The sequence below is a fragment of the Halichoerus grypus genome, chromosome 10 (assembly GCF_964656455.1).
Source record: "Halichoerus grypus chromosome 10, mHalGry1.hap1.1, whole genome shotgun sequence".
Taxonomy (NCBI): domain Eukaryota; kingdom Metazoa; phylum Chordata; class Mammalia; order Carnivora; family Phocidae; genus Halichoerus; species Halichoerus grypus.
In genome coordinates this window covers 122,719,599-122,785,077 of record NC_135721.1, presented here as the reverse complement: position 1 = coordinate 122,785,077, position 65,479 = coordinate 122,719,599, and the positions used below count along the sequence as shown (strand labels likewise).

The window sequence follows — 65,479 nt, the reverse complement described above, 5'->3', positions numbered from 1 at the left end:
CCCCTCAATTCGCCGCAGTGTCCCCAAGACCCAGAATTGTCCACGTGTTTAAACTCCTAGAGGCTTAGTAAGGATTTTCCATTTTAAGTTGCCATTTACCAAGTACCCCCCAAGAGTCATGTCACATTGGGTTCCCTGGGAGGAGTGCTGAGAGTAAGGTAAATGAACTGTAAGACGGGTGCCTGGGGAAATCTGGTTGAACCCCAGCCTCTTAGCCCCTGCTTATGTTTCAGATTCCTCTTCCTGAAATCTGAGGAAGAGGCCACCTTCCTGATCCCCTGGGGACTGCCTAGCCAGCTGCTGCAAACTTCATTTACCATAGCAGAAGGAACACTGACATCTTAAGTGCCAGAAGCTTCCACATCAATTAATTCAGGTCTTCCCCCACCCACTTCCTTCATAAAGTAATTCATGTGGACATCCCCTCTTCATTACTAGAGCATGATATTTAAGAGTGCAGACTCTGAAGCCAGACTTCCTGGGGTTATGATTTACTAGTTGTGTGATCTTAGGTAAATTACTTAACTCCTCTATGCCTGTTTTCTCATATGTAAAAATTAGATTTATCAAAAACTTAGCTTTTATTATGTGCCAGCCACTATTCTGTAGGCTTTATAAATCATTTTTTAGGGAAGCCTGGGTGGGTGTCTGCCTTCGGCTTGGGTCATGATCCCAGCGTCCTGGGATTGAGTCCCACATTGGGCTCCCTGCTCAGTGGGGACCCTACTTCTCCCTCTGCCTGTGCTCCCTCTGCCTACCCTGCTTGTGCGCGCTCTCTGACAAATAAATAAAATTTTTAAAAAATCATTTTAATTCATTTAACCCTCATAACAACACTATGAGGAGGTAGTGTTAGTATGATCCTCTTTTGGCAGATGGAGAAACTAAGACACAGCTCCCTCTCTCCCCCTCACCCATACTAAATGGCAAAGCAGAGATTCAAACCTGGGCCTGGGCCGTCTAGTTCCAGAGTCTGTACTTTTTTTTTTTTTTTTAAGATTTTATTTATTTGAGAGAGAGTGCAAGCATGAGTGGGGGAGAGTGGCAGAGGGAAAGAGAGAAGCAGACTTCCCACTGAGCAGGGTGCCTGTTATGGGGCTCGATCCCAGGATCTGAGATCATGACCTGAGCCAAAGGCAGACACTTAAACGACTGAGCCACCCAGGTGTCCCTAGAGTGCTCTTAATCACTACACTGGTACCTACTTTGTAGGGTGGTTATAGGATTAAATAAATCAATATGTGTAAACCACTGAGAATAATCCCTGGCCCATAGTAAGTACTATTTTACTTTTAGTTGTCATTGTTATGATGATGATGATAATAAAGGGTAGTTGGAAGAAAGGCAGGGACAAGGGGTCCCTGTCATAAGAGTAAACTACCCTTAAAGTGAAAAAGACCCCATCCTGTTATTCCAGACTTTACCCAGTGCCCCAGCTTTAAGTTGTCCTACTGGGAAGACTTAACAACTTGTATGTGACAGAAAGGAAGGGAATGGCCTTGGGTATCCTAACCCAGGCCCAGGGGCCAGCTCAACAGCCAGCGGGATATTTAAACAACGAGCTTGAGCTTGATCCGGTGGTGGCCTGCAGCAGCATGGCATGCCTTAGGGTAGTGGCGGCTACCGCCTTCTTGATCCCTGAGGCTATGAAACACCACCCTGGAAGGAGCCCTCAACCCTTTTCCACCTGAACAACTACTGGATAGGTAGATGAGTTCTATGAACAAAAACTCTCCAAAAGCTCATCAGCTAATAGGGTAAATGAGCAAACAATTAGATCTATTAGGGTAAAGATAAACTGTAGGTGCTGTGGGTGCCCACCCAAAAGGGTCACTGAAGGCTCTTTAGGCCTTGGTGATTTAGGAATTTGCAAGGTAGCCAATGTGGGGAATAGTACTTAAGGCAGAGGGAACAGCCAGTGCATGCCAGGGAGAAGAAATATTAGTAAGTCCTCAGGGATTGGCAGTCATTTTCTACTCTTTTCTCACATCACTTACCTGATCCACCTGCAAATCATATTGGCTCTACCCTCAACCTCTACCTTCAAAATATATCCAGGGGCAAGAGCACATAAAAAGATGCTCAATACCATATCATCAGGGAAATGCAAATTAAAACCATCCAGTCATATGGAGCCGAGAAAAATGAGTGCATATGTCCACACAGAGATTTTTACATAGCTTTATTTGTAATAGTCCCAAACTGGAAACAACCCAAATGTCCATCAACAGATGACTGGATAAACAAATAATAGATATAAAATAAATATATCCATACAGTGGAATACTACTCAATAAAAAGGAATTATAATACAATATGAATCTCAAAATAATTTTTCTGAAAAAAGCCAGAGTGGATACTGTATGATATCATTTACATACAACTGTAGAAATTGCATAACAGAACCAATTAAAGTGAAAATGGTTACAGAAAAGGGATTACAAAGGGACACAAGGAATTTTGGAGGAGTAACTGATATGTTCTATTTGTAAGATTCTAGGGGTCCCTCTTCGATCACTGGGAGAGGTGTGCGGAATCAACTCTGCCTGGGTTTGTCCAGATCATGCCAACCCCTGCTGTGTCCTCATTTATGCACCTGCGTAGGATAAGAATTTGATCTTAGAAACCACCGAATCCAAATTTCTTGCGTTCCTGTAAGGGAGAGGAGACTCCGAGACGAGCGCCAGGGCCCTGGGCTGCTTTATACACACACCATGTCCAGCCCACACCCCTGACCTCTACCCTGGGCTTTCTGGGCATCAGCTTTTGCAAACTTAGCTTTCTTTTTCAATGTGGCCACTTGTCCAGGAACCAAGCAGAGAAGGACTCGCAGGTTACGGAGTTCCGGCACAAAGTCGGGGATGGAACCGCCGAGGGACGCCAAAGCCTTGTCCAGCGGTGGTGGAAACCACCGCCACAGCCTGGCCAGGCCCCGCGGCCGCAGATGACACACGGCGGCATCACCACCCTCTTCTGTGAAGATGGAGGGGAAATCAGGCTTTGGAGTCCATGGGGCAGTCTGCCACCGCCGCTGTGATTCCGGACGAGCGACGCGACCTGTTTCCAGGAGCCCTTCTCGTAAACGGGGCCGCACCAAAGCCCAGGCCCTCTGACTGCCGGGCGCGCGCTCCGTTTCGGGCGCGGCGCGGAGCATCGCGGGAGTCGCGCCGCCTGACGTCACCAGGGGGCGCCAGACGGGCCGCCGGGCTGTGGAGCTAAGGCAGCCTTGCCCCGCGCTACTCCTCGCGCGCGGTCCCGCTAGCCTCGCGCCCTCGGAGCTGTAGTCGTTGGGAGGCTTCCCCAGACGCCTGCTGTTTCGGGTCGTGCGGAGGACGGGTGAAAGAAAGGACCAGGGGTTGAGAGCGGGGCAGATAGGTGGTCGACCTCCGACATCATGGCGGACGGGGGTAGGCGTCCAGCAGTCGCCCCGGCCCAGAGCCCTGTTGACCCGCTCTGCCTCCACCTGGCCCTGACTCCCCGAGTAGTTCGGCAGCGCTGGACAGGCTCCTGACGCTCCAAGTTTCCTTCGTGCAACCTGTAACCATTTGCGACTCTACGAAGTTAATTTCTCTCCCAGGTAGATTGTGAGCTGTAGGAGTAGAGCGCTAGGATAAAACGGTGGTGGGCTTCACGGTAAAATTTGGTATAAGCAAGATATATTATTATTTTCAAAGTAAATATTTCTTCCTGTCTCTTGAAGTCAGCGGAAGAAACTGGTAACACTGGTTGCAGAAAGGGGAACTGAATTTACCCACTTCAGTGGCTGAAGAGGGTAAAATTCTTTTCAATATCCGTCAATTCCGTGCTTGGTATTACCTAATTTTAAAAAATTTCATTAGAGCATATTTGTAGCGCTCTCGAACATTTTTAGGGAACAGAGTTTGAATAAAACCCCTCATACTTGGCTTTATAAACAAGAAGTTACCTAGCAAAAGCCACACTGTAGATCTATGAATCATAAGAACCACAAATTTTCCTTCTTGGTCTTGGGGAGAGAGACCTTTGTTCCCAACACTTTAGCTCCCCTTTCTCATTATTCCTCTTCGTTTTGACACTCAAGTTTCTCTGATCAGAGACGTATTTGAATTCAACACATAAAATCTCCAACAGGTATTTTTATGCTGTTACCTGCTAGGACTGCTACCATCATCTTTGTGTGTGTGTGTGTTTTAAGAGTGAAGTTAAAACATTTGTTCAAGTCAGTTAACTTTTCATGTTTGAATTTAAAAACACCCCAGTGTTTTTAAACTTTCACCAGTTGATTGAACTTAATTTCACTAATAGAGGACCAATCTGACATACACAGCATCAGCTATGAGATACTCTTGCCAAAAATGTCTAATTCAAAGCCAGTCAAGCCTTTAAACCTAACTTCAATTTGCAGGAAAGGAGATAATGGAGTAATAGACACCATAAGGAAACCATCAGAAAAATCCAGAATGTGGGACACCTAACAAAAATTTTTTTTAAATGACACTTTTCCTACAACAGCACCATTTCACATCCCCATTACTTCCTCTTGAGGTTATATCACACTCTCTGTAAATGGCCTTCCTTCCATAGTTCCCATCTTTATAGAACCCACTAGCTAAGCTGTTCCCATTGCATCACATCCCTTACACACTGGCAGTAGTTCTGCAATCTTCTATCTGGCTTTCAGGGTTCCCTAAAGCTGGTTCCCAGTATATCCAGTACACTGCTGTGCACTTCCACATCAGCTGCCCCATTCAAGCAGGTACAGTCTCCCATTGACCTTGGGACAGATGATCATATTATAACCCAAATGATGATGAAATTCAGTGCTTCAAGAGCTCAGAGGAGGGTGACATAGTATGGGTAGACACGACAGCCTCCAAATGGTTGTGTACTATGGACGGCTGGGAGATGAAGGGGTGAGTGATCCATGTAAGGAAGGTGTCTGGTCTACTATTTTATCTTTTGCATTAGGCACATGGGGCAAACAGACCTTGTGGGCTGTTTTATATCCTGAGCTAGTCCAAAAGCTGAACAATATTCATAAGCTTGACAGTTATTTATGCCTTTGATAAAAGAGACTCAAATTCAGAACTAGAGTTCAAAGAAAAGACTTCAGTGAAAGACTTTCATAAATTATAAAAGTAGGGATTCAGTCAGATTTAATTTTAAAAATGGAATGTATCTCACATAAGGATCTTGTTAGAAATGTTATATCTATCTGGGCACTACAGGAGATGCACCGACCTACAACTCATGGGGTAAGGAGTGTACAGACAATTTTGATAAGGAGTTGAAGAATTCAAAAATAGTTTACAAAGAGAATCAGGAGGCAGAAGATGCTTCAAGAGGCAAGGTCCTCAGAAATTGTTCTGGAATGCTGGTTCACTTGTATCAATGTCATGTTCCTGGATAAGGGAGTAAGACACAGAATTTTAGTATTTCAGTATGAAATGTGAACTCTGGTGTTTTGCACTTTGATTACGATTCTGAATCATTAATTGGGACACAGGTAATCTCTGGCTTGAAGGCTGAATCCAGCTGAAGGATCAAGTTTTCACTATCAGGACAGGGCTTTTGACTACTGCCCACCATCCACAAGGAGTGGGGAGCAAATACAGTTGAAGGCACCAAAGCCAAGACCACACCAGACTACTTACCTTGGCCCTGGGGGCCTGTCTCTGCCCTGCCAGCAACGTGAGTACTGTTGAGAACCTACCTGAGCCCCATCCCACATTTCAGTGCTCCAGCAGTTAAATCAACTCCCTTCTGGGTTCCCTTCATGCCATTTATCTCAGAGCACTGTAATTACCCATATAGTATTCCTGTCTCCCCCCACAGCACGTGGCTCAGAAAGAGACAGCAAAGGCCGCATTCATCTTGTTCACTACAATAGCCCCAACATCTAGCACCATGAGTATCAGCAGAGCCAGCCCCTGCCAGTAGAGGATCTAACCTTTCCACTCAGCATCTAAACTCCTAAGCATGTACATATGTATGTATGTATGTAGAATGAATGGATGGCATATATACATATGCACACACCCACATCTATGTATATGAAAAATGGTCTCTTCTCTTTATACTGTTTTATAGCCCTTCCCCCCCCCGCAACCCCATTTACTATATCCTGAATGTCTTCCAAGTCCTTAAACATTCTTCTAAACATTTTTTTCTTCTAAACATTTTTAATCTTATGGATATACCCTAGGTACTTAACCAGTTCCCTACTGATGAAGATTCTTCTTCTATTAAAACAATGCTACCCTGAGCATCCTGGTTGGTAAATCTATACACGTTCAGGATTATATTCTACGACAAATTCTGAGGATTAGAATTACCGTGTCAAAGGTATATACATTTTGGGGGCTTTTGAACAATATTATAAAACAGATCTCCAGAAAAGTGGGACAAATTTATTCTCCCATCAGTAGTATATAAATGCCCATTTACCAACACTGGCTTAACATTTAATTTTAGAAATCTCATCAGGAGATAAACAAAATGAAGACCAGGCATAATTTTAAAGTCCTTGGTCCTCAGTCCAGAGAATGATGATTTCCGACATAAGGTGCTGACCTCGTGGCAGCTTCTCTAACCTTTGCTCAGGTCTCTCTAACCACACTGACACCACTGCTATGCCGCAAACATGCCAGGCAAAGCCCAGCCTCAGGGACTTTGCACAGGTCTTCCCTCTGTCTGGGACACTTGTCTCCCAGCTATCTGCATGGCGAAATCCCTCAACACCTTCAGGTCTTTGCTCCAATGTCACCTTTGTAGTGAGACCTACCCTAACCACCCTCCCTATTTAATACTGCCACATTCAGCACACTTGATCCCTGCCCTACCTTTTTTATACCATCATCTTGTAGCATACTATTTTTAGTCTACTGTCTAGCTCCTCCAGCTAGAACAGAAGTTCCATAAGTGCAGGGATCGTTGTCTGTTTTGTTTACCTAGTAGATGCTTAATAGATCCTTGTGGAATGAATGAACAAAACACGAGAAGTCCAGTTTAGGGAAGATACCAGTACTCGAAGGGCTCCCACTTCAGTGGGATTTCTAGGCTCTACCTGGTTCAATTTCTTGAACTCCACCACTTGGAAGAAGATGTGCTCAAGGATATGTTTGGCATCTTGTTGGTCCTTTGGTAGTTTATTGGTTACTCCAAGAATGTCACCACATTTTCTGACATAGAATTCCAGGTCTTCTTCAGTACCTAGGCACAGTTGGGGCAGTCAGATGAACCCTTATCTCCTGTCCTTCCCCAAGTACAAACTTACTGTGGTTTAAGTATCCCTTCGTCAGATTCCTTTGCCTCTCAAGATCACTCACCTTTTCCTAGGGTAATGTGACCGCAGGACTTAAACAAACTAAAGGGATCTCTGATGTGCTGCTTTTATAAATTAGGACAAAAGTGTGACACTTCTAATTAGAATAAAGCTGGACTGGTTCTGACTCTACTATTCCCAGAGCCAGCATTCCTACATTACAAAGAACAGGAAGAACTAGTAGGAACTCAAATTACCATTCTCTGAATGCAGCAAGGACCATTATGAGAGGGGCATATGGGTATTTTAAATAGCATTTATTACAGCAATATTATAGAAAAGGAAATTAAAGAAGAAAAAAATCACTCATAATTCCATACATAACATATCTCTGTGCAGCCATCCCCAGCAGCCCAATATCAAGGACGGATAGCTGTTACAGCCCTTCTTACACTAGACTATAATTCCTTTCTTTGTTTCCCCTTCTGAATGTACATTTTTAAAAATTATAGAAATGTAAATTTTTATTAGAATATTCAAACCATACAGCTGCAAAATTCTCTTGCTCTAACTCTATCCTCACCAATACCACCTAAGATAATTACTGCCATGTGCGCTTATGAATTTACATATGTGTAAACAATTGGGATCAAACTACAATAGCTCTGTAAGTTGCTTTCATCATTTAACGAGGTACCATGGACATGTCATATGAAAGCTTAGGCTCTGTATCTTTCTTTTAACAGATGTATGTATAATATTCCACTGTATTTCATATTTTTTTAAAACGGATCCCTCTACTGATGGGCCATTAGACTACTGCCAGTTTTTTTAATGCTACAATTAATATATCTATAGCTATATTTTTTTATTTCTTTCTACAAGGATTTCTATAGGATAAATTGCTAGAAACAGAAGAGCTGAATCAAAGCATCTGACCCTTCACAGGTCTGTTATTTCTACTGGACCAATCACTATGTCTTGCTAATTTTTGATTCCTCAGCACCTCCCACAATGCCTGACACAGAAGAGAGATGCAGTGAAGGTGCTTCACATTGAACTGTTTTCATTTTTGCATACTCCTTCCTGGTCTTTGGGCACATACAGACGTTTTTCACATAGTTAGGAACCTACTGAACATGCAACTTTCTATCTTGCCTTTCTTCACTTAGGATTCTCACTTAAGTTCTATCAGTGTCACTTCCTGGACTTTGGAAACCTTTTTTATAATGACATGTTGTCCCATCAAATGAATGTGACATAATTTACTACCATTCCTCTGCTAGTGAACACTAAGTCCAATTGTTTAAATAATTTTTATTCCCAATCTTAAAAATAAATAACATAGCAGTCATCTGTGTACCTTCACTTATCTCCTTAGATTAGATTCCCAGGAATATAATGCCTCAAAATGGATGGGTAATTTTATGCCCCTGAGCACATGTGTGCAGGCCCATTTGCTTTGCTGGAGGCAGGGTATCTCAGGATGAGCAGTGAGCTCAGAGTCAGGAGAACCACTCACCATGCAGCTGTGTGGCTTGGGGCCTCATGTCCTCATCCACATGTCAAGGCGGGCACACATAACTCCTTCCAGGATCCCTTCCAGTTTGAAGTCTCTATAATTCTTTTGGCCCTGACTTAGGTTTCTTATTTAACTGCTCCTATGACCAATGACCTAGATCTGCTAAGCGGCAGCCAGGGTCAGAATCCATCCTTTGGTTACTCATTGGTCAGAACTAAGGACCTACAGGGATTAAAGCTGAGACCTTGGCTTCTGCTTTGCCATGTTCTAAGTCACTGAATTAAGTGGCCCAAGAGAAATGATCGACATCACTTATGTGAAACAAACGGAAACTGTCATTTTACGCTGCCATTCATATTTTGTTCTCCCTGAACAAACTCTAGCTTTCTCTCATGGCAAATCTCAGAAGTTCACAATTAAGTAAAACTTACAAAAGAAAACAAACAAAAATTTGGCCAAACTTACACTTATTGGTAATCTGAGCAAGGCGGGCCTTCTCAGAAGAGAACGTCTCATCTAAGTCAAATAGCTCCAGCGGAGGAGGTGGTAATTCCCTGAAACTGGGAGGGAAAACCTAAAAGGAAATAAGGTCTTTCATGAAAGAACATATGCAAAGCCATAACTGGCAGTGATAAGATGGAAGGGAAATGAGAAGCCAACTCCCAGCTCTTCCCTGGGATGAACCACCCAAATGCCCATCACCTCCTCCTGCCCTAACCCATTAGACCATATCAAGCGAGATGACTAGCCCAATGTAAAAAAACAAGCAGAGCCAGCACTAAACTAAAACACCCCTAAACTGATCAAACTGACATACCAGTGCCCATTAACTTGTGCAAGGACGAAAGCTTGGGGCTGATTAGGCTTATTTGTTTTGAACATTTCTCTGTACAATGTGTTTCTCATTTACCCATGAGTTCATTAGGGACAGAAATTGGGGAACCAGATCTATAAATTCATGTAGAAAGTGCTAAACCTGGAGCCAGAATTCACAGGTATGAGCCAGTGGTGTGCTGAGAAATGTTTCACTATCAGCTTTCAAGACAAAAGCACACAGGTCTGCTCTGTAGCCTTTGTCATTTTCTGCAATGTAAATACTCCCACCATGGCCCACTTCAAGCTACCAAAATGAAGCCAAGTAGTTCATAACATTCCAGAATGTGGTGGGATAGGATGGTTTTGAAGGTAAGGTGAGTTCCTGCTGGACTGGAATGTTGAAAGTAACTTGTGAACACCTGCTCCCCACCCCCCGCCCAGGGCGCTATGAATCTGTGCCATGAACCTGAGCACCTGTTGCCTGGAAAGCTGCAGTGCAAAGCATTTCCTCCTTTTCACCAAGGACTTCTCCTCTCATATATGCCCTCCAACTACACAGATGGGAAATGCTTAACAGCCACCAAAGTCCACACCCTTGATCTCTCAGTTGGGAGCTACAGGCAGTGGAAGGCCTTACGGAATACTAATGGTCTGGTCCCTGCCTGTTCAGAGCCAGAGCAACGTGACTCTGTGAGAACTGCCGTAACATAAGGTGTACATATCCACATGCTTGGCGGAAGAACCCAGCTGATGGCCTAGTTGGCAAGGTAAGGGCAAGCACACCTACTCACCGCTGGCTGAAGGGCTGGCAGCGGCGTCTCAAACTGAGGCTGGATGAGCTGGAGAGGTTCATGTTTCACGTTTAGCTGTTCATGGGCCCTGTGTTAATAAGAAGACACAAAAGCAAGGATCAACATGAGACACTGTGGCAAAGCGCCATCTAACTGACCACTCTGTGCTCTTCTCCATCAAATCAGGCGGTTCAACACTTTTGTAGAAAAACACACAAAATGCATTGTTATAGGTAATATAATGATCCTTTTGTGAATCTTCTCTACTGTATCGTATGGCATTAACTATATTGAGAACTGAAAGGGAAAGTTCTTTCAAGTTTCATATCAGGATTCTCCTAAACAGGCTTTTTATTTTTACCCAGTGGACAGTGTGAATCTTGTAACTCACTCTGTTTCCTTGTTTTTACAACCAAGAGACAGGAGTCAAATCTGAAGTCGGCTTCTGGCAACTGAACAGATCTGTACAGTGTACACTTCTTTCTTTCTTTCTTTTTAATTATTTATTTTTAGTAATCTCAACACGCAACATGGGGCTGAAGCTCACGACCCCGAGATCAAGAGTCACATGCTCTTCCGACCGAGCTGTCCCTGTAATATACACTCCTGTGTGCTCATTCACTCAGCAAGTATTTACTGAATATGTACCAGACAGTTTTATACATCAGGAGAACAGCAACGGTGAAAACAAGAGACCAAGGCAGCCTCCTGAACTTACATTCTACATGAGGAGAGACACACAAGAAACAAAACCTAAGATGCCAGGTATCAATATGTATTGAGAAGAAAAACAAACCAGGAGAGATGGACAGAGACAGGGAGGAGGCATGGGGTATAGCCTGTCAGAGAAGCCCTGAGTGAAAGGGAGGGAGAAGTCATGTACTTACGTTCACAAGTATCCCAGGAAGAGGCAAGAGCAAGGAGACCAGGAATAAGGGTGCGAGGGGTTTTCACAGGACCTTGGGGCAGCCAGCATGGCCACAGCAGGGAGAGAGTGCTAGTGAGGAGTTCAGAGTCAAGTGCTGATCTTACCCCTGTGTTTCTTTTTGATTGTGGCTTCCCCTCTGCCTCCATTCTTTCAAACTTTGCTTTTATCCTTTTGTACTGTACATAATTTTGTAAGCGGGCTGAACTCCTCTGGGAATGAGGCATATTAAAATATACTCACCTAATTTAAACTATATACACATCTGTGACCTTTTTAAAATTAAGCTGAACAAGCAAATGCCAAAGGGTGTAGACAAAGTTCATGCCTGCTTCTGTGGATGGGTGATTTTGGAAAGGAAAGAGGTCTGTGACTGAAGAAGGGTGCTTAGCTGAGCTTATTTCCATCACCTCCTCACTATTCCCAAGTGCCTGGGGAGAAGCTTTCCTGGCAATGTAGAAGATCCCTATGGAGAGAACAGAGCACCTGTTGCATGTCACATATGCCTGACCCTGTGGTAGGCACTTAAACTTATTTCACTTAATGCTCAAAACAACCCTGGACTGGGGGTATAATCTTTTACGAAAAGGAAGCAGAGATATAGAGATGAAATAGCTTCCCAGGGTCACATGGTTAAGAAGGAACAAAGACAAGATTAGAACTCTGAGCTGGCCAATCCCTGCCAACCAGAGGCCCCAAGACTCAGTCTATATTGAAGGCAGAATGTCGTTAAGGGCAGTATCTAAGCTAAAGGTCCCACCACTGGCACACAAAGAATCCTGCTGCCAAGCCCCGGCCTCTGCCATCCCACCCATGATTTTCTGCTTTCTGTCCCTACATGGAGCCGGCTATACTGAAGCCCTGTGGGAACAATAAAACAAGTCCCACTGCCTCAACCCTTTCTTGCTCAGCTCACCGCCTACCCAAATCTTCCTCCACCTATTAGCCAAGGGCAAGCGCATTCTTGATGGGGGTGGGGGATGGGTGGAGAAACTAATCTTAAAACCAAGAAAACCTAATTCAGAAAGCTACTTCCAGAACACTCTGGCCTGACCTGTGGCACTGCGTTTTTATCACTCCGTGCCTCAGTCCCCAACCCATCAGCCCGTGAACTCAGAAGGCAGGGACTCCACAGTCTCTTCCTCACCCTCACAGACATTGATAAATAGCAGATAGATGAATGAAGTTACTTCAGAGCAACATTCTACAGACTACATAAATATTTAAAGACTAATCGAATTTTTACTCAGAAAAAAAGACACTGCATTCAAAAGATGTTACTAGCAAATATGAGAATACCTAGGAGCACCATATGGGAACTGGCCTGTAACTACTGTCCTTTGCTATGGTATGAACGATAAATACAATTAAGAGACGTCCAAGCTCCAAAATATCTACAATACTTGACTCTGCTGGCACTAAAATAACACATGGTTCCAGTCAAGCCTGCATTCAATGCCAAAGCACAGTCACAGTGGCCTGATCTAATAAACCACATCAGGAGAGGAGCAGACCAAACTAAAGGCAGAAGCTGGATGGACTGTAACTGGCTGGAGGAGCAGCCCCAGGTGCCTTTTGTTATTCTGAGAACAGCGCAAACGGCAGAGGAGGAGCTGTGGGCCCACCTCCAGACCACCCCCGCTTCCCTGTTCTTTTGCCTCCCTTGGCTTCCTGGGACTCCGCTGAGGCTCATGCTCCCTTGCCCCTCCAGCTGCTTTTCCCCAGCTTGTCAAAGGCCCTCCTCTTCTGCCTCAAAAGCCAGGGCAGCTGTGAAGCCCTGTCTCTAGCCCAATCCCCCACTCCATGGCTGTTCCTGAGGGTCCCCAGCCCCTCCCCCACTTTTCTACTCACCTTATCTAGGCCTCTTCATCATCTACACTGGTGGGTTGCCCTACACTCTTCACTGGGCAACCTCTCAGCCCCATCAGATGGAGGCAGAGCAGAACTCATTTCTCTCTCCTCTCCCCACAGCATGAGCACTAGTCGGCAGCACCGCCCAGACCCTCAAGGGAGAAACCCCAGTCCCTGACCTCGCCATCATAGCCTTCCATGCACGGCCCGTGGCTCCTGATTCTTTCTTACCAAACACCACTTGAAACCACAGGAACTGCTCCCACCAGTCCTGCCAGTCAACCCTCCAATCTGCTGTTAAACAGTCTCCTAGCCGGTTTCTTCACTTCTACTTTTTCTGTTTTCCAATTAATTATACAAACTGCTGCAAGGCATCGTTTTGTCTGGTTTCAGAAAACACAGATTCAATCAAGTTCCTCTCCTAGAGGTCTTTACTAGCATCCCATTCACAAATCTGGCCTTTGCCCTGAGCCTCAGGCTGTTTGCCTTGGCTTCTTATTTCGGTAATGGGCAGGGTGTCTCCTCAAGTGCAGGCTGGAGAACACGGAACAGATTGTTGCAGGGCACTTCAGAGGACCAAGTTTTCAACTATTAAGTTGGCCGTGTTCGAAGTCAAGGCTACATGCAGTTCAAAGGGCAATTAGGAATAAACTTCCTTACCTGGACACGCGTGCACGTGTGAACATGCGGGCTTTGCCCATAGAAGCTACATCGTTGCCCAACTGTCTCTCTGAACATCCCTGCCAGCTCCTGAAGTCTCTTTACCCCTGACGGTGGAGCACCCAGCATCATGCCAAGCAGACACAAGGCCCCCCAAAAATGTTTGTTGAAATAACCAATGCCTAGCTACAAGGGCCCCCCTTTCATAAAGTCTTCCCTGCTCACTGCAGTGAGTCAAATTCTCCCGCTTCATTATGCCCACGGCCTCCAGGTTTATATATTTCACATTTGGCATTAATACAATAACTTCGCCTCACAGTCTCTGTCCGTCTCCTCCATAAAACCATTAACCTTGGACATAGTGCCTGGCACAGGAGGAGCTCAGTCAGTATTTGGGGAACTTGAACCTAAATACAGCAGTAGGAAGTCAGACACTCAGCCTTTGGTTTATTCAGATGTAGACCCCATGTCAGGCCAAAGATGCTGAAGATGTTGGCCTCGGTCCCTGTCCCTGTCATTAGGAATGGACAACAATGACAAGCAGGCAACAGGGCAGGCAATCGAACAGGGGAAAGCTTTGGTCTGAAAGGCATTCAGGCTCCCACCTTGGGAGAAGACCTGACCCTCTCTAAACCAGTTTCCTCAGCTGGAAATCTGGCAAGTGATTCAGAGGACAAATGAAGTACGATGTGGAAGTAACAATGCGGGGTGCCTGCAGGGCACCTCGCCTACCCTACTCAATTTACTGGGGGTTCCTGGGGTATGGGACTCTCCATGCTAAAACCAGAAGTCCCAGGCAAACCAGAACACGTTGGTCACCCTAAATGCCTGATACGGAGCCTAGAACACAACAGGCTGCCGCAGTTTCCTCTCCATCTACCCCCACCCCAATCTTCCCAACTGTCTTTGTTGGCCTCATCACAAACCTGAGAACATGTTTTGCACACCACATAGGCCATGACCCTAACTCCTGTCCCCAGGCTCAGGTTTTCAAACCAAACACTCAGAATGGAGTGCAGGGCAGCTCCGAGAGCTACAGGTACTGACTTGATGACCTTGGGGAGGGAGGTGGTATCCAGCTGGTAAATGGACAGGTCGAAGAGGGTGGTAAAGTCTCTTGGGTTCTCATCGCCCTCCTGGAGACACACTCGAAGCCTCTCTGACAGGGTGGCTGTGTCGGGCAGCATCATGTAGTCGGAAATCTGAAAGCCACAAGAGGGTTCACACAGCACAGCGGGAGTAAGAATTTCGTCTAAGTCCGCAGTATTTCTACTCTCTTACCAAGAGATTTCACTATTCCTGGTCACTAACAACTAAACCTTAAATAAACCACTTCATGTGGAAAGAGGAACAAAAGTCACTTGGCTAAACCCCAATGCTGGCTAAATCCAACTCTGTAATTCCTCATGCGGTACTGAACACAGGTGGAGAAACGAGCACGCTGACTGGCCTTTTAGTTTCATGATCACTGATCTTGAGTGGTCAGCAATCAACTGTATTGCTAATTTTTAAAACTAGGTGGTGGTGAATACAGTGTCTGTAGTACCATTTGTGTAAAACAAGGGGAAAGGAGATACACGCACATATTTACTTATATGTGTATAAAATATCTCTGGAAGAACATACAAGAAACAGCTAAGACTGCTGTCACTGGGGAGGGGAACAAAGTGGTTGGACAAAGACAGGAGGGAAACTGTTCATTGTGTATGCTTTTGAATTCCAAACTGTGAATCTATTACCTACTCAAAAAGTACATTTAACTTTAAATAAATGCATGCTGGCAACAAGAAGTTTATTCCTAATTGCCCTCTGAGGTCCCCACAACAATGTGTTCTATATTCTCCAGGGCCAGCAAGGGAGGAGACATGCCTGAGCATTACAGAAATAAGCCTAGACAAACAGGCTCACTTTTTCTATATACCAAGAGTCAAAAAACTCCTCTAATCTTCAAACTTTTTTTTTTTAGATAAGGAACAGGAGAGGAACATAAATAAATAACTGCTTTTCCCTGCAGTCTTTGTGTTAGAGGCTTCACCCCGCTAACAGGATGGGGATTGGAAGTGAGAGCAATCACAGAGGCACTGACTGCACCGGGACACGCACCCAAACGCAGCAGGAGGATGGGTAAGGGCCCAGCAATCCCAAAGGTCCTGAGGCTGGTTCGCATCTCTGCACAGAGACCTGCTACACAATCCTAGTTCAGGAAACTATCAAGGCCTTCGATGTCCAGACAGAAACATAAGAGGACTCCCAAGATCACTGGTTTTCATGACTTCCTGGCAGATTTAGAGGTTAAAACTTGTCATGGAAATCCCCTCAGCTCTTTATTGAGCTGCCATTTTATTAAGTATCACTTGAAACTGAACTGTTATTTGGGTTTGAAACCCACTCCAACATAAGATTCGATCCGAAATCACAGGAAGTTTGGATATTCAGAATTTATTTATTTTTATTTTTTATTTTTTTAAAGATTTTATTTATTTATTTGAGAGAGAGAATGAGAGAGAGAGAGCATGAGAGGGGGGAGGGTCAGAGGGAGAAGCAGACTCCCTGCCGAGCAGGGAGCCCAATGCAGGACTCAATCCTGGGACTCCAGGATCATGACCTGAGCCGAAGGCAGTCGCTTAACCAACTGAGCCACCCAGGCGCCCGATATTCAGAATTTCTTACTTTGCAGTGTTACTGGGTCCAGAATTTTACTTTCCAAAGCCTTACAACACAAAGGACATTTGCGCCAGGTCTCCCGTGCAGAAATACATGAAACCACGTGCTTTTAGAGAAAGGCCACGGTGACACCATCTTCCTCTGGTGCCCTATTGACATGGCCCTCCAGAACCAGTCCCGTGTCACAGGCAGTGCACAGTGAACAAGAGAGCAGCAGAAAAGGGATGGGCTCCAGAATCAGCCTAACATGGACATTAGTAATGGCTAGCCAGGGATCAGTCTCGGCAGGGACCTTGAAGAACGTACTTACTTCCACTTCCTCAGCTAGGAAACAGGAATGACAGAAACTGAGTAAGAGCAAGGCGGCCGCACAGACCAGGAGCCGATGCGGCTGCTTCCCTGACCCCCCACACTCTAACTAGGACTGGCAGCTGACCAAGTCACAATCCACTCAAGACTTGGGTCCTGTGAGATCTGAAAAGTGAATTCCTGACTGTCCTCCAATTCTTTTATTAGGGGGGTTTATATCACTTTTTGGGAGGAATTTAAACAAAATATCCATACATTTCATGTTTCCATATGAGGGAATATTTTAGACACAGGGCTCTCCTGTTTCCTAACCCAAGTCAACCCTTGGGAGGCCACACCCTCAGCTGAGGGAGGAAGCAGCAGTAGGCCACCATTTCGGACCATCTTCTCACCCACTCCCTGCTACCTACCCACAGCCAGGAAATCATTTTCCTGACACTTCAGAGTTTAAGAAACAGAGAAGCAGGGTGCCTGGGTGGCTCAGTCAGTTGAGCGTCTCTTGATTTCAACTCGGGTTGTGGTCTCAAGATCCGTGTGGGCTCTGTGCTCAGCAGGGAGTCTGCTTGGGACTCTCTCTCTCCCTCTGCCCCTCCTGCCTGTGCAATCTCTCTCTCTCTCAGAATAAATAATAAATAAATGAATAATATGAATAATAAATCTTAGAAAAATAAATAAATGAATGAACAAATAAATCTTAGGAAGGAAGGAAGGAAGGAAGGAAGAAAGAGAAAGAAAAGAAAAAAAGAAAAAGGAAGGAAGGAGGAAAGGAGGAAAGAAACAGAGAAGCAATTATAGAACAAGTAGACTTTGAATCAAGAGAGCTGGGTTTGGGTCCCAACTCTGCAGTTACTTGCTATTTGGGCAAATTGCAATCTTGGAGAATTTCAGTTCCCTCATCTCTAAAATGAGAATAAGACCATCTCCTTCCCAAGGCTGTTATAAAGATTACGTAAGATGATTTATGTGAAGATATATGATACCTGGTGCTTGTATATAATAAACACAAGAGTTTTAAGAAGTCTGACAGCTATATCACTTCCTACACCTTTTAATTTAGTCAGTCAGTATACACCTATTAATTGAGGCCTCACAATCATCCTGTGAGACAGAGAGCACAGCTACTGGTATCCCCACTTCACAGATGAGAAAACCAAGATGAAAAAAGGCCAGAAATAGCCTGCTTGAGGTGCAAGGGCCAGAGTGGAGCGGGACCTGGAAGGCAAGTTACTGGCCCTATTCCCACACTGGTCTCACTCTCCATCGTCTGATAAATAGGATCCTAATGCCTTTAGGACTATCGTCCTAAAGACACCAAAATTATAATTTAAAACTTAAATTTTGATGACCTTTGTTTATTCACAAAAATTATTTTTATATCCTTCGTATTTCTGAAAGAAGTATTTCTCTACAGATAATGATTTTGAAAGTTTGGCCAGGTAGCATATACATAGAGAGGGATTCCCATCCCAATTAATTCTATAATTTCTTATTATTTTTTATAATGTGGGCTTCATCACCCCTAAAAGCATCACTTCTTTCCATCTGTCTTACAGATAAAGTAAGAGATACATATTCCTTTGAAACTGTTGGAAGTGGTGCCTTTTTTTTTTTTTTTGCCTTCGAAGTTTTTTATAATTTTTTTTTTTTTTTTTTTTTTTTTTAAGATTTTATTTATTTGCGAGAGAGACAATGAGAGACAGAGAGTATGAGAGGGAGGAGGGTCAGAGGGAGAAGCAGACTCCCCGCTGAGCAGGGAGCCGGATGTGGGACTCGATCCCGGGACTCCAGGATCATGACCTGAGCCGAAGGCAGTTGCTTAACCAACTGAGCCACCCAGGTGCCCATCCTTCGAAGTTTTTTAATGATTCACAGCCCCTACCTCTGGGTCCTCAGCATCTATCTGGTTTAGGTGGATGTCTCCCGTTGTGAGCCACTGGAAAACAACATCCTGTATTTAAAAAATAAACACAGAATTAGACACTTGGTTATTTGAGAAAACCAAGGCAGGACTAGAGAATTAAATCAATCAAGAAAAAATGATAAAGGGAAAGAGACTACATAGCAGTGTTTCAAAAAAGAGTAGCTACCCTTCTCTTGGTGAAATCATATGAAAACGTCAAAGTTTTCCTAACCCTAATGCCACTTTTACCATTGGAAATTGAGCATTTATCTTAGGGCACTTTCACTTTTAACCACAGTCCAAAATTTATTAAAACTTGCTCATGATCCTGAAACAACCCCTGTTTAAATGTGCCAATGACAGTCTGAACTTAAGGGTAGACTATATCTAGATGCCCCTGGAATGTGTCTAGAGACTAGAATTTCATGTGGATTCTGCAGAAACAAGATCTTAATCAATCTCTCAATACAATAACAGTGCTTAAGGCTGAAGGAATTTGTTTCATTAATGAAATAGTTCAGTGGGACCTTCTTCCTCTGGCTAGTGAGTCACAGAATCACACCAATGTCCAGCTCTGGCATGCGCCATCTGTCATCCTTCACAAGACATGTTTCCTTCACACTATGCTGACAAGCAACTGCAGTGCCTTCCCCTATTCCCCACATCGACCAGTCTTGTCATAACCCCTCCCGACACCATGTGCCGGCCGGCCCCCTCCTCATTCCCACCTTCACTACCTTCACTCAGGTCATCGTCCCCTCTTGGCTGGCTGACTCTGCCGACCTCCTAACTGGCTTCATGTTGCCTCCTCCCTCTCACCTTCCACATGCCTGACAGAGGAGTCCTTCTGAAACACAGATCTAACTATGCCCAAGGCTGCTGGACATTCTACAAGGGCTCTCCATAGCTTCCTGCAGAAAGTTCAAGTTTCTGGGCTTTATACATGAGGCCCTGGTTGAGCCTGCTCCTCACCTTTCCTCCAAGGTTGGCTCCCACCCCAAGCTGGCACGCTTAAAAACGTTCACCACATCCTTCTAAATTTACATCTCTGTCTCTCACATTCTCTCAATGTCCTATAAATGTTTTCAAAGCAGGGACCGTGCCTGACTCAACCGTGCATTCTTAGTGCCAGGCATATAATGGGTTCTGAGGAGCTGGTTTTATTTTTTACTTTTTTATTTTTTTAGTTTGTTTGTTTTAGTAATCTCTACAGCCAATGTGGGGCTCGAACTCATGACCCAAGATCAAGAGTCGCATGCTCTTTTGACTGAACCAGCCAGGTGTCCCTGAAGATCTGGTTTTAAATGAATAGATGACCTTAGCAGTATTTTTTTTTTTAATGACATGAAAATCATACACATTATACATTACTGTAATGAAAGAGAAGAACCTACCATGATTTTGCTGTTTTCTTCTTTATCCAAATATTGGTCACTGAACATGTGACATGAGCCAAGCACTGCCAGCTTCCCACCTTGGTTCTGTCAATGACAAAGTAGTGTTAGACACTCAGATCCCAAAATGCACCACATGCATCCTAGTCCCCAAAAACTTATTATCAGAATCATGTGAGCAACTGTCTATACTAAGTGCCAATTCACATCAGGATTTTAATGACCTAAAAATATCAACTATGATAGCAACTATATTCCCACCTGCTTCTCACTTTAGACACTTCTATATCCTTCTATTTGACTTTAACAAAAAGCAATGTGAATTGGTTCGACAGCATTTTCCCAGTTAACTCATAAATGAAGATTATAATCCTAAAGGAAAAAAGAATCCAAAGTCAATCTGTAAAGATATAAAGATATTTTATGAGTATCAAAAGACAGTGTTTAGGGCGCCTGGGTGGCTCAGTTGGTTAAGCGACTGCCTTCAGCTCAGGTTGTGATCCTGGAGTCCCGGGATCGAGTCCCACATCAGGCTCCCCGCTCAGTGGGGAGTCTGCTTCTCCCTCTGGCCCTCCCCCTCTCATGCTCTCTCTCACACTCTCTCTCTCAAATAAATAAAATCTTTAAAACAAACAAAAAAAAGACAGTGTTTAAGATCCAAACAGAAAATTAATCCATGAGCATGAAGAATTCACAGAAGAGGGCACCTGGGTGGCTCAGTCAGTTAAGTGTCCAACTCTTGATACTGGCTCAGATCATGATCTCAGGGTTGTGAGATCGAGTCCTGTGTCAGGCTCCATGCCCAGCACGGTGCCTGCTTAAGATTGTCTGTCTCCCTCTCTCTCTGCCCCTCCCCCCTTCCCTCTTTCTCTCTCAAAAAAGAAAAAAAAATTCACAAAAGAAATAACTGGTTAATAAGAAAAAAATTTAGAGGCGCCTGGCTGGCTCAGTCGTTAAGCATTAGCCTTCGGCTCAGGTCATGATCCCAGGGTCCTGGGATCGAGCCCTGCATTGGGCTCCCTGCTCCGCAGGAAGCCTGCTTCTCCCTCTCCCACTTCCCCTGCTTGTGTTCCCTCTCTTGCTGTGTCTCTGTCAAATAAATAAAATCTTAAAAAAAAAAAAAATTTAATCAGTAATTAGAAAAATCAAAACAAAGTACTTTTGCCTATCAGATTAATAAATATGAAAAAGATGACTACAAACAGTGTCAGGTTTCAACAAAATAAGTTCTTTCACACATTGCTGAAACTGTCAATGTATGCAACAGAACATATAAAACTCTATGGACAATTTTACAGTCATAATCACAGAAAGTCAGAAATAAATTCAAATGTTCAGCCACAGAACCAGTGGCTAAGAATAAGAGAACCTTCTCCAGTGGTGAAGTCATATGCTACAAAGGGTTTTCAGTAACGTGGAAGAAGGCTTCTGTCATAACAGAGACGCTTTTCATCTTTTTAACATGAGGTTAAAAAAAAAAAGTATACCATAAATTGTACAGCCACCCTAGCTTAAAGCCCGGTGAGGCAAATAAATTAACATGAGCTGCAAGAAAGAGTAGGAGAAAATGATCAAAATGTCAGTTTTGTAATGAGACATTCTTTTTTTCCCTTTCATCTCTGTAATTTTCAGTTTTCCTACAATGAGCATAAATTATTTTTGTAATGAGGAAAACAGTACAACGTTAAAACTACAAAATGAATTCAGTTTTTCTAGCAACATCACATACAGGAAATAGGCACAGTTGTGACGGTACTATGTAAGAATTACTCTCAAGCCAGACAAATACACAAATTTCATAAATAAAACAAGATTTGCAAAACAAACTGTGACTTGTACCACATTAAAAGCAAATGGTTCATAGGAAAAATAACACTATTGCTATAACATAACCATTGAAAGCACATCAGTTACTGAGAACAGAAAGTGAATTTGGTGAAATTCCACAGAAAGAGTGTTGAATGAACTCTGTTGCATTTGAACGTAAGTAAATATAGGAAGAGGAAAGGACTCTCCTTCTTACTACTACCCACAGTTAGGTCTGTATTTTTTCTTTAATATTCTTTTTTTTTCCCCTACCTCATTTATTTCAAATGGACTATAGATCTTCCCTTAATCCTTTTATTCTGGACAGAGATTCTACCAGTGTCTTCAGTTTCTTTTTCCAGCTTTTGCCTATAATTTGTTCCAATTAAGTAAGAGTATATCTACTTAAGGACTGATTTGCTCCTTTGATATTAATGAGTTTATCCTAGTAAACTAAAGACCTAGAAAGGATCATGACAAGCTCAAGAAGGCAATGGCCCTGGGCGAGGAGGCAGAACACACCCCCCAACCCTGTGCTAGCCCCACCCTGCTTGGGGTGCCCTGCTTGGGGTTTCCAGGAGTATGGGAGTGGCCCCTCTAAGGCATCACTGGTTTATCTCACAAACTTAAAAGGGACAGGTAAAAACCTCTCAAAGATTGTGTTTATAAGGCAGGACTAAATGCTTGTTAGGAGGGGCCCCTGGGTGGCTCAGTCAGTTGAACGGTTGAGCATCTGACTCTCAATTTCAGTTCAGGTCATGATCTCAGGGTCCTGGGATCTGCCAGCGTCAGGCTCCCATGCTCAACAAGGAGTCTACTTGAGAGTCTCTCTCTCGTTCTCCCTGTGCCCCTACCCCCACTTGCATGTGCTCTTTCTCTAAGCAAATACATAAAATGTTTTTTAAAAAATAATGAAAGCGGGTGGGGGGATGAGTTAGCCTGGTGATGGGTATTAAAGAGGGCACGTACTGAATGGAGCACTGGGTGTTATACGCAAACAATCATGGAACACTACATCAAAAACTAATGATGTAATGTATGGTGATTAACATAACATAATAAAAAATAAAAATAAAAATAAAAAAATAATAAAAAATAAAAGATAATAAAAGCTTCTAAAGAAAAGAAAACAAGCTTTAAATAGCTAGGCAATGAGCAGATGAAAATCTCATGCATTCTTGAAGAATCACCACAGTTAGAAGAGAACTCTGTACCTAATAGATGTTCCATAAAAATCCACTGAGGAAGCTGGGTAAAATCTCTGTGCACAGTTAAAAAACAAAAAATAATAGGGGTGACTGGGTGGCTCAGTCGGTTAAGTTTCCAACTCTTGATTTCGGCTCAGGTCATGATCTCAGTGTTGTGAGATCAAGCCCCAGCCCACATCAGGCTCCATGCTGGGCATGGAGCCTGCTTGAGATTCTCCCTCTCTAAATACATACATACATACATACATACATACATACATACATAAACAAACAAAATACTACACTACCAGAGGCCCCTTAAGATAGTTATCTCATTACTTTTGCGACTATAAACTGACAATTTATATAAACCAATTATTTCCACATCTTAAATCATTTTATACTTTAATTTTAAAACAGTATTTCCAGTTGTTTGGGAGAAGCTAATTACCATAATAACTATTATGAATTTTGTCTAAATATCTTCTTTCATAAACAGGATAGATATTTATTTACTTCCTAATAAAATGAAGTCAGACCTTTGAAATATGGGAGGGAAAAGTAATACCTAAATCCCACAAAGAAAAATAGGATGTGAGCAACTAGAGAAAAACTGGGAGGTCAGCTGGTGAATTCTAATCCTGGTAGATAAATAAAGGTGAATTCAGCAAAACATGAATTAAAAGGCAGTGGATGGGGCACCTGGGAGACTCACTCAGTTGAGCGTCTGACTCTTGATCTCAGATCTTAATCTCAGGGTCACAAGCACAAGTCCTGAGTTGGGCAGTGGATAAGTGAGGTCACAATGAGAGGGGCTATGTCCTCTGGGACCACCTGCTCCCACATTTTGTGGGGTCACCAGGATGAGAACTGAGCAACTAGTCTTCTGATGTTGCCCTAGAACAAACTAAAATAACAGCAGTACAATTGTGTGCATTTTGGTATAGTGTGTTAACTCACCCTTTCCCTGGATGGATTCTTACACTGAGGGTAAGAGCCCGTAGTCATAGACGGTTATAATATAGGTAGCCTCATGCTACCATGGAATAGCTTTGGATTTAGAATGGTAAGAGCTAGGTCTAGGTCTTGACTCCATCGCTTACTGGACAATCTGCTGTTTCCCCATAAATAAAGTGTAATTAACTGAAATACTACTTCACAGGGCTGGTGTAAAGATCAATGAGAAAACATAAGAAACCCTCTGGAAATAACAATTTTTATTATTTTAATAATAAAAATAATGTATCTACCCACATCTAAGAAAGGCTGTACCTTCGAGTGATAGAAAGCCAGAATGGGTCTGTTAAGCGGGAAACAGACAGAGCCTGTGGACAGAACAGCCACTGCTGGTTTCATGACACTCAATGTGGCACCAAAAGGATAGACAAAGGTGAGAGCCCTGTAAGAAATTAAAGAAACATTCAAATTTTTAAAAAAATGAATAAATTTTTTGAAGATAATTTCAGTGCTTCTTGAGCAATTCAAGATCTAACAAAAAGTTTTTTTTTTGGGGGGGTGTCAGGAGTAAAAAACCAAAGTTTTATTATATACACATGGAGGCCCAATAATGAAATTGAGACCCAAAGAAATGACCAAGGCAGGCAGCTTTTTATACCTTTTATAGAGAAAAAATAAATGTGTGAGGAATTGACAGGATAAAGAAAATAGGTATTTGAGGGCTTTAGTTAGTAAGGAATTCTAAGTGGAATCTGGGCTGAGGTAGTAGATAAGTAAAAAAGTAGCAAGGTTTATTTCTATAGCTTTCACAAATTTAAAGTCCCTACCTCTGGTGATAAGGATGTCTATTACTTCTTTTTTTTTCTTTTTCAAATTTTTATTTAAATTCTGTTTAACATACAGTGTAATATTGGTTTCAGGAGTAGAATTTAGTGACTCATCACTTACATATAACACCCCAGCGCTCACCATAACAAGTGCTCTCTTTAATGCCCATCCCCCACCCACCTCTCTCAATCAACCCTCAGTTTGCGCTCTCGCCTTAAGAGTCTCTTACACTTGATCTTAGCCAAGAGGCCGAGAAGCAATGGAGTTTCCCTCTCTTTTTCCCCTTCCCGTATGATCATCTGTTTTGTTTCCTAAATTCCACATATGAATGAAATCATACAGTATTTGGCATTCTCTGACAGACTTATTTCACTTAGCATAATACACTCTAGCTCCATCCATGTCGATTGCAAATGGAAAGATTTCATTCTTTTTGATGGTTGAGCAATATTCCATTATGTATGTATGTGTATATATATGTTTATCCATACACACCATATGTTTATCCATTCATCAGTCAATAGACATTTGGGCTCTCTCCAAAGTTTGGCTATTGTTGATAATGCTGCTATAAACATCAGGGAGCATGTGCCCTTCTGAATCGGTCATTTTTGTATTCTTTGGTAAATACCTAGTAGTGCAATTGCTGGGTCCTAGGGTAGTTCTATTTTTAACTGTTTGAGGAACCTCCATACTGTTTTCCAGAGTGGCTGCACCAGTTTGCATTTCCACCAATAGTATAAAAAGGTTCCCTCTTCTCTGCATCCTCACCAACATCTGTTGTTTCCTGTGTTGTTAATTTTAGCCACTCTGACAGGTGTGAGGTGGTATCTCATCACAAACACAAAACTTTAAAAAAAAAAAAAACCACAAAATTTTGTCTAAGCTTTGGTTTGTCAACTTAAAAATTGGTATAACTCTAGCTACTAGTTTAATAAAGCACTTCAAAAATCTGAAAGCAAATTAACAACTTATAATCTATGTGTAAATGATTGTAACTGGAAGAACTAAAGAAACCCCTATGGAGGAGGAAGAAGAGGGGCCCTCATCTTAGAGCTGAACTGGAGCTATAAATGAGCCTACTCTGTACGACAATGTCCTCCTGGTAAACATTTCCCTCTTCCTTACAGATGTGACTGGTATCATCTCCAGGAATGAATGGCTGTCATTAGAAGGCCATGTTACCAGTTGAGCCTTATATGAACAGAGACCTGACATCGGACACTTCTACACACACCTACCTTGGCCTCCTTCCCCCACTCTGTCCTAACAAACACTTAAAGAGTATCTAGAGTGAATCAGTCTGACCTGGGGCAATGTACTCCTAAAAAGGGTGTGGGATGGAGGGGTAAGGGTGGGGTGCAGACCCTAGGGTGTGGCCAACCCCTGCAGGAGGGGCTAAGCAGCAAAATGCAGCTCTGAAAAGGTAGTTGTTTGAAGGAAGTGCTCTCAGAATGGAGAGAAAGAGGAATCTTATAACAAAGCATAAAGTTAGAAATTGGGGGAGGGGAAGCACCCATGAAGAGCTCCCTATAAAGATAATGTGAATTTTCCTTTCTTAGACCATGAGAAAATTCTTTTTAGCTTAAGTTTAAAATGATTTCCTTCCAGAGTTAGTTTCCCCCTCACTTGAGTCAAGTCTCACCTACCCTCTGACTTCTTTGTCATATGGTGGGTGAAAAGGGGCACCTGCCCCACGTTCTCTATTCTCCCCTTTGAGCCCTGCCCCAGCAGTAGCCCAGGAAAGGGGACTGAAGGCCACGAGTCCCAGGCCAGAAGGAGAAAGAAACGAGCAGTTGCCATGGAGGAAGAAAAGGGATGTGGGAGAAATAGTTACATGGATGTCAGTGCACATCTTTGCCCCACACTTCCCCCCAACTGCACACCAAGGAGATGACTCTTAAGGAGGAAGGGAGAATGGACACTTGAGTCATACAATGGAAACTGTCAGCTATTATTTACACTCCTCTAGTCCTTTTATTATTACTAAGAAATCAATTAGACTGACATTTTGATAACACTAGGCATAAGGCTAAACATCCACCCAAAAACCAAAAACAGAATTTTTCCAAACTACATGTGAATGAGTAAGATTAGCTGGGTGAATAGCTGGGAAAGTGTATTCCTGGGACGGGGCACAGAAATGTGCAGGCCCAAAGGCGGGAATAAGCTTAGCATATTTAAGGAGCGGAAACAATGTCAGTGTGGCTACAGCTGAGAGACAGAAAAAGGGACATGATAGAAAATGGGCTAAATGAGAACCTCAGACTTCAACAGGTCAAGCTTTTTCAAAACACAAAGCAGGACTAGTTCTCCACATCTCAAAGCTCACCCAGAAACTGCTGCTTCCAGGATGACCTAGGAAACAGTCAACCAGCCATTTGCTCTTCACAATTACTAAGGACTTAATAACACAACAGCAGGTAAGGTACTATGCCATGTAACTTATAAAGCACTTTTACAAGTATGGCCTCACTGGAGTTTCCAACAACTTTGTAAGATTCATATTGTCTCCATTACACAGACTCAGAAACAGAAACCAAGAGTAACTTGCCTGGGACACCCTGCAAGTAAGACATGAAAATAAAAACTTCTGGGATGCCTGGGTGGCTCACTCAGTTAAGCAGTTGCCTTCAGCTCAGGTCATGATCCCAGGGTCCTGGGATGGAGCCCCACATCGGGCTCCTTGCTCTGCGGGGAGTCTGCTTCTCCTTCTGCCTGCCGCTTCCCCTGCTTGTGTTCTCTCTCTCTCTCTGACAAATAAATAAATAAAATCTATTTATTTATTTGAGAGAGAGAGCATGAGAGGGGGGAGGGTCAGAGGGAGAAGCAGACTCCCTGCTGAGCAGGGAGCCCAATGCGGGACTCGATCCTGGAACTCCAGGATCACGACCTGAGCCGAAGGCAGTTGCTTAACCAACTAAGCCACCCAGGTGCCTAAATAAATAAAATCTTAAAAACAAAAACAAAAACAAAAACCTTCTACTCCAAGTCCACAGTTCTTTCACCTACACAAACTGGATAAGCTGACACAAAGCTTAAGAATTAGATTATGAGAAGTGGGAGGATGGGTGAAACAGGTGATGGGGTTTAAAGAGGACACTTATCATGAAGAACACCAAGGAATGTATAGAAGTGTTGAATCACTATATTGTACACCTGAAACTAATGTAACACTGTATGTTAATTATACTGGAATTAAAATAAAAAACTTAATTTAAAAAAAGAGTTAGGGGTGCCTGGGTGGCTCAGTCGTTAAGCGTCTGCCTTCGGCTCAGGTCATGATCCCAGGGTCCTGGGATCGAGCCCCGCATTGGGCTCCCTGCTCCGCAGGAAGCCTGCTTCTCCCTCTCTCACTCCCCCTGCTTGTGTTTCCTCTCTTGCTGTGTCTCTGTCAAATAAATAAATAAAAATCTTTAAAAATAAAATAAAAAAGGAGTTAGATTGGGCTCCACACTGGGCATGGAGCCTACTTTATAAATAAATAATAAATACATACATACATATATACATACATAAACACATAAATAAAGATTATGATTCTTAAACGTCAAAAATGTTAATTCTATGATGTATGTTGCCATACGTTTTTCCCTTTTATGACTTTACCTTGGTTTCATCCTAAGAAAGGTCTCCCCTACTCTAAGGATTATAAAATATTCACCTATTTTTTTTAGTACTTTTATGGTTTCATTTTTTTAACATTTAAAATTATAATCCATCTGAAACATATGAGTGTGCTGCAAAAATGGAAATGTTTTTTCAAATGGTTAGCCACAATTATGCCATCTATTTCCCAATAATTTGAAATGTCACTTTTACTATAAACTAATAATCCTCACTTTTCATATATATTGAGTCTGATTCTAATTTATTTATTTCTCACTATTTCTGCATTAGTACTACATTATTTTCATTACTAGAGTTTTATAATATGCTTTAATTACGTAAAACATTCAACTCCTATGAGGTGAAATACCTCAAAGGAGAAAGGTAAACCAGAAAAAATATTTACAATACAAGGAGGTCTTATAAATGAATAAGAAAAGATAAACCATCAATAGAAAAATGGGCAAAAAGTAGTGAACAGGAAATTCACAGAAGAAATACAATCAGCCAATAGGCTTTAAAGGCTGTCCCACTCAGTAGTAATCAAAGAAATGCAAATTAAAATAAAGAGATAATTTTCACTAGAATACTCCACTCTGGCAAGAGAGGAAAAAGGAGCATGTTCATAGGACAGTAAGTGCTACAAACTAACTGGAGGGCAATTTAGCGATGTACCACATTTGGCAATGCAACAACTGGAAAACTTTTTTTTTTTTAAGATTTATTTATTTATTTGAGAGAGAGAGAGAGAGAGAGAGTACATGAGGCGGGGAGGGTTAGAGGGAGAAGCAGGCTCCTCGCTGAGCAGGGAGCCCAATGCGGGACTAGATCCAGGGACTCCAGGATCATGACCTGAGCCGAAGGCAGTCACTTAACCAACTGAGCCACCCAGGCGCCCAACTGGAAAACTTTTGACTCAGAGATTCTAATGCTAAGAATCTAGCCTTGTAAAATATTAGCATAAATGCACAAAAATTGCATGTACAAAGACATTCACTACGTGCTTTATTTATAGTAACAAGTATAAAATTGTTTATAATAACAACATGGAGCAGAAGTTAAGAGTATAGGCCCTGGGGGGCGCCTGGGTGGCTCAGTCGTTAAGCATCTGCCTTCGGCTCAGGTCATGATCCCAGGGTCCTGGGATCGAGTCCTGCATCGGGCTTTCTGCTTGGCAGGAAGCCTGCTTCTCCCTCTCCCACTCCCCCTGCTTGTGTTCCTGCTCTCGCTCTCTGTCAAATAAATAAATAAAATCTTTAAAAAAAAAAAAAAAAAAAAGAGTATAGGCCCTGGAACAGACTGCCTAGGTTTGAAACCAAGTTCTGAAACTTATTAGTCATGTGACCTTGGGCAATTAACCTCTCTGTTATCTCGTCTATAACCTTAGTGTGTTGCTGTGATGATTAAATAGGTAAAAATGCCTCTCTCTCTCTCTGTCACGCAGACACACACAAATGCCTGTCATATAGTAAGTGCTCAATAAATGTTAGATTTAACTATTAAAACAAAGTATCATAAATGACCTCAATGTTCAACAATAGGAGATTGGTTACGTAAACTGGGATAATTCCAATTTAATCTAGTCATTTAAAAGGATATGGTGCCTATCTATATTTTTATATATGAAAAAAATCTAGAAATCTAAATACCATATTGTTAAGAATAATTATCTTTGGGGAAAAGGGCATACATTTATAGTGGAGGACTTCTATTTTCTTCCTTTTGAACCGCTCAAATTGTTTTTTTTGGTGAGAATGACTTTTATAATCAGAAATGATAACTCCTCACTTTGAAAAAGGAAACTCTTCAAAATGACAAATGCACCTCTTTAGGTAGCCTCAGAAAACACACTCACTGGGCATTGTTTCCACTGCTTTCCTCATCAATGATTCCAGGCACGGCCTTCCCTGCAGCTCGGCTAATTTCCCTTGAAGAAAAAAAATTAAATCTATTAAACAAAAAAAATTTAGGAATTTCACACACCATTCATTAATAGTAAGTATGAACTAACTGCAAGGATTTTGCAGACTTATTCAAAATATAATTCTTAAAACTTAAATAAAGGTACACCTACACACCTACACCTCTTTGGGTAGCTTGCAAAAGTTAACATTTAAATATGAGGATCAGGGGTGCCTGGGTGGCTCAGTCATTAAGCATCTGCCTTCAGCTCGGGTCATGGTCCCAGGTCCTGGGATCTAGCCCCTCATTGGGCTCCCTGCTCTGCACGAAGCCTGCTTCTCCCTCTCACACTCCCCCTGCTTGTTTTCCCTCTCTCGCTGGGTCTCTCTCTGTCAAATAAATAAAATCTTTAAAAATAAATAAATAAATAAATATGAGGATCAGTTCTTCTTTCTTTTTTTTTTTTTTTTAAAGATTTATTTATTTGACAGAGAGAGACACAGAGAGAGGGGGAACACAAGCAGGGGGAGTGGGAGAGGGAGAAGCAGGCTTCCCGCGGAGCAGAGAGCCCGATGCAGGGCTCGATCCCAGGACCCTGGGATCATGACCTGAGCCGAAGGCAGATGCTTAACCGACTGAGCCACCCAGGCGCCCCCAGTTCTTCTTTCTTGAGTCCTGAGGGAAGAATCAAAATTCTAGACCACATTCTAGACTAGACCCACATTCTAGTCCCATATTCTAGACTCCGTATCATCAGACCCAGCAGAGTGCCTGGCATATAGCAAATTCAAGTGTGGAATGAGTAACTTTTTTTAAAAGTTTTTATTTATTTATTTTGACAGAGAGAGACACAGCGAGAGAGGGAACACAAGCAGGGGGAGTGGGAGAGGGAGAAGCAGGCCCCCCACTGAGCAGGGAGCCCGATGCGGGGCTGGATCCCACGACCCTGGGATCATGACCTGAGCCGAAGGCAGACGCTTAACGACTGAGTCACCAAGGCGCCCCGAGGAATGAATAATTTTGAATATAGGGAAAAGCTCAGAGAGGGCACCTGATGTTGCTTCTCTCATGCATTCATTTCCCACTTCTCCAAAGCCCCTAATTTATCCTTTAAGATCCAGTGAAACAGAAAAAACTGACTTCATCCCAGGCTCCAGGGGTAGAGAATATCACCTAGCTATACCACCATCAGGGCATTCTATGCCCTCTGCCACAGTGACCAGTTCAGGATGGGTATGTGGCCTAGGCCAGCTCAAACAGCAAATCTTGGGACTACTCTTGCTGGGAATGCTGGGACCAAGGCAGGCTCTCTTGCCCTAGACGGTGTGGCATGCAGATATAAATCTGGGAACTACTAAAACTATTCAGCCCATACACACAGGAGAGCAGAGCCAAGAGAACTATAGAGCAATGGAACTGGAGCTCTGACAACATCATGAATTTTCAGTTAATCCACACCCAAAGCCTGCCCTATTTCTGGGGTTTTCAATTACATGAATCAATAAAATCTCTTTATTGTTTCATCCCATTGAGAGACTAGGGTTTTCTATGCTTGCAGCTGAACGCATTCTGACAAAAAGGTGAATGTGGAATAAGGTTTCAAAAGATGGGAGGAATATAATTTGAGGAATGAGAAGTAATATAATAAAATAAATTATAATATAGTAAAATAAAACAAAAGAGCAAGAAAGGAAGAAAGGCCAGTGAGAAGAATGTGTGAGAAGAGACAAGAGAACATAGGAATCATTTGTAAAAACATTTCTGTTTTCAACACGCTTACCTATTCAGGACTCCGTTGGAAACTAGAGCTTCTTTAGGATGGAAATACTTATAATATACATTTCTAACCACAGCATCTTTAAGGGGAAAAGAGAGGAAGTTGCATCTTAGATTAGAAATAGGTTTGATATTATAGACACATATAAACTTTGACCTGTAAGGAACCCTAGAACTCTGTTCCAATTCCTCCCATTTTATACATGGAAGAAGCCTAGCCCCAGAAGCCTCAGGACCATGCACCCTCAGCCCAGGGCTCTTTCCATTGTATTACTAGGTCCAGAGGGCTACAATATGAATAATAAATAGGAAAAAACAGCCTCTACTAAAATAACAATAATAATAAATTACCATTATTAACCATGATTCCATATTCTTCTAAAAGAAAGTTAATATTGGTGTCAAATCTGGATTCCCCACCCTCTCCTAGCATCACAAGGATATCACCGCCACCGTCAAGGTATTTCTTCAGGACTTCAAACTATACAAAGGAAAAAAACAATCTATGAATACACCCGAAAGACTTTCGTCCAAAGTACTATGAATAAGACCTTAACTACCTGAAAAATAAACAACTCTATAAGGCACTTAAGTATAAATGTATATAAGATAATACAAAATCACTCTCTATATAGGATTTCCAAGCTTGTCTTTAAGCATAAATTTCCAAAATACTCAAACTGAATTGACATTTTCCACATTGACTATCTGGAAAGAAACCAAAAGTGGAAACCATTAGCTAAAGGAAGCTCACAGGTCATTGAGCAGCAGTGCCGGTCTCAGCCTAGAGGAGACAGAATCAGCCCTGGTTGAAAATGATTGCTCCAGACCATACCCTCCCCTCACTGCCAGCCATGGACATCAGGATGAAGGCATTGCATTGCATACCACCCCCAGGGAGGAATTCTGTTCCAGTCACTGACTGATCAAGCCATAGTGAGAAGTGCATGTTATCCGCTTATCTCCTGGGAGCCTCTCTCTTGCTTTCCCAAAGCTGGGGAGGGAAGAAAAATCTAGCACTGATCTTGTTGACCCAGACTGAGAAAACCTGGGGTGAGTGGTCTAAACCAATAGTCTCTCAACTTTTTCTCAAGCACCCTGTAAGAAAATGTGAACACGCACTCTGATAGGTATATAAAGTATATATATTTATATAATTATAAAACATCCTCCCAAAAAGGGAACTTTTCAAGGATAATAAAGATATGACAAATACAATTTCCTTCTGGCACCTCAGTGATTCACCACATACATCCCACTTTGGAAACACTGGCTGAGCCCAGCTCTGCAACAGCAAAGCCTCTTGCTCTCGCACACTCCCTAGATTTCCTTCTCTCCTCCAGCCCCCTCAATATAGAAAACATAGTGCAACAATTAACATCACCAAGGGGGTTTGCTCCCAAATGAGACATAACTTCACAGATCCTGGACTCTCCACAAGACTGTCCCACTCATGGGGATCCTACATACGTATTTTTAGCCTTTGTTTCAAAATGTCAAATATAAAGAAGCACTCTAGTGTATGTACTACTAACGCTCAAGTGTTAGCAAACCGAAATATACATATTCTTCTAGTGCCTACATGCCCAAAGATTGACAATTTGAAGTACACATATTCCTTCATAAGTCATCTTCCTTTAACTTCTTTACATTACAGTTAAGACACTTTTTTTTTTTAATGGTGGTGGGTTATAATATCTAGGCTTCTCAATTCAGAATAAAGGTACATTTATAATATAGATAGCGGTGCCTGGGTGGCTCAGTCGATTAGGCATCTGACTCTTGGTTTCGGCTCAGGTCATGATCTAAGGGTCGTGGGACTGAGCCCCACATCAGGCTCTGTGCTCAGCATGAAGTATGCTTGAGATTCTCTCCCTCTCCCTATGTCCCTCCCCCCATTTGCACGTGCTCTCTCTCTCTCTCTCTCTCCCCCAAATAAAATAAATAAATAAAATCTTAAAAAAAATAATATAGATAGATGTTGAGCTGACAGAGTTGGGAAGCATGGTCTGGGCCAACTGGTGGTAAGTGAATACCACCACCAAGCAAATGTGTAAGACAATGAAGCTGAAGTGGGAACAAAGAAAAACTAAATTCAGTCTAGCTTCTAGCTTGATTCTCACATCTAATATCAGACATATGATGTCCTGTCATAGAAGTTCCTGGAGGACAACATCAAAGAGGGATCATATAGTCTATGAGGGGTGAACTGACCCCTTTATTGGTCCTAGGAGGCCAGCAACAGTGCCCAGGAAGGCAGCGATCTCTGCCTGGAGGAAGACCTCTGCTAACCATCTGGATCAGCTTAATGGAAGAATAAAAACACAAGGGAATGTTGGTTCTTAGAAAGAAGTTAAAAGTTTTTCTGCCTTTCCTTCCCACCTCACTCTACCTCTAAAGAGAAGGCATGGTGCAGGGAATGGTCTGGTGGGACAACATTTTATTAGGCTAAATATGCCTCTCAAGGGATTCTATCTTTTGAAAGCCACTGCCTTCCATCCCTAAGAGCCTGAAGTAAGGTTTGACCTAGTGCCTGTTCCCTGTTGGGAAAAGGACCAGGCACCGGTCTTGGATGCCCTGGCTTTTCTGAGGCTGCTTGTTCCTCAGCAAAGACCTGATCACCTCTCTCTTTGTCTTCACTAGGCAGAGAAGGGAGGTAGCAAGGGAGAAACTACTGGAGTGTGAGGCTAAAAACCAACAAGGAATATGGTATTCCTTCACATGTCACTGCCCACTGTGTGTACATTTCCCTCAGGTTCTCACTGGGTGGGGGCAGCTGGCCAACTCCATGTTCCTAATAGGAATTCCTGCTCCTTCTCTCAATTAACCTGATCAGTTATGTCTCTCTCCATGCCCTTCTCTAGAAGGTGGCCTTGCAGTCAGGTCAACAAAAAAAAGAACAATAGAAATGCTTCCCTGTAGACCTCCTTCCTGTGTCCCCACCCAAAGTCAGAGCAAAAGACCGTGGACTGCCCCAGTCTAAGGACCACACCAATTCCACCCTGCCTCAACCTCCCTACTCCCCATAACCCTCCCTAAGCACCAAAGCACTTGCAAGTTTCTATGAGAAGAGCTCTTGCTGTGTTCTGGGGTTTCTGTTTAGTACACATAACATTTACCATCTTAACCATTTTTAAGTGTGCAGTTCAGTAGTTCAGAACATTCACGTTACTGTGGTGCAATGGATCACCACCATCCATCTCCAGAATTCTTTTCATCTTGCAAAACTGAAGCTCAATACCTATTAAACAACTCCCCATTTCCTTCCTCACTCTAGCCCCTGGCAACCACGATTCTAACTTTACATGAATTTGACTACTCTAGGTACGTAATATAAATGAAATGATGTAGCACTGGTCTTTTTGTAATTGGCTCCTTTCATTTAGCATAACGTCCTCAATATACACCCATGTTGTAGCATGTATCAGAATTACCTATGTTTTTAAGGCTGAATAATAATTTACTGTATGTATATACCACCTTTTGTTTATCCATTCATCTGTTGGTAGACTTGGGTTGCTCCTACTTTTGGCTATTGTGAATAATGCTGTTATAAACATGAATGTACAAATATCTCTTTGAGATTCTGCTTTCAATTCTTTTGGATATATATCTAGAAGTCGGATTGTTGGATCATATGATAATTCTATTTTAAATTTTTTGAGGAACTGCCATTCTGTTTTACATAATGGCTGCACACACATATTTTCCCTTTCCACCAACAGTGCACATGGGTTCCAATTTCTCTACATCTTTGCCAATACTTGTGTTCTGGGTTCTACGTTTATCATTTTTTGTCTATTCTATGAAATAGGATAAAAAATAGCTTCATTTTAAAAGGAATTCCACCCCCCCCCCCCCCGCATCGGGCTTCCTGCTCAGCAGAGAGCCTGCTTCTCCCTCTCCCTCTGTCTGCCGCTCCCCTGCTTGTGCTCTCTCTCTCTCTCTGTCAAATAAATAAATAAAATCTTTAAAAATAAATAAATAAATAAAATAAAAGGAATTTTCCCATTTTCAAAGCAAAAATATGGCAAACAGGTATGGCTAGTATTTCATTAGCCTCAACTATGTGTCTGGCACTTTACATACATTATCTCAGTTAATGATCATAACTCCATGATGAAGAAAAAGAAAGGGAAGTGATTACCTTAAGGCAACACAGTGTATGGTGAAGAGGGATTTAAATCCCATGCACCTAACCATCTTACCGTATTTCTTCTTTTTGGATATTTCTTACCTCAGCTGCAGTAAATTTTTCCCTTGGCCCAGCTGTAATCCACAGTTTCACCCCAATTAGCTTCTCAGATGTGATTTCATCTTTTAAGCTAGAAATATGATTTTTAAAGTGTTAGATCCATAATTCAAGCCAATTTAGGAATTATTTTAGCCTCTAGACTACATGGAACCAGAGACCACAGAGGCCCAGAAATGAAGGGATTTAGAGGTACCTGGTACAGCCTCTCTCCCAAAGTAAGAATCCCCTCTATAGGCTTGTCCCCAGATCAGCCTCTGCTCAAATACTTCCTATAGGCCAAGAAGTCCAAATTAAACCATACAAGAGTATAAAGAGTCCTCCAACTACTAATTCAATCAGCTCTGCTATTAGCTGGTATGATTACATATCATTACCCATTAAGAAAAACCATTTACACACACACAAAGACAGAGAGGTATTCTCATCTTTCCTTTCCCTGAACTGAAGTACTCACCCAAGTTAAAATATAGAGAAAGACTCTAACCTCTTAAAAAGTTGTATATGTATAATTAGAATAATTTTTTGATTTGTGATTTGGGAGACAATATGCCAATTGCCAATTTTCAAAAGAAATGTTTTTATAATCATTTAGTTACTTCTGAACAATCCTTAAATTGAACTCCTCCTACCTAAACAACTGCTTACATAAGAAAATAAAGACTTTCCAATTATTACCAGCAGGCTATTGTTATCACTTAGAAGGGAAAACAATATACATGGTCACCTCTGAATCTTCCAATTACTCCGAAGTCTTTTCTGCATGGATTTATAGCCATTGTTGGTGGTAAATACTTCTTTTTTGTATGCATTGAAAAGAATGGTGCTCCGAAGCTCTTTCTCCATGGTTACCTTATGGGAAAAAAGAAGGGATCAGAAAAAGGGAAACAATAAACAATATCCCAAAAGACCCTAAATTGAATAGTCTTCTAATTTATCAAGAGAGGGCATACAGCTGCAACCTAGCTATGAAATCCCTATGATTCTCAAAGGTTGAGAGTGAAATGCATAATCACAGCCACAGAAATATAAAGCCAACTCTGGCTTTTGCCTCTGTTTCTTTTTTTTCTTCCTTTTTTATTTGACACAGAGAGAGCAAGAGCAGGTACACAAGAAGGGGTAGTGGGAGAGGAAGAAGCAGGCTTCCTGCCGAGCAAGGAGCCCATCCCAGGACCCTGGGACCATGACCTGAGCTGAAGGCAGATGCTTAACGACTGAGCCACCCAGGCGCCCCAGTGCCTCCTGTTTCTTGCCCTGGCCTTCCCACCAGCCTATTCTCACAACCCTGCCCCGCCATCACCCTATCTTTATGCCCTTAGACCATGTTTCCCACTTGATTTCTCACTGCTAACTACTGTTAAGTGTGGGGCACAGTCCTCTAGATTCTTTTTATACATATGTTAACTTACAATTTTTTTATGATATAGGATCCTATAATATGCACTATTCTGCAACACACTTTTTTTTTTTTTAAGATTTTATTTATTTATTTGACAGAGAGAGAGAGAGACAGCCAGAGAGGGAACACAAGCAGGGGGAGTGGGAGAGGGAGAAGCAGGCTTCCCGCTGAGCAGGGAACCCGATGTGGGGCTTGATCCCAGGACCCTGGGATCATGACCTGAGCTGAAGGCAGATGCCCAACGACTGAGCCACCCAGGCGTCCCTGCAACACACTTTTTTAACCTAACCTTATATCTTTCCATGTCAGTACACATGGATCTACCACATTTTTTAAAACTGCTACACAATATTGCATTTATGGATGTACCATAATTTAACCAATCATACAGATGAACATATTTTTTCAAAATTTTTGCTAGTAAAACAATTCTACAAACATTACCCTTTTTCTTTTTTAATTCTATTTATTTATTTAACTGACAGAGAGAGACAGCGAGAGAGAGGACACAAGCAGGGGGAGTGGGAGAGGGAGAAGCAGGCTTCCCGCCGAGCAGGGAGCCTGATGCGGGACTCGGTCATGACCTGAGCTGAGGGCAGTCACTTAACCAACTGAGCCACCCAGGCGCCCCTACAAACATTATCCTTAAACATGATGTTTTTCTGCACTTTCCATATTCATAGACTAAATTTCTACCTGTTGAATAGCTAAGTAAATTATTTCCAAATTGCCCTCCAAAAATTGTATTTTTTACTTCCATTAATACTAATGTATTTGTTTGTAAATAATCCTATTTCCAATCTTTTTCATCTTTGCTAGTAAAATGAGCAAAAAAAAAAAAAGTCCGCACTGTTTTAATTTGCACTTTGACATTAGTAAGATGGCTATCTTTCACTGTGTGTATCGGCCACTTGTATTTCTTCTGATTTTCTTGCTCATGTACTCTGTTCATTTTTCTATTGGCTTTAATATTTTTCTACCTAATCATTAAATACTTTCATAAATGTACTTGTCTTTAGACTTAGCTTCTAGTACCTTTTTGGGTTTGGCTTGGTGGAATTTTGTAGGACATACAGAAGGTTTTAAATTTTACAGAGTCGAAAGTATTCATCTTTTCCTTTCTGGCTTCTGGACTGCATGACATATTTGCAAGAGTTTTTGCTGTGCCAAGATTACAAATACATACAACAATGCTTTCTTCCAGTACTTTGTTATGTTGGTTTTTAAGATTTAAATTTTGGCCTATTTGGAACTTATTTTAGTGATCAAAATAAGGCTCATTATTATTATTATTTTTTTTACTAGAAAGCTGCCGGACACCAAACCACCTTTTCTTCTTTTTTTAAAGACTTTATTTACTTATCTGACAGACAGAGAGACAGCACAAGCAGGGGGAGCAGCAGGCAGAGGGAGAGGGAGAAGCAAGGCTCCCCGTGGAGGAGGGAGCCTGCCACAGGGGGCTCAACCCCAGGATCCCAGGATCATGACCTGAGCAAAAGGCAGACACTTAACTGACTGAGCCACCCAGGCGCCCCAAACTACCCTTTCAATGCTGATTTGAAAGACCACCCTGATGGGGCACCTGGGTGGCTCGGTTGTTCAGCGTCTGCCTTCAGCTCAGGTCATGATCCCAGGGTCCTGGGATCGAGCCCCGCATCGGGCTCCCTGTTCCTCCCTCTCCCACTCCCACTGCTTGTGTTCCCACTCTCGCTCTGTCAAATAAATAAATAAAATCTTAAAAAAAAAACAAAAACAAAACCTTGACTACATAATAAATTCCCATAGGTATCTGTATTTGGATCTATTCTGAATTCCATTACATTCTATCTGCATGTAAGTTCCTGCTCAGTTCCATACTATTTTAATTACAACTTTATGTTATACTATCTGGTGGCGCTGCAGACCTAACCCTCCTTATTGTCCTTACTTTTTAGAATTTTCCTGCCTAGCCTCACATATTTCTTTTTATTCCAGTTGAAATTTAAAGTCATTTTGTCATCTTAAAAAAAGGCTCATGATCACAGCGCCACTATCTTTTCACGTTCCAAGCATCCGTGTATACGCTTGTCTTCCCAATGTGTTCATACAATATTGTATCCAGCTTTTCCCACTTTCCTAAAAGAAAAGTCTTCACGGTTAGGTTAGTGGTTGTACGCTCTCTTGCGTGGTTATGCCATAATGAACTCAACCACCGCCTTCATGGGCATCTTGATTTTGCCATCACAAACACACTGGAATTTACATACTTCTGCTTTTGCCATTATTTTTGCTGTAGGACAAATTCCTAGGAGCACGATTCCTAGGAAAAGGGTTTGAGACTAGATGTTACGATTCCTCGTCCAATGATCTTTCTTGTAGATGTTAAACGATTCCTCGTCCAATGATCTTTCAAACTCAGCAAGACGACTAAAAATCCGCCCAGTCGCAGGCGACGGGGATTCGAACCCAGTGCGACGTTCGGGATCCGGGCCTATATCCGCGGCCCCAGTTTACTTTACCCCCATGAATCTCGATTTTCCGCAAGACTGGCCCGGAGGCCTCAGGAACAGGCCGGCGAGGCCCTCGCCTGCTCCCAGGCCGCCCCAACGGCCCGGCCGGCTCATCACAGTCGGAGTCCTTCTTACCTGAGGCCCAGTGACCACCATCTTCACCTGACACCGCCCCGCATCCCGCGGCCAGGTATCCAAGGCCTCTTAGCAACGGCGCTGGTGAGGCGGCGCGCCGGGCAGGCGTGCACTGCGGCGTGGACCTACCCCCGGAGCAACGTGATGACGACTGAACGGAAGGCGCCGTTCCACCTTGAGCGTCACGCGGCTGGAGGCCGGGGGGCGGGGCTAATAGGGGAAGGTACCATTATGTTGGATGAGGGGGTAAACCCAAAGAGAACGTGAATTAACTTTATGCCAAAGACAAGCCCATCGCGCTTCGTCCTTTAATATCAAGTATTCTTAGAGACTGATAAAAATGGTAGGACCCTACGGCCCAAACTTCGCTCCACCCTGAGGGAGAAGAGCGAAGGCTTCCGGCGGGACGGGGGGGGAGGGAGGGGCGGGGAGGTAGATGCTCCAGCCTGGACCCCAGGGGCGCAGGTGCAGAGCGGAGGAGCTCTGCGGCTTGGACCCTGCGTAGCGGTGGAGGTGCCCAGAACCCAGATTAGCGGCTCCGTGCACGGTGTGGAAGGGCTTCGGGGTCTTGGGAGCCCAGGAAAGCTTTCCCGGGGGAGGGTGGGCAGGTTTAGTGGTGCGAATTGTCACCCGAGATAGTTCTTCCTCGTTGACTAGCCCCGCATCTCTGAGCGCCACCGTGCCAGGCCCGGGATATGGCCGTGAAGCCGCCCTCGGGGCCTCCCCGGACGGGGAGTTAGACCTTGGCCAGATCCTACAAAACAGTGAAAATATGAACGGTATTACTAAGGGGGCTGTGAGGGCCCGGAACTGGTCTGAAAGGCGCCCAGGATGAACAGAGATATGATTGATATTCATTAAGAAGAGTAATATTCACTAAGGCAAGGGCTGGAGAAGGAGCCGCTATGCCAAAGAGGCAAAGCCAGATAGAGGTTGTCCTGCCATCGCCATTAAAATGAAAAGCCAGGCGCCGGTAACCACAAACAGGCCCCCCTTCCCTCCAGGGGAGCGCCCCTTGCCCGTCCTGAGAGAGTGTGGACTGCAATGCCACTTCCTCGCGGGTCCAAACCAGGAGCAGAGACATCCGGTAGTTTGGGTTTACATTTATGTTTGTTACAATATTCAATAGGTACAGAGTAGTAGCAGCTTTAGGAGCTTGAAACACGCAACTCGTTGCCTTTACTGTTACTGCAGAGGTAAAAAGAGAAGAGGATGAGAATTCTCTTGATGGGGATGCTGTAATTTGGTGCAAAATTAATAAAGATGGAAGTGATGTGTTCCCATTGGAGAGGGTGTAGGCTGTGCCACTTGAGGGTTTGGACAGGTCTGGAGTTCCTTCTGCCTGATGTACGGTCAGTGTTTCGTAGAAAACCAAGTTCAATTCCCGGCTGTGCCTTGTACCAGCTGGGTGACCTTGGGCAGGTTGCTTAATCTCTCTGAATGTTCCTTATCTGTAAAGTGAGGTCAATAATTTCTAAATGCCGGTTTATTGTGAGAATTGTTTTTGTTTGTTTGTTTGTTTTTTATTTATTTGACAGAGAGAGAGCACAAGCAGGGGGAGCAGCGGAAGGAGAGGGAGAAGCAGGCTCCCCACCGAGCAAGGAGCCCGATGTGGGACTCGATCCCAGGACCCTGAGATCATGACCTGAGCCGAAGGCAGACGCTTAACCAACTGAGCCACCCAGGTGTCCCTATTGTGAGGATTGTTGATAATGCAGAACGTGCTCAATAAACATTGACGAAGCATGATCAGTTCAATATTATAGTTCTTCTTCATTTTTATTTTCTATCCTGGTGAAAATTTTGTGACTTTACCGTCTTAGACCACATGGAAGCATGTGTTGCACAACCCATAGCAGGTTGTGTACTTTTGACAGTACTATCCTGTTACCTGACAACTACACTCTCGCTTTTTGCTTTGGGAAGTTGGGAGAATGTGGGCCTCTCCATCATGTTCCACATTTGTCAGTTAACAGTTGCTGTTATGATGGAAACCAAATCAGGGTGTTTCTTTCCAAGTTCTCAGCACATGTCATAGGGTAACAGTAACTTTTCCTGACGCAGCTTGGATCTCCAGTAGGTCAATGTTAGTGTCATTGGTGTGTCTTCCATGGTCTTCCAGCGTCATCCCCCATTATTCCTGGGGCAAGGAGCTGAGCAGAAATAAAAAGGAAGAGAAAGAGTGGGGTTAGGAGGAAAAGGCAATAAAATCGCCAGCACACACTGATGTTAAAGTTCTCTCCTTGTCCACAAGCCAAAAAGCCAATAAGCCCACCCTGAAGTAGCTGATGAACCACAGGTTTGTGAAAAAAAGACCACTTTGCCACTGAAATAAGGCAACATGATCCATCCTACTCGGTTTTGTGGGTACTGTTACCACAGTTACCACATGAAAGCTTCTAGTCCCTTCCTTGAGTCAAAATCTGGCACAGGTGCATCCCTGGGCCACATGCCTGGCCCTCGCAGCACAGGAGGCTGGGAAAGTCAGTATCTAGCATTTTCAGCTACTGTAAGTAGAGGTAATTACTCCCCTTCATCAGGGCTCACGAGCTAGGAGATTGCCCGGACATAGGAAAGGGTTCAGGTGTCAGGCAGGCAAACCTAATAACAATGTCCAGTACCACCCACAACAACAACAAAAAGATACCATCAACAGAGAAAAATTAGAGCATGTTGAGTAATAGCCTATAGGCTTATTACATCTCTGTCATTTTACACGTGGAGATAAAAATCCAAACACCAAGAGGTCCTTTGGTAGAGAGATGCTGGTTGCCTACCCCACATTTCCCCCTTCTCCCTTAGTATTAGAGCCTGTGTTTTTAGGGGTAGTAATGTGCCCAGCTAATAAACCACATATCCCAGCCTCCATTACAGGTAGGAGTGGATGGCTAATGAGCAGAAGCCATTGGTGGGGACTTCTGGGGAAGCTCTGTCAAGGTGCTATTTTGCTCTTCCCTCCTTGCCTCCTTTTTCCTTGCCCAGGACACAGAAGCAGTGACCAGAGCTGCAGCAACCATTCCGTGGCAATGCGGCAAATCCTAATATTGAAAGCCAATTGCCGAGGATGGCAGAGCAGAAATGCAGAAAGCCTCTGAGTATCTGAAGACCTGTCCAACCAGCCTTGAACCACCTAACAACATTCTTCCTTTATGTGCTGGAAAAATATACGTAACCTTATTTAAGCCATTGTTACTTTGAGTCTCTGTTACTAGAAGCAGAAGGTAAGGAAGGTAATTCCTGAGGGATACCAGCTGTCTTCAGTGGCTACACAAGTGCTTCTCTTCTAGTAGTCCAAGATGGTCTCATCCTCTGGTGCATAGGAAAATCCCAGGAATGCACTCGAGGCCCCAGAACTACTGGCCACAGTGTCGGGAGTGCAGCCAATGGACTTTGAAACAGCTTCCTGGGTAAACTCGGGGTCAAAGTGTTTCAAGTCAGCAGGTCCTGCCTGTGAATAGAAACCAACGGTGAGATAGGAACACGGGGGGCAGAGCTGCCAAAGGAACCCACAAGCCCTGAGAGGGATGTTAGGCCTCCCCTCTGAGGGCCTCGTGGACACCCACCTTTACCTGTCACTTACGTATGTGTATGCATTAGTCATCTTATTCCATGTGGCCCACTAACCACATATCAATTCCTCTAACCTCCTGGCACCCTGCCTGCGCCACACCAACCCTCTGACAAGTCTAGTCAATATACACTTACTGAATGCCTACCAGGCACTGTTCATGGCACTGGAAATACAGGAGAACAAAATAGAGTGGGCCCCTGCTTTCATGGAGCCTATATTATGCAGAGGGTAGGAGGACTGATAATGAGCATGTACAGAAATAGATAGTCTGGGGTGTTGATAGGCCTTATGAAGAAGACTGATAGGGCGCCTGGGTGGCTCGGTTGGTTAAGCGACTGCCTTCAGCTCAGGTCATGATCCCGGAGTCCCTGGATCGAGTCCTGCATCGGGCTCCCTGCTCGGCAGGGAGTCTGCTTCTCCCTCTGACTCTCCCCCCTCTCATGTGCTCTCTCTCATTCTCTCTCTCTCAAATAAATAAAATCTTTAAAAAAAAAAAAAAAGACTGATAATGAGCATGTACACAAATAGACAAAAAGACAATCTGGGGTGTTGATAGGCCTTATGAAGAAGACCAAATAAGGTAATAATGGTAGCAGAGTGACTGGCTGGCTTTTGCCGTCTTGGAGGAAGACCTGTGTATCAGCTTTAATGGTCATAAGTCCTCCACCCGCCATCCAGAGGTGGAGTCTAGCTCTCCATACCTTTAATATGGTATGGGTTTAATACGGGTTAGCCATGTGACTTGTTTGGGACAATGGCACGTTACCGGATGTGAAGCAAGCCAAGGCTTGAGAAGCACACATTGGGAGTTGTTCTCTCCTGCTGCACTTGGAACCCTGGGCCACCATGAGAACAAGCCCAGGCAAGCCCGTTAGAGTAGGAGAGGCCTCAGAAGGAGAATCCAGTTGCCCCAGCTGCTGGCCAACTGCCCGGCATTTGAGTGAGGCAGTTCTAGATCCCTGACGTGAGAGCCCGGCAGAGACCAGCTGGCCTGGCACCGGCCAAAAAAACTCACCCAGCCAACCCACAGAATTGGAGTGAAATACAAAATTGTTTTAAGCCACCTCGTTTGGGGGGTGGCTTGTTAGGCGGCATGAGCTAAATGAATCAGCCTCTTTGTGAGGAAGGCACAGTCCCTGGAGAATACTAGGCCACCCGGGTTTTCTGAAGTGAGCAGGTGAGCAAGTGGAAAGGTCTGCATATCCACTTGAGTATGCAAGCCTCAGGTTGTAGAACCAAAAACACCATGGTTTCCAACTTCTCAAAAAGGCCACAGGGCACAGTGGTCCCAGCTCAGGGACCAGCGTTCCAAGACCAGAGTGTAGATCCTGGCCCTGGCTCTTGTTAGCTGTGTGGTCCTAGACAAGACAGATGTTTTCTGTTTTTTACAAATGATATCAATGCTAAAGACACTTATTCAAGGTCTCACAGTGGTAGGTGACAGAACCAGGAATCCACTCCCAGTATGTCTTACTTTAAAGTCCATTCATTGCATCCTATTACCTCCCTGTCTAGCATTTTTTATATTATTCTCTCTCCAGGGTCTTTTACACCCCCAGATAAAGGTCTTTTTTCACATCAGGGTCTTTTTTACACCCCCAGATAAAGAAACTTTTCAGCTACCTGGACTGAGTGTATCCTATCTGACAACTGTTGTCAAGACTCTGGTGCTCGGGGCGCCTGGGTGGCTCAGATGGTTAAGCGTCTGCCTTCGGCTCAGGTCATGATCCCAGGGTCCTGGGATCGAGTCCCGCATCGGGCTCTCTGTTCCTTGGGAGCCTGCTTCTCCCTCTGCCTCTCTCTCTCTCTCTCTGTCTCTCATGAATAAATAAATAAAAAATCTTAAAAAAAAAAAAAGACTCTGGTGCTCAAAGAGACCTTCATGCACAGGTAATTCACGAAAGGTGAGGTGTAAATAGCAAACATCGGCAGTGTTGAGGTGTGCAAAGTACACGGATGGAAGCAGCTTGACACTGCTGAACACTTCGCAGGTGGCTGAGTAAACCTCCAACGTCTGCTTCAAATGGGGCTCCTTTCATGTATACTACCACCGCTAATTAATATTAGCGCTAATTAACAGCACTAATTAAACACTAGCCACCTTCACTATAAAAGAAATTAAAACAATATGAGATGCCATGTTTTACTTAACAAATTTGCAAAGCTAAAAACAGTAACAACTGCACCCGTTGCAGAGAGCAAGATGACAATTCTCCAGCCGACCCTGTTGACAGGAAGTGGATTTTACTCCCCACTGCATGGTTAAGGCAGTGGGAATCAAGAGCCTAGGGGAGTGCCTGGCTGGCTCAGTTGGGGAGAGCAAGCAACTCTTGACCTCAGGGTCTTGAGTTCAAGCCCCACACTGGGTGTAGAGATCACCTAAAATTTAAAAAAAAAAGAAAAAACCTAAAAATGTTCACATTCTTTTGACCTGGTAATTCCCCACCTGGAATCCATCTTAGGAAATAATCAACCCAAGGCAAAGATACACACTTAAAGGTGTTCATCGGTACTTTTATGATAAAGAAAGAATGATAAATAACCTAAGGTTCACCATTAGGAGCATGGTTGAATAAATTATATCACCAACAGAGGGCTGAAATATTATGTAGCCATTTAAAATGATACTTAGAAAGTTTTATATGATTTGGGGGAAATAATGAGATTGTTTCTAGCAAGAAAAGAAAGGTAAGGGGAGAAGATATCTATATGTATAAAGTATGACCTATGTAAAAACACACAGAAAAAGACAGGAAGGAATATGCCAGCAGCAGTTTCTCTTGGGCAGCGAGATAATAAGCTTTTCCTCCCTGCTGCTTTAAACTCTGTTTTACACACCTTCTATAATGAATACATGTCGTTTTTATTATCAGGAGAAAAAAAGTTTTACAGGGCTTGGTTCCATCTGGATGTGCTATGTGACAGAGAAGGGTTTATTTACTTATTTTTTTATTTTTTTTAAAGATTTTATTTATTGGGCGCCTGGGTGGCTCAGTTGTTAAGCGTCTGCCTTCGGCTCAGGTCATGATCCCAGGGTCCTAGGATCAAGCCCCGCATCAGGCTCCCTGCTCGGTGGGGAGCCTGCTTCTCCCTCTCCCACTCCCCCTGCTTGTATTCCCTCTCTCACTGTGTCTCACAGAGAGAGTGAGAGAGACAGAAAGCGCGAGCAGGGGGAGCGGCGGGCAGAGGGAGAGGGAGAAGCAGGCTTCCCGCTGAGCAGGGAGCCCCATGCGGGGCTTGATCCCAGAACCCTGGGATCATGACTTGAGCTGAAGGCAGATGCCCAACTGACTGAGCCACCCAGGTGCCCCTATTTACTTATTTTTTTAAGACTTTATTTTTAAGTAATCTCTACACCCAACATGGGACTCAAACCTTCAACTCTGAGATCAAGAGTCGCATGCTCCACTGACTGAGCCAGCCAGGAGCCCCCAGAGGGTGCTTTAAACAGTGTAAAGGGCTCTCCAATGAAGGTTATTGGTGCTGAGAATGAAGGGGGGTGGGCAGCGTGGCTCATCACACAGAGCTGGACCGGCAGTCAGGACTTCTGGGGTCTAGACCCTGTTTTGCCTCTAACTTACCGTGTGGCCTTGGGCCCTTGGTTTTCCCACCTATAGAAAGAGAGTCGGCCCGGATCACCTCCAAGCTCCCACCAGCCCCCGAAATCCAGAATCTGGAACACAGTGACTTCTTACCACATTTGGATTGAAGGGTGGAGTCAGCCTCTTGTGGTACAAGTCATCCCAGTTTATGGGGCTGAAGAATACATGGCTCTTTATCTCAAGCTGCAGGAAGAAGGTGCTGATCACAAGTAGCCCTCCCCAAAGCACTCCTCCCCACCCCACCCCCACCTCCCATGTCTGGGAGCTCCAAATCTACTGGCAACTGGCTGTCAAGCCCTAAAACCTTTACTGGGAAAGTAACTCATACTTCCAGCTGGTTTCCCGGGACAAAGGGCTGTTCTGCAGCCAGGTCTCTTCCCTTCGCCACACCTAAAACCCACACCCTTCTCCCCCATAGTATTCATTTATTTCTCAGCTATTTACCGAGCGCCTACTCTATGCCAGCACCACGGGACGCTGTGGTGGTTTGTCAGTGAACAAGAGTGCAGAACTTGCCTTTGGGGTTCCCAGAGGATCTTGCCACCCCACCCACCTGCCTCAGTGCATCTTGATTCTTCTAGAATGCAAACCAGAAAAATAGACCACATCAGCTCAGGAAGGAAGGTGAAGGAAGTAAAGCCTCAGGAAAAGCTGCAGGTTCCTGGAGGCCCAGAACTTCGGACTCAGCCCCGGGCCTCACTCAATGTTTCTTTCCTCATCTAAGCCGATGTGAGCACCAAGCTCCTCCTAGCCCAGCGGGACCCTCTCGGTCTGTGTTTCGCAAGGAATGATCCTCCAGCTCCCTACATCATAACCACTCCCCACCTCATGCCCTGCACGCCTCTTAAAAAGCCAGATCCAAAATATCTTGAGTACCCAAGAAACAGATAACAATGGTTGCCTTTAAACTAAGGAACTGGGTGACTAGAGGGACTTTCTCTTCATATCCTTTGAATTTTGATCTATGGGAATGTATACCTTATTTGAAAAATCATACATATTTTTTAAGATGCAAATTTCCACTTAGAAGAAGGGCACCAGTCTTCATAAAAGTCCCCTTCTTGGGCGCCTGGGTGGCTCAGTCGGTTAGCGTCTGCCTTCGGCTCAGGTCATGATCCCAGGGTCCTGGGATGGAGTCCCACATCGGACTCCCTGCTCCGCACAGAGCCTGCTTCTCCCTCTGCCTCTGCCTTTCTCTGTCTCTCATGAATAAATAAATAAAAAATAAATAAATAAAAAATAAAATAAAATAAAAGTCCCCTTCTTTAAGCTGGCCAGGGATGGGTAGGCAAACGCCCTAAATGTTGTTACACTTCATGGTATCCAGCATGTGTGGCTATGGGTACCAACACTTAGCACTGGCCTAAGTGCTTTGCATATATTAATTCACGTGATCTTTAGAGCAGCTGTGAGCTAGGTATTATTATTGCAGATGGAGAAACTGAAGCTTACATAGAGAAGTTATGCAATTTGCCCAAGGTCCTGCAACCAGAAAGGACTAGGAAGGTGGAGGAGGGATCTGAACCCAGGTAGTCTGTCCATGCATCACAACCACTCTGCTAGAAGAGAAAGCAAACTTCCAGGAAGAAAAGCACTGTGGTCTTCCTTTTATAAATTCAAATTACCTTTTGTTGAATAGAGAATGTAAGATTATTTTTCGAGTACTACTTTAATAAAAAAGAAATCATGAACTCATTACAGGAATCGAGAGTGAATTACTCATCTCTATATCCTGAATGCCCAGCCTGGCACTGGCAAAAACCAAGTCCAGTCCTCTCTCTGCACAGAAACCAGAGGAATTTCTTAAAACTGAAATTGAGTCTTGCCATACCCCTGCTCAAAACCCGCCAAAGTGGACCACGCTTCTTGTTCCTGCCACAGGACCTTTGCACATGCTGTGCCCTGTGTTGTCACCTCCTCAGAGCGGACCTCCCTCACCATGCTAGTGTAAATCCACTCCCTCCCATTATTGTCTGTCTTGGCTCATTGTTCATTTATTTCCTGGTACTTGTCACACTCTGCAATAATTATATACCATAATGTTTGTTTGCTGTCTGCCCTCCCCCAGTCAACTTAATAAGGGCAGAGACCCAGGCCCATTGAATCGCTAGAACCTAACTCAATGCCTGGCACATAGTAGGTGCTCAGTAAACATTGGTTGAATAAAAGAACTGGACTGAAGGAAGCAATTAAGCAGTAGCAGCTGTGAATTTCCAAATGAAGGAGTTCGCAATGCCTGGTTTTGGAGGGCAGCTGGATGCACATCACTGTGCTTCTAAGCTGCTTCTGCAGGAAGCTGAGCACCCCCATCAGGGACCGGTGCTCTGCTAGCAGTTCACCTACAAAGTCTGATTTGGAGCCCAGCCGCTGCCTCTGGTCCTTGTGGAGAAGGCCTTGCAGGAGGTCGCAGGCAGCCACAGTCTGGCCCCCGGGGATCTGTAGTGGCTGGTACAGAATGTTCTCATACATCTGGGTCATGTCTTGGCTGTAGAATGGTGGCTGATGAGAGAGAGATAGAGAGAGAGAAGCTGGAGGCTCATCCATGCTAAAGTGGGGAAAGGTCTCAGGGAGACTTAGAGCAAAGCCAGGTAATGGAAGGATTCAGCCAGACTGTGTCTTGTGCAATGGGTCGTGCCGCAGACTGGAGAGAGACAGAGACCTCGGCTTCCGGCACAGAGGAGAGGACTGCTGGGAAGGCTGAGAGGGGGCCTCCCGGGAGCACCCCCTCTCCCAGCTCTCTCAACCCAGCTTGGGCACCAACTCTGCACTTTGCAAAGTGAACACGTTCCCCCTCATCATTCCAGCCCAGCCGCACAGCCATCTTTGAAGACGGGTAGTAATTTGTTGGATAAGACAAGGCTCAGAGAGATTAAGCCACAGGGCCAGGAAGAGAGCCAGGCCCCACTCCGTGCCCAGAGCCCACTCTTTCCTGAGGCTCTTCATCCTGCCTCCTCCGCTGGCTCTTCCTCTTCCTGACTCCCCAGAGCCCGTTCTTTCATATCCCGCACGCTCTGTTGGCGAAGCCAGCCCAGAGCAACACCTCTGCTGGGGTAAGTCTACACAACGCCTATGCTGAGCAGGCAGCCTAGGACTGGCCCCAGGGCTGGTTCCACAAACTACCAGCACTGAGACCTTTCTGGACTTCAGTTTCCCTCTCGGTAAATAAGAACAACTCCATTTCCTATAATGGCAGCCTCCAAAGGCTGTTTCTAGGTGCTAAGGGAGTAACATGCGAGATGGTGTGTTGTAAAGTGCTGAACTAATGCTATTAAAGAAACATGCATAATCCTGACATCATCTCTTTGAGGTTGGAGTAGAGAGATGGCTCATTCGGTTCCTTGAGGAGCCTGAGGAGGCCACACAAGGGAGAGATCCACCCCCATCTCTTCCCAGAGCCACATGTCCCTTGCAGATGGTTACACCCCACTCACCAGGCCTTGCAGCATCTCGTAGAGAACTGCCCCCAAGCACCACCAGTCCACTGCCCGATCATAAGGCTCTTTACGAAGCACTTCTGGAGCTAAGTACTGTTGAGGAGAAATACACGTATATGAAAGATACTCGGCCTCAGTCTCCCCAATTGTAAGCAGGGCACTTAGAAGAAAAGATCACCAGGGGTTGATCCTGCTGTGATATTCACTCGGCTGTGCATATGTTCAATCAGCATCCCTTTGCCAAAGGCCAACTCTGTGCGTGACCCTTTGCCAACGTGCTGGAGACATAGGGGAGATCAGGCAGGACCGCCCTGTATAGTTGTGTAAGTGGGGCACCATACAAAAGTACCAGCCAAATGGATATAGGAAGATGGAAGCCTGGCTGTGATTAACTCACCAAGCCATAATGCCAGTATAGGGCTGTATCTGGCAACTTGATTAATGTTTAATAGAGTAACTTTTTCTAATTAATGTGCCCAAGGGGGTGCCTTTATCTAATTTGCACAAAAGCATCCAATTGGTGTCCTGGGAACAGGAAAGCCCTGTGAGTACTCACAGTGCACTGCGGAGACTAATGGTGAAGTGTAAGTAAACGTGGCCCATACTTGTCCTGGAAACCTCAGTGACAGAGAGATGGGTAGAAATCAGGAAAGAGGTGGTGACGCGTGAGCTCATATTGACAGATGAATGCATGCCACAGAGCTGTGCCTTCCAACAAGAAGAGGACCCGAGGCAGAGCTGGGCTTTCTGCCAAACCCAAGGGCTTGGTGACCCCCTAGCCTGGCGTCTCTGCCACTAAGGAAAGGGGTCTCAGCAACCGAGGGAGCCATTTTGAGAGACTGTGTGAGTGTGGGAGGGGCAGGAAGTCACCCAGACCTGAGTCCATGTAGGACTCATTTAACCTCCCAGAACCCTGATTTCCTCCTCCATAAAATGGGGTTGCAGGATCCCTCCTTGGGGGCTGTTTTAAGGCTCTGTGCTAATCTAGGTGTAATATGATATGTGTGTAGGCCTTGAACAATGGGAGCAACCATGGGTACTCTTGTTGTGCTTCCTGGCAACACAACAGTGGCAGAGTTAGGGAAGAGATGGCGTGTTGGGGCCCCATGTCTCCTACACAATCCAGGGTGTCCTATGCCCTGCTCCTCACCCTGGCAATGTCCAAGGAAGGGATGGCTGGGGTGTCAGGCTCTGGGCCACCAGCTCTGTCCAGGGGACACCCTGCCATATGCAAACACAGACAATGGCTCTTGCTCAGAGAGATCAGCAGTCCATCAGCTGCCCCAAAACCAAATAGGAGGCCCAGCTGAGATCTGAGATACAGATTTTCTAGCAGAGAACAACAGAGCAGCTAATGTCCTGTCCCATGCCAGATCAGGAGGAGCTTCCCGGTCCTGCAGCCTCTGCCTCCCAGCCCCCACCCAGATATCTGTCAACTGGGAACCCCTTTGGGTCCAAGGTCCAAGGGTCAACACTGGTGGGAGTCCAGGGAAGGGTTTTCACCACAAGGCTCCAGGGAGGCCTTGGCAGGACACATAGACATGAATGAATTACTGCTGAGACCCACAGATTTTAGCCCCCCAAGCTCTTGGCAGCTGGAAGAGGGGCGTAGACCAGCATTTTACATTTGCAAGCCCTGATCTTAACTGTCAGGCCAAGCCCTCCTGTTGCACATGGACTTCACCCTGTAGGGCAGGCTGTCCAATATGGCAGCCACTCATCACACGGCTACCGAACACTTGAAAGGAGACTGATCTCATTTCAAAGACTTAGTTAGAAAAAAAAGAATAAACTATCTCAACAATTTTATATTGATTGTATGTTGAAAGGACAATATTTTGTATATATTGGGTCAATTAAAATATATTACTAAAATGAATTCCACCTGTTTCTTTTTATTTTTTAAATGTGGCTACTGGGAAACTTTACATTGAGTATATGGTTTGCATGGCTATTTCTATTTCTATTTCTTTTTTTTTTTTTTTAAGATTTTATTTATTTATTTGACAGAGAGAGAGAGACAGCGAGAGAGGGAACATAAGCAAGGGGAGTGGGAGAGGAAGAAGCAGGCTTCCCGCCGAGCAGGGAGCCCGATGCGGGGCTCAATCCCAGGACCCTGGGATCATGACCCAAGTCGAAGGCAGACGCCCAACGACTGAGCCACCCAGGCGCCCCGGCTATTTCTATTTCTATAGGACTGCATTGCTGCAGAGCTTCCCTGGCAGCCCCCAGAGCTGGTGCCCCCATTACACGGACGAGGAAAGCAAGGCAGAGAGCACAGCCAGCTCAGGGCAAGGGCTTGGGTGACAGGAGTGAGGCTCCCCCACCCCGGTGTAACCTGTTGGCTCTAAGCAGGAGTTGAAGCTCAACCACTCATGGCCTGGCCTCTGACCTCTCCTACAAGGTTTGGCTTACCTCAGGGGTGCCACAGAATGTGGATGTGGTCTCCTCAGGCTCTACCCCTTCCTTGCAGAGGCCAAAATCCGTCAGCACCACGTGTCCCTGCAGAGGAGGGTGGGTGGGTGGTCTAAGCTAAAGGTATGGTCAGGCCTAACCCCAAAGCCCAGATGCTTCACCCCAGGGCAGCAGCTGTGGAGTCAGCTACAGGCTCTGGCCCAGGCTACGGGCTCCACTTAGAGACCCAGAGCTCCTAGACTGGATGCCAGGAGCAGTACAAGGGGCAAGGTGGGGGGATAGCATTGCACTGTCTGCCCCCCCCACCCTAGCTTATCACAGACTTAGACCCATGCCCTACAACATGGCAGCTCCAGGAATGTCCTTGCTGAAGGGGACTGGTGGTGGCAGCTCCCTTGACAGAGGGCTGGCGTTTCAGAAAGGAACCATATCTTGGGGCAGCTGGGCAGGTGGGTGGCTGGTGGAGGTCATGGAGTGAGTGGATACTGTGGGGCTCTGCTTAGATCCCCCCTTTAGGAGCTGTCATGCCCATCCCCCCACTTCTGGGACATTGCCCTCACCCAAAGTTAAGCCCCTCCCCAGGGGCAATCCACACCCAGTGACTGGTCAATGCAGGGGCACAAAAGCCCAGCCTCCCTGGCTCAATTTGGAATGGTTCTAAAGAGTCGCCCCAGCTTGGGCCCTCCCCTCCCCTGTAAGATCAGCCAAGGCCTCCTCAACTGCAACCACAATGCAGGTGGGCTTCCTCCTCTGCCCAATCCTGCCTCCTCACCCCCTTAAAACTGGATCTCTTAAGAGCATTCCCCAATAACCATCTGCACTCAACGCTCCATCTGTTTCCAGGGGACCCAGTCTAAGACATGGAAAGACTACAAAGTCCAAGAGCCTCTACCTGGCTCCACCCCTACCCCCCACAGACCTCGTACACACACACACGTATGTGCACACATACTCGAATGCATCCCTACCCATCTGCACACAGGTACAATGCTTGCACACACACTCATAAGCACACAGCACATGTGTGCAGCTATGTGCGCCCGCGCGCGCACACACACACACACACACACGCACACACACGCACACCAACCTGGCAGTCCAAGAGAATGTTCTCTGGTTTCAGGTCCCTGCAGAAAACAAGAGAAACGAGCACCGCGAGGTCTCACTTAGTGAGGAGAGCCGGGAGCCCAGGGTCCTGGCAGGAGGACTGTTCCCGGAGGCTCACAGAGATGTGGACGGGGAGCCCAAGGAGAATGGGCACTTGATCCCAGAAAGGAAGCTCCTACTCTACTCCCACTGCTGGGCCGTCCTCCTCGGACAAAGGGCCAAGTTCCCCAGGACCTAGGGGTCCACACAAGCCCTGGCATTTGTGGCGGAAGGGCCAGGCCTGGCTGAGCCACAGGCGGGCCTCACCTGTAAATGACGTTGAGGGAGTGCAGGTAGCCAAGGGCGCTGGCCACCTCGGCGGCGTAGAACCGGGCCCGGGGCTCCAGGAAGCGGCGTTCCCGCTGCAGGTGGAAGAAGAGCTGGAAGGGGAGGAGGTGTGAGAGAGGGTCTCCGGGTGGGGGGCTGCAGCTGCTAGAATGCAGGGTGCGGGGCAACTGGCCGAGTCACCTGCTCTCTGAGCTGCGATGTACTCGGATGGAAACGGGCATGCTTGGGGCACCTGGGGGGCTCCATCGGGTAAGCATCTGATCTGACTCTTGATCTCAGCTCACACCTTGAGCTCAGAGTTGTGAGGAGTGCAAGCCCCATGTTGGGCTCTGTGTTAGGCGTGGAGCCTACTTAAAAAAAAGGGGGGGCATGCTGGCCCCCACCCTACAGAGCGGTCGTGGGTGTCCAAAGTGTCAGCAGGAGAGGTTAATTCGCATGGACTGAGCAGCTACCGGGTTCCAGGCTTGAAGCCAGACCCTTTCACATCTCTTACCTCATTTAATTCTCATGACTACCTTTAAAGTATCAAATACGATGCCAGTTTCACCTAAGAGGAAACTGGGAGGGGTCGGGTGACTTGCCCAAGGCCATGTAGCTCATAACTGGCAGAGCGGCCAATGGCCCTGGGTCATTCAAAGATGTGCTTTTCCTCCCCCCGGGGCAATAAGATGCTCAGAGCTGTCAAACTGAGCCCAGCCTAGGTCTGCCTGTGAGCCAATTGCTTTGGTCTGTATTGCTGGCCTTGGAGAGGCCTTGACCTCTACCAGGGGACTTAGGGATCTTGAGCAAAAACTCCCCTCTTGGTATCAGGCCAAAAGTCATGAGGTCACACAGGTTCAATCTGGGATCACCTGCCCAGAGAGACAGAGTGAAGTCCAGGACAGAGCCCAGCTTATCCCAGCTGTGCTTCTGGGTCACCCAGTGGCCTTGGGTCTCTGTTTACCACAGGGACCAATCACCCCCACCCAGTGGCCTGTGGTATAAAAAAGGGGCATTGGAAATCTTGACCGCAGAGCTCCACTAACTCTGGCCTTACCCAGGTGTGCTGAAGTGAGTCTGGGCAGCCTTGCGTGGGGGCAGTCAAGAAATGCTGTGGCCGGGAGCCAAACAGACTTGCATTCAAATCCTGGCTCTGTCAGGGACAAGCTGGGCGACCTTGAGCAAGGGAGTTACCTCCTGAGCCTCAGTTTTTCAGCTACAAAATGGGTCTATTGTGAGGATGAGGGGAGATCATTCCAGAATCTGGTACACACCGGGCACGTAAGAGCCCAGCCCAGGGAAGCCTCCCTAGGGGTCCACCCACCTCTCCCCCGTTGACATAGTCGAGCACGAAGTAGAGCTTCTCAGGCGTCTGGAAGGAGTAGCGTAAGCCCACCAGGAAGGGGTGCTGTACGTTCTTCAGCAGCACACTGCGCTCCGCCATGATGTGGTTCTGCTGTGGAGTCATAGGCAGGGGCCCATGCCACAACCCGCCACAGCCCCTTGTACCCTGGCACAGCCCATGTGGCCTCACTCACTCATGGGGGTCGCCCTGCCCAGGGCCTTCTCATGCCCCTGCTCAAATACCCACTGTGGCTCCTTAGTGCCCTCAGGGCCTAGTAGGCAGGATTCTGAATGGTCAGCCTCATCCCCAGCCTCACAGGTGCACCTCCAGCCCCCGGGTCAGAGACCTCTGTCCCCCTCCCCTGGGGTGATAAGGCAAGCGTACGTGATTACTGCATAAAAGGAGCCACACTCATGCTTTTGTTCATGCTGTTTTTCCTGCCTGGGCACCCCACATTCGAGGCCAGCTGCCAGGCCACCTCCCCTATGTGCTATGTGCCCTCACGATGTCCTTGTTAACATTAATTCCCTCGCCTGAGTCCTCTGATTGATAGTCAATCCTCTCTCAGGGCCTGCTCCATGCCCCCTCGGGGGCTGGATTAAAGAGACTCAAGTCAGCTGAAGAATCTACAACTCTGGGACGGCTGCGGCTTGAGGGGTCTTTGGAGAGTATAAAGTAAGCCTCCAACACCTCACATCTAGGGAGGCTGGCAGCTAGACAGGGCAGAGGGCTTGTCAGCCATGGAGCCCTGAATTTCCCGGGGGAAGGTGGAGGGCTGGGACGGCGTCCTCCCAAAAGCCCTGTGGGTGAGCCAGTTGGCCCAGCTTCCTTGAGAAGGGTCAGCACCCTCAGCACCACCTGGGCCTATGTCTGCTATGACCGCAGCCGCGCCCAGCCCCATGGGTCCTTCAGAACTGGGACCCATCTCGGGAAACCACCCTAGGCTGGGAAATGCCTGAGCACAAGTTCTGGTACCTCTTTCTTCTTTAAGATGGACTTTTTCTGCAGCACCTTCACTGCATAGAACATCCCGTCAGACTTGTGCTTGGCCAGCAGGACCTGAGCAGAAGCACAAATGCAAGGCCCCATGGGGGCCGACTCCTCTGAGCTTCGGATTTCTCCATCAGCCCCTGGCTCTGGCCCCGAGTCTGTGATTCTGCAGGTTCTGAGCTCCCGCTTTGCACATGCAAGCAACAGGCAGAGGGTGGAGGAGGCCAGGGAAGGGAAGACCCAGGCCTCCCAACCTCACTGTGTCACTCACCTTCCCGTAGCTCCCTTTGCCAATGACTTTCAGGAAGTCAAAGTCGGTGGGCCTGGCACTGGGGGGAGGGGAAGAGCACAGGTCAGCATTTGTGAACTTGGGAAACCTGGCTTCTGAGATCAAATCCAGGCTTCTCTTTAACTTGGAAGCTGGGGAATAGAGGGAGCTTTCCAAGAGCCAAGCTTCCTCACCACTGAAGCATGCCATGTTCTCCCAGCCAAGAGGGCTTGGAAGACTGGCCCCTGCCCCTGGGGATCCACAGTCGAGTAACCAACAGGCAATTTGGGGAGAAAACCAGACACAACTGCATAGAAGGCAAGAGATCTGGCCCCCCAGACCTGAGAAGGGCCTGAGGGTGGGGAATTGCTAACAATGCAGACTTTAGGGTGCATTTGAGGCATGTGACTCAGCATGGGCAAAGGCTGGGGAATTAGTGGGAGATAAAGCCGGGGGACAGTCCTGGGTCCCAGGTGGCAGAGGGTCTTGATGGTAGACCAGAGAACTTGGATCTGATTCTCAAGAAGAGGGGAGCCGGGTATGAGAGGAGTCAGGTATGAGGGGAGCCAGGGAGGAAAGTTGCTTGAGAGACCAGAACTCACTTTGGGTTGGCTGAAGGTCCCAGGTTGATGTTCCCATTGGCCCTTGAGGGCTAAAGACATTTACAGAAAAGTCAGTAAGATCAGCAGTGACTGTGTGTTAGGATCCTCAGCACCCCACTTTCCCTTGGCCTAGGCCCTGCTCCCTTTTCTACTAGCCTGCCTGCTTCCTCCTTCCTTCTTTCCATTTGTCTACCAACCCATCCAACCATCCACCATCTCATCTGCTTCTCCTAACACCCCATTTTCTTCTTGAAGCTCTTGCCCAACTCTGTGCCCTGTTCACCCTGCAAACGGCCCACTTCCGTGAGCTCACAGTGACCCCTGTCTGCCCCCCCAGTCCTGCTCTAGGTGGGCCCATCAGGCTGGCCTGAGCTTCCACAGATTTCCCCTGTGGAGGAAGTGAGCCCCCTAGTGGTGGGCAGGGGAACCAAGACCCACTCACCTGAGGACTAGGGGTCCCGGCCCGGCTAGAGTCCATTCTCCAAGCAGCAATCAGGTGGGCTCTGGGGACACAAGAGGGACCAGGCATGAGACAGCTGTTTTTGGGGAAGGAGTGCCATCTGTCTAGGGCTTTAGGCACTGCTGCGCTCTCCACTCCTCCCCAACCCTGTGCATCTGCCACAGTCTGAGCATCTCCTACACAAGGCCAATGACCCCAGCAAGGGACAAGAAGTGATGTACCCTGGACCCAGCTTCTCTAATCAGATATCTCAAGAGAGAGCCAGGGGGAATGGCCAAGGGTAACCCTGCCAGGCTGGATCTTTTCAAGGGTTGGGGACTGCCAGTACGGCAAGATCCCTGTGAGCCAGGGCAGCTCTGGAAGTCCAGGATGGCCAGGACTGGAGGGCTGGGCTCCCCAGGCTCCCAGACAGGCATATGCAACCCTGAATTCCTGTGGACAGCCCTGAGCTGGGATCTGTGTTGTGTTGACTATTATCTCCCTGCCACATGGACTTCTACTTAATGTCCCTAGAATGGCAGCTGCCCTGGGGGCCTTGAAGAAAAGACCCACGCCTGGCTAGTGTCTGTCTGAAGAGTGTGACCAGCTGGTCTATGCAGCCAGGAGCACAGTGTCTTTCCTGCTCCCTGTCTGCAGGGTGAAGGAGGTTGGTGTGTCCGGGCCCTGGCTCAGGATGCCCACGGCACACCCCTGCTTGGAAGGCCAAGGCTAAGACCTGAGATCCCCCCTAAGAACTCAGTTGCTCATGGAGGCTGCAGGTACTGCACATCCCAGGACCACAGCCTTGACCCGCTGGGGGACCTGGGCTGCAGCCTAGCCCCTCTGGATAAAAACCACCCGTCTTTACAAGGGAGGATCCTAGAGCAACCACCCCCATGGCCTTCTTGGGCGCTGACAAAGTGACCCCAGGGGAAGGAGGGAATCCCCTAGCCCAGGCTGCTCCAAAAGGCCCAGCCCTGTGGGGCCCTGAGAGCACGAGCTGCAGAGCTGCCTGATTGGAAGTGTAGCCGGGCTTCAGCCAGCGCCCTGGGGTCCGTGCTCCCCCTGAGGGCCCACAACGCTGCCACACCCGCTCCTGGGCTGACCCAGTGGGCCCCTTTGCTGGGCCCTGGCCTCTCCGGCCCCACGTACCTGCGCAGCCCGAGGAGAGGCCACTGAAAGAGCCAGCAGTTGGAGCCGGAGGACAGGCCGTGGACAAGAGAGCCTCCCTCTGTTCTCCCAACAAGGGCCGAAGTGTCAGTGCCTGGCGCCGGCCCGGTCCCAGCGCCCAGCCCAGAACTGCCGGCAGCAGCCGCACGGGGGCTGCTGATGTCATGTGGGATCCAGCGGCGCTTAAGATGGGACCAGAGACCTCGGTTCCCTCGGGGACATCGCCTCCCCCTGGGGGGTGGGTGGAAGGGGGTGCGCAACAGCTGCAGGAATGCCCTGCTCACGCCTGGGGCTTGTTCGAATGTGTGCCAGCGTGTGGCTCAGGCTGTGTGCGTGTGCGTGCGTGTGCGTGTGCGTGTGCAGGGGGCTTGTCTAGAAGACATGCTCCCTGGGGCCTACCCAGGCCTGGTGTAGATAGATCATCAAAAAGGTTCCAGAGAACTCATCCACGGCAGCTGAGAGCACTTTGCCTTCCAAGAATCTGCAGGTGTTTCAGGGCACAGGTGTCTGGCCCAGTCCAGCCAGCCTTGGTCTTTGACTGCTGAGCACCTGGCCCTTCCTTGCTGGCTGCTCCAGGGCCCTGGCCCACTGTCTCCAGGGCAGGACTGGTTGGCCCACAGCTCTCCAGCTGTGTAACTGGCAGGAATCGGCGTCCTGACCAGCACCCTGGCTCATGAAGGCCTGGCTGCGTGGTGTAATACTTAGGTACTCACGGGGTCCCTTCCCCTCCCCAGGAGCTCGTGAGGGGTGTTCTAGGGGAATGAAAGAATTGACAGGGCCTGACACAGCCCCTGCCTTTCTGGAACTTTCTGTGTGGCTACCGTATGCCACACTTAGACCTCTGCAATTCACCACAGTGGAGGGATACATGGGGCCAGGGCTAAGAAGGTTGGCCAGGGAGGAACCTGAGCCCACTGGCCTCAGGGGTTCTCTCTGGGCTCTGAAGAGCAGGGGACCTGGGGGTGCCAGCGAAGCAAACCCAAGTGAACAATATCAGAGCCTTCCCTCTTTCAAAAAAACAGAAATGTTGAACCAATACACAGATGGGCAGGATGTCATATTGACAAAACACATACCCACAACAAGGACATTTCTTTTCAATAACAAGACCCTGATAGGGCCTTTATTCAGCAGCACTGTTTAGAACAGGAGAATAATGGTAACAATAATCATAACTGAGGTGCCCCGCTCAGAGCACCCGCCGGCTGTGGCACTCCCTCTCTTGACCTGACATCCCTTTTCAGGTACGGTTCCCCTTCTCTGTCCCCCATTTCAGTTAAACTCCTTGAAAGAGTTGTCTGGATTCAGTTTCTACTCCTTCTCCTTTTCTCTCTCGAACCCATTCCAAAGAGGCTTGAACCCCAGCCCTCCACCGAGACCCTGGGCCCGTGATTCCCACGTTCCAGAGCCAGTGATGAGTTCCTCAGTCCCAGCTCGCCCAGTTTCTCAGGAGGATTGGGCACACCTGGTCTTCCCACTTGGCTTCTGGAGCTCCTGGTTTTCCTTCCATCTCACCAACTGCTCTTTCTCCATCCCTTCTGCTGGATCTGCCTCCTCTTTTGCCACTAAACGGTGGTCTGTTCCAGGGTTTAGTCCTCGGACCTCTATCTACACTTGTTCCTGAGTCCATCACAGTGGGTTCACGGCTTTAAGTACCAGCTCTACTCGACAATTCCCAAACCTGTCTCCCTAGTTCTGACTCTCTCCTGCACTAAATCTGGGCTTATATATCTAACTGTGCCCTGAGTGGTTCACTAGTTGGGTTCCTGGAAGCACCTCACTCATAACATGTCCAAAACACAAGTCCTGCCTCACTTTCCTTCCACTCCGCCCCAGCCTGCTCCTCCCTCAGTCTTCCATCTACCACCTGCTCTAAGATTCAAGCTAGCAACTCGGAATTCAATCTAAAAACATGGCACCTTCAGCCGCCTCCAGTCCACCATGAAATCCCATGGCGGGGGGGGGGGGGTTCTACCTTCACATTGAATCCAGAGAGCAGTGCTACCCACCAGTGCTGTGCCACGTCCCTACCTGAGCCACTGTCACCACTTGCATGGATTATCGCAATAGCTGCCCTACCGTCTCCTGATTGTTAGTTTTACCCTCTACAATGTTTCTCCACCCAAAGCCGGAGCGCCACTTTTAAACCAGAAGTCGGACCACGTGACCTGGCTGCTCAAAAACTCCGGTCGCTTCCCATCCCACCTAGGATTAAAATCTACCACGGTCTTCGAGATTCCGTGTGACCTGGCTCCTGTCACCGTCTCCACCTTGGTCCCCATGCTCTCCCTCTCACCACGCTCCAGCCCCTCTGGCTTTCTTGCTGTTGCTCAAACACACCGAGTGCCCTCTGGCCTCCGGCCCCTGGCACTTCCTTTCCCCTCTGCCTAGAATGCTCTTCCCCCAGACTACGGCATGGCTGGCTTCCAGGAACATCACAGAGGTCTCTGCTCAAATGTCCCCTCTCAGAGAGGCCTTTTCTGGTTATGAGTGACGGATTTTCCTGGTTTGTCTGGGACGGAGGGTTTCGGGGTATGTGAGACTGTGAGGGCTAAAGCTAGAACAGTCCTGGGACAAAGCAGGATGGCTGGTCACTGTATAGCACCGCTCCCGCCCGCCCCCTATTCACTTTTTCTGCTTTGTGTCTTACTTTATAACACATACCACTCTGACACCTTATCATCAACTCTTTACTTTGTCTTGAGCTAGAACATCGGCTCCACGAGGGCAAAGATTTTCTTGTTCTCTGTTGAATCCCCAGCACCTAGATAAGGACCTGGAATACGATTGGGGTCAGTACATATTTGACTAATGAATCAGGAATGAGCTGATAAGATCAATGATAGTACATATATAAAATGGAAAATTACCCAATTGAAAAACGATAGATTTGTAAATCAGAACAGGAATATATGTGTGATACAATATCAAGCAAAAAAAAAGGACATTGCAAAATCGTAGGTGTAGCAGGGAGACCATCTTTATAAGAAAATAGAGACATGCGTGCACACTTACATTTGTGCATAGTCACCAAAAAAGGCTGGACGTTTACACCCCAAGGTGACGGTGGGTTAGGCTAATTTCTATCTTTGTACCTTGATGTAAAATGTCTCCAGGGGTTGCTGTTCACTTAATGCTGAGGTACTAAGGCCTGGGAAGAACTTCGACACGCGCGCTGCCCACCACCACACTCCCATCACTCGGACTGGGGCTCCCACCCCTGAGCAGCTCGCAGCTCTTATGGCTTCTTTCTCACCTGCACCACTGTCTGCTGATTTTCTGGCCAGAGGCTGGGCATCAGTACCTCCTCCTGGCTATCCAGACCTACAGAGATGCCTGTGAACCCGCGGGGTGCGGTCCAAGTCCCTCCAGGAGCCCTCAAGTCTGTCCTTCCTCTTAACTGCCACAGCCCAGACGTGCACACCTCTGCCCCATCATGACTCGGACCTGCTCCCACCTCCCGAGGCCTGCTGGATGCAGCGGGGCTGGGGTCACGCAGTTCCCTCTCCTTGGAGTGCTGCCCTCACCATTCTGGTCTGCTCGGCTAGCCCTTTGCATCTGTCCTCATTTGCCTTCCCCAGAAGCCTTGCCAGACCACCCCCTGCCGCCCGATCCCATAAACTCTTGTCCCCTTCTCCGTGCCCGCTGCTGCTCTAACACCTGTCTTCACCCTACTGTAACTTACTCATTTACATGCCTGCCTGCCCAGTGCATACCAATGACATACCAAGGACGGTACAACCCAGTACCAGCTTGGTCTTATTTTGTTCCCACAGCACCAGGGGTTAGAAGCCACCCGTGTCCCTGTTTTAAGGAGGAGGAAACTGAGGCACGGAGAGGTGAAGTGGCTTGATCAAGACACCGAACTAGTAAACGCTGTAACTGGGATTTGAACCCAGGTAATCCGACTCCAAAGCCTGTGACCTGGGATTGCAGGAAGAAGTTAGGAATGTAGAAAAGGAACGAAGCCAGGGTGTGGCTGGATTAGTTAGGAGGAGAGGATATTAGGTGACCCAGGAGGCAGAGAGGCAGTTGAGAGGGAAGGAAGGAAAGGAGGGAGGAGAAAGAAGTTAGAAAGGAAGGGGATTATGGAGGAAGGGAGGATGGCAGGAACATTAGGAAGGAAAAGGGAAGGAAGGGAAATAGGAAAGAGGGTGCTAGGAAGGAAAGGGAGGACACTGGTAGCCAGAAACGAAGCCAGCCAGGTAACCCGTTTGGCAGTTTGGCAGCCCAACAGGCCGGCAGGCAGGGGTCCTGCTCACGCCTGAGCCTCTCACCTGAAAACGCTGGGTCCCAGCTCAGGTCCTGGGGAGCAGCCCGGGCCGCAGCTCTGCCCTCCTGTCTCTCTGCATGGTCCCTCTGACCTGAAACCCAGCCCTGACGTGCCGGACAATCTTCCCAGTCAGGAGCGACCTGTCACCCCCTGGCTTGGCTCCCGAACCAGCTGGGAGCTGGCTGCAGGGCCTTCTGGTTACTAATTAACCCTGGACCTGAATCATGACGCCCGGCTGTACCCACTGGCTTCTAGACAGGCCCAGCCCTGGGGGCCCTCTGAACTTTAAAGAGCTACTGCACAATTCAAGCTGTGTGACCTTGGGCGGGTGACTCAGCTCACCGAGCCTCGTGTGGATTGGTGAGGATGGCGTGTGTCCTGACCCTCACAGGGAGGGTATCTGAGGTCCCTTTCAACCCTGTCACATTGCCATTCTCTGAAATGCCTCCCACCCTGCCCCCCCACCCAGGTCCAGCCCAAATGCTGACCTCAAATGGCCTTCCCTGATTCCACCAGCTGAATCACATCCCCTTTCCCTTAGTGCCTGGAGGACTGACCATTGAAAGGGCTGGTCTCGCACTCCCCTCCGGCCCTTCTCTGGGGGGGACCACCAGCCTCTGAGATTAGCCCTTCCCTGGACACCCCCGGGGACGGACCGCTCATTCTGTCCCGAGCCAGCCTTGTTGCCAGACCCCTCCGGCACACTCTCGTGCCGAGCCAGAGCCTGCCGCCCAGAGCTCACCTCCTCGGGCACCGCTTGGGGAACCGTCCTGGGAGGAGAACCACGGCGGAGCTGAGCCCTGTGCTCCACTACTCTGCCCTCCAGAGACCTGGGGCTCAGGAACCAGGGCTCAGCGCCCCCCAGCTCGCCCTGAAGGAAGGCTTTCTCCTGGTGGATCTGAAGCCGCCCAGACTGAGGGTTCCAACTCAGGGCAGGGGCAGGCCCGGTCCACTGCATGGGGTCTGTCACGCGGCCTCCTCCACTGGCTTTTCATTGGGATGTCAGCAACTTCTTAATCGTTCTAGTGTGCCCCGGAGAAGCCCTGCATGCCCTGCTCCCCAGCTCCACCAACACACACAGGGGCTAATACTTGGCCTCTGCCCAGAGAGGGGCTGCAGCTGGCCCAAGTGCACAGAGCAAATCGGCACCGAGCCCTGGGTCCTGCCCCTTTCCCAAGCTGTCCTGAGCTGTCCCGCTTTGGCTCCACCAAGCTCCTCCTCCCCTGCATTCCCAGAGCCAGTTTTTAAACTCTCCCATGATGGTGTTGCATAAACCATATTGAAAAAGTCCAGCGTACAGAAGAATGGGGAATAAAAATTGAAAGCTTCTCCTCGAACCCATCTCCAGTCTCATTTCCAGAAGTAACTGCTGTGAACTAAACGGGGACCATCCTTCCAGACCTTTGTCTACAACCGAATCTACATACCTCATATGATTTTCCCAGGAAAACGGGCCACACCCTACATATCGTTCAGCAACTCACTTTCGCACGCATCTTTCCCTATCAACGCGGAGAGAGTCAGCTTTTTTTTTTAACGTCT

General features: G+C 46.3%; 2 protein-coding genes and 1 long non-coding RNA gene across 6 annotated transcripts; 1 reads left to right on the top strand and 2 right to left on the bottom strand.

Annotated features, from left to right (window-relative positions):
* Positions 1-5,118: 5,118 nt before the first annotated feature.
* IFT52 (intraflagellar transport 52) lies at positions 5,119-40,579 on the bottom strand. 2 transcript variants are annotated; one of them, XM_036096069.2, is made up of 14 exons: positions 40,416-40,577; positions 37,120-37,244; positions 36,378-36,465; positions 32,492-32,621; positions 32,145-32,220; positions 30,318-30,389; positions 24,341-24,467; positions 20,076-20,162; positions 18,661-18,729; positions 14,856-15,010; positions 10,373-10,460; positions 9,231-9,339; positions 7,046-7,191; positions 5,119-5,381 (listed from the first exon to the last, which is right to left on the bottom strand). In XM_036096069.2, exons 1-14 carry the CDS (start codon positions 40,434-40,436, stop codon positions 5,334-5,336), a joined length of 1,341 nt encoding a protein of 446 aa, XP_035951962.1. In that variant the 5' UTR covers positions 40,437-40,577; the 3' UTR covers positions 5,119-5,333. The 2 variants fall into 2 exon arrangements, with proteins under 2 accessions (XP_035951962.1, XP_077913356.1); XM_078057230.1 differs by lacking the exon at positions 7,046-7,191 and having other exon boundaries at positions 40,416-40,579.
* Positions 40,580-40,774: 195 nt separating this feature from the next.
* On the top strand, positions 40,775-42,158 carry LOC118538207 (uncharacterized). The gene is made up of 2 exons (XR_013442062.1): positions 40,775-40,962; positions 41,954-42,158. It is a non-coding gene; the product is annotated as an uncharacterized LOC118538207 (long non-coding RNA).
* A 17-nt stretch (positions 42,159-42,175) lies between these two features.
* Positions 42,176-59,767, bottom strand: SGK2 (serum/glucocorticoid regulated kinase 2). 3 transcript variants are annotated; one of them, XM_036096074.2, is made up of 14 exons: positions 59,647-59,767; positions 58,498-58,558; positions 58,056-58,105; positions 57,457-57,514; positions 57,171-57,254; positions 56,175-56,306; positions 54,851-54,963; positions 54,528-54,564; positions 53,438-53,524; positions 51,020-51,115; positions 49,932-50,087; positions 47,682-47,771; positions 43,664-43,863; positions 42,176-42,568 (listed from the first exon to the last, which is right to left on the bottom strand). In XM_036096074.2, exons 2-13 carry the CDS (start codon positions 58,531-58,533, stop codon positions 43,699-43,701), a joined length of 1,104 nt encoding a protein of 367 aa, XP_035951967.1. In that variant the 5' UTR covers positions 58,534-58,558; positions 59,647-59,767; the 3' UTR covers positions 42,176-42,568; positions 43,664-43,698. The 3 variants fall into 3 exon arrangements, with proteins under 3 accessions (XP_035951967.1, XP_035951969.1, XP_035951971.2); XM_036096076.2 differs by having other exon boundaries at positions 56,175-56,303; positions 59,647-59,754; XM_036096078.2 differs by lacking the exons at positions 42,176-42,568; positions 43,664-43,863; positions 47,682-47,771 and adding an exon at positions 48,042-48,165 and having other exon boundaries at positions 59,647-59,754.
* Between the last annotated feature and the right edge of the window lie 5,712 nt (positions 59,768-65,479).

What these genes read in the sequence shown, in the direction of transcription:
- IFT52 (XM_036096069.2), bottom strand. Translation starts at nt 40,436, where the DNA reads ATGGTGGTCACTGGGCCTCAG. An exon ending in TGGAATCATGGTTAATAATG is followed by an intron (nt 32,221 to 32,491) that starts GTAATTTATTAT and finishes TTCCCCTTAAAG; the next exon opens with ATGCTGTGGTTAGAAATGTA. An exon ending in TCCAACGGAGTCCTGAATAG is followed by an intron (nt 30,390 to 32,144) that starts GTAAGCGTGTTG and finishes TTTTTCTTCAAG; the next exon opens with GGAAATTAGCCGAGCTGCAG.
- SGK2 (XM_036096074.2), bottom strand. Translation starts at nt 58,533, where the DNA reads ATGGACTCTAGCCGGGCCGGGACCCCTAGTCCTCAG. An exon ending in TCCCTCAACGTCATTTACAG is followed by an intron (nt 54,565 to 54,850) that starts GTGAGGCCCGCC and finishes TGTTTTCTGCAG; the next exon opens with GGACCTGAAACCAGAGAACA. An exon ending in CATTCTGTGGCACCCCTGAG is followed by an intron (nt 51,116 to 53,437) that starts GTAAGCCAAACC and finishes TCTCCTCAACAG; the next exon opens with TACTTAGCTCCAGAAGTGCT.